This window comes from Polypterus senegalus, chromosome 2 (assembly GCF_016835505.1).
Source record: "Polypterus senegalus isolate Bchr_013 chromosome 2, ASM1683550v1, whole genome shotgun sequence".
NCBI lineage: Eukaryota > Metazoa > Chordata > Cladistia > Polypteriformes > Polypteridae > Polypterus > Polypterus senegalus.
This window is the reverse complement of record NC_053155.1, coordinates 67,967,474-68,039,562: the sequence shown is the minus strand read 5'-3', so window position 1 is coordinate 68,039,562 and position 72,089 is coordinate 67,967,474.

Here is a 72,089-nt window from a genome sequence, read left to right as displayed (position 1 = left end):
TATTTCACTTCCAGGTTGTGGGAGTTCGTTGCTTGTCTTGGCAGCACTGAGCAGAACAAAGAAAACAGATGTGGACCAGATGTCCGTCCATTTCATGCACTCAGTCCCACTCACTAAAAAACAGTTATAAACTAGAATCATAAGTTAGCTTAACACACAATTCTTTGGGAATTTTCAGAGATAATCAGTGTACCCGATGGAAAACCTTTGCAGATACAAGATGAACCTGTAAACTTCACATGCACAATGACTAGCCAGGAAGCTGGCTTCGTGAGGCAGCACTGCTAGCCACTGTTCCACCATGCTGCCCACTGCTATTGTTGAATAATCAAAAAGTTAGAGTTACCTCCTTAAATTATAAAATGTAAAAATAAATAAAATCAGTAAATAAATTTAACAATAATAACAATATTTCCCCAAACCTGCAATATCTTAGGATTTTAAAAGTGCTATAAACTATTCCTACAAGTTTTATTATCACTGGTGCAAAAAAAAAATCTCACATTAACTGACCACAGAAACATGACAGAGATCAGCAAAAAGATAAAAACTTCCCTTAAATGATGTGCCTAATTTGTCTCATGTGAAAAATGTGCAGTATTTACAGAATTATTTTTTGTCTTTTTTCAATAGAAATTATACACACAATTAGAATATGATATAAATTAATTAGCTGAGTATTCCTTTTGACTATAAATTTTACATATTTTATTTTTAAAATAAAGTGTTTTGCGTATAATATAATATTAGTAAAATTAGCACCAAAGAAAACATGTATTTTATAGAAGGAAGTGAAGCTGGTTAATGGTATATGATTAAAATTACTTGTATTAAATGCTGTTGACTGTGCGTCCAATAAGAGTGAAGCACTTTTTACTGCATGGCTTGTATTAGTAAAAATAAAAATGGCAAATTGTTATGAGCTCTGACACTTTTATGAGGATTTATGCTGCCATTAATATCTATTCATGCAATGCTGGCAGATAAATAAAACTGTCAAACAAATCAAATCTCTCCTGTTAAAGCAAATGTCTCAAGTTACATAAATGTCAACTTCTTTGGAGAGCTCCCTTGAAAACTTTTCAACCTACAGTGTGTGGGTTAGATTTGTCATTAAATACATACATTGCTAAATTACAAATGACACACTCACATACATAATGGGAGATCAGAACGGGATTTATTCTTACAGTTACAGAATTTCATGAAGTGTTTATTTTTGAATCAATTATGACTCAGCATTATGCCATGGTTTAATAATAAGGAATACATTTTAGCTTGTCTGTTCACAGAGTGAACTCCAGTTAATTTTCCATCTGGTCTTATTAGCTTTTCAGTGGCTTGGCATGATATTTACTATGAAACATGCAGTATACCATGTTATATGTTATACACTAGTAGTAATTAAGGCTTGCATTGTTTTTCCCTTGGAATGGTAACAGTTAATTTAATGTGCAGGTACATATAGGAACAGAGACATTTATAAAATACTAAAGACTTATTTATGAGCTGGAATGATAATTTTATGCACTCAGCTAAATAATTGTGTAGGAGCAAGTGGCGTAGTCTTTAACAATTTAGGATAGATACAGACAAATGATAGTTCTGATTCCATAAGGGAGATTGGCATTGCACAATACATAAAGTATTAATGAAAAATTCAAAGGAAATCAAAATATGTTATTATCCATCCATCCATTTTCCAACCCGCTGAATCCGAACACAGGGTCACGTTGTTCTGCTGGAGCCAATCCCAGCCAACACAGGGCACAAGGCAGGAACTAATCCTGGGCAGGGTGTCAACCCACCGCAGGACACACACAAACACAAGCACACACTAGGGCCAATTTAGAATCGCCAATCCACCTAACCAGCATGTCTTTGGACTGTGTAATTAATATAATAAGGCATACAGTATCTTATTGTATAAGAAAGGAACTAAGTTGTCGTATGAAAAGGTAAGTTTCAGTATTGTGTAATTTTTTTTTTTAAAAAAGGATAACAATTCTTTAAAAATACAAAATTCTAATCAGTTGCACAAAGTTCATTTTTTTTAAATGAATGTTGTTTGTAAATAGCCAAGAAGTCTTAAGCTCTGAGTCCCAAATACCCCAGAAACAATGACACCAACACAGTCCAGTTTTTAAAAGAAAAATGTATTTATAAGGTATCTTGTAACAGGCTACTTCCAGACAACACAATACAACAGAATTTCCTTTCTTCTTTCACCCTGTCCCTCCAAAAGTTTGGACACACCTCCTCATTCAATGTGTTTTCTTTATTTTCATGATCATCTACATTTGTAGATTCTCACTGAAGGCATCAAAACTATGAATGAACACATGTGGAGTTATGTACTTAACAAAAAAAGGTGAAATAACTGAAAACATGTTTTATATTCTAGTTTCTTCAAAACAGCCACCCTTTGCTCTGTTTACTGCTTTGCACACTCTTGGCATTCTCTCGATGAGCTTCAACAGGTAGTCACCTGAAATGGTTTTCACTTCACAGGTGTGCCAATTCAGGGTTATTTAGTCGAATTTCTTGCTTTATCAATGGGGTTGGGACCAGCAGTTGTGTTGTGCAGAAGTTAGGTTAGTTGGACGATCATTTATTTTTCAACAGGACAATGACCCCAAACACACCTCCAGGCTGTGTAAGGGCTATTTGACCAAGATGGAGAGTGATGGAGTGCTGTAAATGGTCATGAAAATAAAGAACACACATTAAATGAGGAGGTGTGTCCAAACTTTTGGCCTGTACTGTATATGTATATATATATATATATATATATATATATATATATATATATATATACTGTATATATATATACAGTATGTGTCCGACCTGGAAGTGCTTCTGCTCTTCCATCCATGTGACCTGTCAGTACTTCTGGGTCAGATGAAGAATTCAAGTTTTTATTCAGCCTGGAAGTACTTCGGGGCTTCTTTCCTCGTGATCTACCATACCTCGTCTCCCACCATCTTCCCACAGCATCCCCTGGCGGCACCCACGGTACCCAGCAGGGCTGTGATGCCGAACTCCATATCCCAGGATGCCCTGCAGGGAATCTGCCATCTAGCATCTTGGGGGAGGCAGTGTCCCCAAGTAGCTTCCTTTCTCAATCTTTCTAGTCCCGGGTTGAGCTGCCGGCTGTCTGTTACTATAGATAAAATATTAAACATAAATATATATTTAATATATATTATATTTATATAACAAGAATAAGGAGAGAGAGTCAGAGCAAAAATATGGGGTACCACTATGGTAAACCTCATTTAATGATGAAATGAAAAAAATTGTAAAGTAAACTGCACACCAGGTTGCAAAACAACAAAGTCTGTCATCATAAAAAGTTTCATTTCTGAGTCTGTAGAGATTTCATACTTCTGGTGGCCTTCAGGATTTTATTCTGGTTTCCTGGAGGTTGAAGGTCTTTTTTGACTAGTGCAGAACTGAGGGCTCTCACCTTCCAGCTAGAATCCCTTAGAACTGCTGGTGTAAAAAGAGATTGTATTAGCAAAAGCACCTCTTCTTGATTTGGGGTGGAATTGCTTATCTGGCTGGAGCCCTGAAGATGTCCCTTAAGCACATGCGGTTGACATTATATATTAGTTATTTCATATGTTAAATTCTTTAATTACAATCAATTGCAAAATGGCACTCGATTAATTGTGATCAGTACCATGTATAACCAAGGTACTTCAGCAATGTCCTGTAGTCACCTGTGTTATAAATCCTTGACACATGACACAATTCTCCCATGTGCAGGTATTGTGTAAGAATTATCAAACCTACATGAATGATGCGTCTCAGCCCTGTATTTTCAGCTGTACTTATAGGTTTGTAGTCTGATGCCATCTATTTTACAATAAATAGTGGTAGTCAATATTTTAAATTTGTTTCATTTATTGACATAAGTTGTTTTATTGACAGCTGCAGATTTTGCTGCCTGGCAGTAGCATTTTTAACAGTGGAATCATGCAGGTTTTGCTCTTAAGTGAGGATGTTATACTTCTGTGATATTTAAACTTGCCCACACTAAATTTACAAATATTGACATCTGGGACAGCTTTAAATAAAAAAAACATCATAATATTTTTCTTTGTCAGCCTCTGTTAACAGAATATGCTTAGATCAAGGGTTCCCAATTATGAAGTCAAAGGCCCCCAATATATTGTACCCATTGTTCATACAGTGTAAAATAGTAGGACTATGTATCAAAGCAAATTCTTGAATATAACAGGCACATATGTGATAAAATGTCACATGATATCTCCCTAGGCAAGGGGTTTTAACCCATTTTTCTTAGCGTACCACTTTCAGGATTGATTTTTTTTTTTTTGGTTTAATGTAACCCCATTTTCTTTCAGGCTTACTAAACTCCTAATAAAAATAACTAGAAGTGAGATTTCTTAGCTCCCATTGCATATAGGGATTTTAACAAGTGATTACAGAGAGTTATTTTTGTGCATAGTGTCAGCCTCCCTGGAGCCTTGGTCCCCTGTGTAAAAGCCATTGGCTTAGAGAGGAAGAGTGGTCAATTAACCTGATTAAGGAAAAACAACATGTTATACCTAATAAAATGGTATATACTGTATACATCAGGGCTATTTTTACTTTTATAGCCCTAATATGTGTGTATATACTGTATAGGATGCCTATTCTGCCACCTTTTTCTAATGCCATTAAATTATTCTTATGAGAAGAAAATCTTTTTAGGTGATTAGCGGAAGTCTCATTTATGGAAGATATAACTCTTTGAGTATGTATGCCCTTTACTCCAATACTTATAATTGTTACCTTGGTAATCATTTGTGAACATGGTTTTCTTGTAAGATGTCATGAGTCCACAATGAATTTCAATGCTTTTTCATCTAGTATTGTTTATAAGTAAAACTATACATTTTAATTAAAATTTCACTTTTTGCATATAGAAACTGCAAGCAAGTTTGATAAAGGAATAGTTTAAGAGAAATGCATTCGTTCAGGGACATTCATTTACCAAAGACAGTTCAAGTTTCCACTTAGCAGATGCCTTTATTCATTATCATTGACCTTAACAGCTCTTTCACAGCTTGGCAGAAGGATGAAATGGAGGCTGTGGTAGGAATATTGCAAATTTTATTTGACAGTGTTCACATCTTGAGCTTGTAAGCTGTTTCAAATCCTTACAGATCTTTCCTCCTCCCACATTGAAGCAAAAAAAAAAAACATCAGTTTAGTGGCAGGATGAGAAGTTGGGTACTTTATAGAGCCAGGTATATGTCTTTTCACAGTATCATGCACATTTCTCTTTGCTTTTGGACATCATCAGAAAGGACTAAGATTATCATACATTGTTGATGTACTGTACCCATTATTCTGGTGTATTGCATATGTCTAGTCTTTAGAGATATATTGTAAGACACAGAACATTTCTGATATGTACTTTCAATGTACCGTTTGAAGCTGTATTTGAAAGCTGACAAAACTATATACTGTACATGCATTCTTGCCATTCAAGTGGTACCTGAAATGACAAATGGATGTGGAACTTTTCAAAGGTTTTTATTTACACACAAGCACACTTTGATTACGCCGAAAATGAAACTCCACAGAAAGAATTACTAACACAAATGTAAGACCCATGGTCTAAAGCCTCTTTATAATGTGAATTTTATACAAATCACTGTGGTGAATTCATTATCCTCTTTTGATTGTACATTATGGGAAACACACAACAATATCAGAAGCACCTTTACTTAACGGTACACATCTTATATTCTGATTTCTGCACCAAGGAAGAAATGCACAGAATATCTATGTAAAGGTTAGGTTATGTTAGGAACTTCTAGCTATTTTTTAGCTATTTCCTATTGCAGACATCTGTCACAAAATAAAATTGATACCATTAAGCTCTTTATTTTTAATACTTTTATCTTATATATCTCCCCTCACTGTCAAGCATGTGTGCCCTTCAGTAGCAGCACAAATGGTGCCCTTTGTGTATATATCGTGGACTTTAAGTAGTATGCACTCCTTGTTGTGCAGAGTATACATGTTTTTACTTTTATAAATGGTGCCCAGTGAGTAACAGTGCCCACTCAGTATCATCAGAGTTCAATGACAACCAATCCATCTCGGTGTCCGGACTGCACGTTTCTTAACTTTCACTAGTGACCACCTTTGTTGCCTAATGAATGTGATTTTTATAAATTTCAGGAAAACCATATGAAATAAATCTTTAATAGAAATTAGTTGCCCTGCTTAAAGACTGGTTTTCCAAAAGAAAAGTACTTAACAATTGAATAATACTTTTAAAATGTAGTGCAATTCAGAAGTCAGAGAGGTCTTGAGAATGTACTATGTAAACGAGAGGCATGTTGATTAACAAGAATGCTTTAAACAGGTGTATTAGACTCTGTGCAATATGTGTGTATTTGAAAAGAAAGAAAGAGAGGATGAGTGTCAGAAGCATTGCACTAATTAAAAGTTCCCATGTATCATTAGAGTGGCTTTGCTATATGAGAATTAATCATCAGTTCTCAGGAAGACTACATTTTTATGGAAGCTCTACAGTGTTTTAAAAACTTAGACAGGGAGAGAAAGCCTGTGTTAACATAAGTGAAATGATTTTATGAGCAGAAATATAAGTCAGAAGGCAGGAAGTGGGAGACGATGGACAGGGAAAGTTTAAATGAATATCTGAGCTGAAATGACAGATACTGCAGGATATTTATATACTGTACATTCTTTTCAAGTAGCCATATTTATATTTGTCATTTTAGAATGTTTTATGTGCATGCAATATTTTAGGTATGGTTTTTTGCATATTTTAATTCACAAAGTCTCCACTAATAGTACAATACAACATATATCTAATTCAGCATTAAACATATACTCTTAGTATTGGAAAATGACTTTAAAAGCAAAAAGTGTTGATTTTGTTGGAAATACTTTTATTTGGTAAGCCATAAACATATGAAAACATTTATAACCAAAAGTTTTTATTTCTAGAATGAACACTGAACTATTCATTTTAACATCATTCAGGGTTCAATTGCACCTTCTAAAACTGTGCTTATTCTCAGTATTGAATTGTTATGTTCAATAGCTCTCTTCTAGTAGCCAAGTGCTTTTTATATCTAATAACACTAATGAAATGATTACTCCTTATGTTAGCATACTCCCAGTTAAAAAGATTACACATATCATTAAAAAAACACTAACATTTTCTTTGCAGTTCATGAAGCGATTACATATATTTTCCAAATCATGCACAGTAACATTGTCTTATATTTTTAAACGGATCTTCTGTTTTTCTAATAATGTTAAACTTTGCTGTACATTTACAAATATTTAACCACATACTATGACACCTCTTTAATCCATGCAAGGCTTTCAGTTGAAAAAATAATAATGTACTATTACTATCACCATTGCTGTTATTATTAGTAGAGGTAGTACTGGTATTTGCATTATTTTATTACTCAGAAGCATTAGTATTAACTTGAGTATTATTTACTGTGTTGTCATTTACCTTAGATATTCACTGTTTCTATTGGTGATTACTATTTTATTCACTGTTTTATTAAGTGTTTTAAAAAAGATTAATCTACACTTCTTTAGCACTTCTGTAGTTTTCTGTAGCATTTGATTACTTTTGCTGGGGAATATACAGAACATGTCATGTCAATGGACTGAGACCATGAAAAGTCTGATCTTAGCCTCATTTAAGCAAACAAGATGGAAACAGATTTTTTCCTCAATTGGGAAGGCAAGATTGCAGTGGGTGGGACAAGAGAGAGGGAGAATGAATGGGAAGCTGTATACATGACCTTCTCTGTTTTTATTGCAGGTGTCATAGTGCAGTTAGCAGAACATTACAATCTATGGTGGAGTTAGACATTCCCAAATTTAAAATCTGTAAAATCTCACTGAAAGTTAAATTATCAAAAAATATGTTTTGTCCTCACATAGGAAGCTGAACTCTGGGAAACAGGCAACAGAATATTGGCTGCTTATTAAAGTTATTTAGTTGGAATGTCAGAGGTTTCAACCCTGAGCTCAAAGGAAAATGTCCTGAATTGGCAGGAAAATAGATAACTAATCTGTTTATTTTGACCAGGAGATGTGAGCAAAAGGCAAAACAAACAAAAATAAAATAAAGCAAAGTTACTGAAACACAGACAAGAGGCAAAAAGCAGAGTCAAAATTCAAGGCAGAAGTCAAAAACCAGGCAAGACACGAAAATAAATCAAATTCAGAATACAATAAAGGTTTAGAAGGATTTAACTGCAGATTGGTTAAAGGTCAGTGGAAAAGCTGAACTTTTTAGTCCTGTCTGCTGATGAAGTCAAGGTCACGACCACAACCCTAGAAACGAAAGACGCAACCCTAGGAATGGTATGCGAAATTACTTCCATTATAGGACAAAAGGTTATAAGACCCCAAAATTCAGCCTTGATCATGACAGAAAAAAGATTATCTCACCTCCGTGAGACCAGATATACAGTAGTATTTCTGCAAGAGATGCACCTAACTCCCAGGTATCAGTTTTGGTTAAGAAGAGACTGGATTAGACAAGAAGATATGAGTGAGAAGTACTGGGAAATCCTTTTTATAACTACTGAGACAACCGTGGACTCTAAAAGGCTCTAAAAGGTAATTTAAATAAAACTAAAATAGGTACATATATAGTCAACATACTGTATATTCACTGAACTCCGAAGAAAAAAATGTGTAATCAGTTCTAGCAGTAATTCCTAATATTAACTCACATAAGCTAATGGAAAGAGATCTGCATTATTTAAAACTATAATCTTATACTTCATGAAAGATCATAACTTTTTAAACCCATGGCGATTTCTCTATCCTTACTTGAGGCAATATTCAGTCTTTTCTATAGAACATCATAGTTACTTGTTATTTGTCAGTTTTCTTTATTGACAACAACCTTTTGCCCATTCTTAAATGTTGTAAATGTAATGTAATCACTATATTTGCTTCCATTATTTTAGAATTTAAATCACTAGATTCTACTGATACAGCAATTCTAGGGGATAATGTCTAAATTTCTTACCTCTCAAATGATCTTTTTATAGAAACCAATACACATTAAGATATATCTGCAAGATCACTTTGGGAGGTGTTGAAATCATGTCTGATGGGCCAAGTCATATTAGTCATGTCAAGTAAAAACTCCTGAAAACTAGGCAGACATCAGAATTAACTACTGTGATTTCTAAAGTTGACAAGTAATATTCATGCTCACCTAATGACACATTATATAAAAAGGGGCTGTCACTACAGAGTACAGGAAAAACAAGACCATATTCAACGTGAACCACACTTTTAGAAAAACCCTAAATAAAGACCCTTTTTTCCAAACCTAATAATGAATAATATGGCATCTTTATACCTGGAATGACCTAACCCTGGTCTAGGCACAGTGTGAGAGCCAACCTTGAGTAAATAATCAGCCGATGTGAAAAGCCTTCCATTGGCTTTCTGCAATGTAAAATCTTTGATTTGCAATGGTTTCCATTTCATTATATGTATTCTGATAAAGCTGGCTATTATGAGTGACCAAAGTGCAAGATCAAAAAATCATTCATATCACAGTCATCTCTACTACATGGCACTGAATTCTCTGCTTTTACCACTTTGGCTTCAGTTGTTTTTGCAAGACTGTTGCTGTAATCACCATGTTTTTTGGATATATTGCATAAGCAGGTGCTACCATGGGAATTATTGTCCGCTCACTGATTTTGGTACTTGATGGTATGTGCTACTGCAAAATGGGGAAACCGTGTGTTCCTAACTGTAATTTCATTTTTTGCTCTTCTCACTACCCAACACTTTGCATTGTCTTCACCAAATGCGACATGCAGGCAAGCATACAATAATTACAAATCAAGGTTGTCTGTTATTCAGTCTTACAAGGGCACAGGTTGCACAATGATGTATTAATCACAAGCAGTTACCTAGTTTGGATTGAATGTGCCAACTGCAAAGTCATTGGCACATCGGTGGTTTTAGATCATTGCATTTTATGTTATAAATATATTAATATGCCTAATGGATAAAATTCATCCCCCATTTACAATGTTAAGGTTATTTATTCTATAGCTGAGCCCAGCCTCTTTCCCTCCCTCAATCACTCTCAAAAAAAAAAAACTTTAGCTGCTGCTGAGCACTCTAAGATCATAATTATCATAATAATGCTAGTGTCTGACTTTCTGAAGAAAAAGTTGAAGTCTTAAAAATCTTAAACATGTACTACGGCTTCCTTTTCATTATAAACACTTGGATGGCTAACATGTTGAAAATAAAGGTTTTTGTTAAATGGAAAATTTCAGCGATGATCTGCATTTTTTTGGGGAAAACAATCATGTGGTCAGGGGACACACGGTGGTTCAAGAACCAAAGAAGACAACCTAAACCAAGAGACCAAAACAGGAGTGCAAAACTGAAATCCAAGTCAAAAACTAACACTAGAACACTACATTGCTTTCTTTTACTTAAATCACACTTACATGATCCTTGTTTTTACTTCAGAACTGATCTGACACCAGCTTACTAAAAGCTGACGAGGAGGCAGGGAAAGATGACTCAGTATGACTTTAGAATCTGATGGGTGTCATATGACAAAGGACTTTGTAACTACAAACATTTAGACCATTTAGCCATTTAAAAAATACAGAGCACAAATGGTGAATTCACTGTAACAACAACAAATTATCATTAAGAAATATACATAAAAATTCCAAAAATTAAACAAATTAACTCCTTAACATAGGTTCATGACACTTTCATTTAGAAAAGGCCTGTGACTTTAGAACATGATGAGTGTGTTTTTGTTTGCCTGTCTAGCTGTTGACCATCAATCTAAGTGGTGGCTGCTCAGCTCCTGTTTTCTCTGCACAACTAGCCAAGAGCTGCCATGCCTCCTGTTAACATTTTCTATTAGGCACATTTTTTATAATGTGAAAGCACCTACTGCAATTGTTGCAATTGCCACATCTTTCTGTATGTCTGTCTAGCCATTTGTTTGTCCACATGAAAAAACTCAGCTCCGAGTGGGGAAATCTTTTTGAAATCTGACACATTTGTGCATGAAATTTATCAGAAAAGTTCCATTTTTGAATAGAGCAGTTGTACAAATTTTAGAAATTTTCAGTTTCCTATTTTAAATGATTGATGAATTTACAAACTCATATACCTTAATACAGAGAAGATTTTGTGTAACTTCAATTATGGATTAGTCTACTGTTTCAAACAGAATTTTCTTGAGAGAGGTCACTTCAACTTGTATAGTTTGTATTTTTCCTATTTCACTCATTCAACAGCATCTCCTGACAGGCAATATAGATCCCCCTATACAAGTTCATCAAAAGGTGGAACAGGCATGTGTGCAAAGCACCGATGTAAAAACTCACAGATTAAAGGAAGTTGACTATCAGTAAAAAAAAAGGCAAAAAAGTGACTTTACTAGAAATGAACATAAGAGAAAATGAATTGTGTACAGTAAGTGTCATTCTATAAACATAGAATGAAGAAATATAAGTCAATATTTATGTTACAATAAAACTAACCAACCTCACAGCTGCATTATTGTGCATGTTGAAATAACTGAATGTTTCTCCGATACTATCATTCATTTGCAAAGTTCTACACCTGCTATGCATCATGGTTTTCTACAGCCAACTATTTTACCTTGCTATTTCAAGAAACATTTTACTTCTGCATTAGTTACTTGTTTCAAAGATATTTAGGAAATATGTACTCCACAACCAACAACTGACAATACAACATCAATCAATTCCATTTTTACATCATTTCAGTAGAAATGGGGCTGTCTGCTGTCTAAGAAAAGCAATTGAGTCACCACAAGCCTTATTTGGTCAACATTTTAATGACATGATGTCATCTATTAATACTTTAAATGCATTGTATTATTGCTGCTACAAAAATATTTAATGGAGAAAAACGTGATAACGCTTTGATGAACTAACTAAAAAATTAAAAAAGTTTTAAATTAATTAACTGATTCATTGAAATGCACCTGAATGTTATGTGATGTATACATTTTCTACCTTGTTTTTTGTTAATTGCAGCATGTAGCCATGTTTAGGGAGCTACACAACAAAGAACTTTGCATGAACTACTGGTTTTATGTTTGTTTTTATTTACACTCCTTTTATTGTGTTTAACCGAAGAATTATTTCCTTAATTTCTGATCAAAGTTTCCTTTCACACTCATATACTCAATCTCTGACATGCAAAAATAATGTCAAAGATCCAGAGGACACAGAAGAGACATTTTTATTTTTCTTTCTTCAGTTGAATTGTAGCAGCTAAATGTTCTCAGATTTACTCAGCCACCACTTTGGCTCTCTGAAGTGTCTTATGATATCTCAGCACATGCCAGTAAACAAGTGTTCATAACATATGGCCTCAGCTTAAAACACAACTCTGCTTTGGTCAAGTGTCCTCTGGTACAAAAAAATGCATATATGAACTTTGAATAGTCCATGAATAAAAAGAAAAATTAATAATTTACAACCTGAATTAAAGTTATTCTTACCATCTTCATTCATCTTCCAAACCTGCTTTATATTGAGCAGGAGCAAGGGGAAGATGGAGCCTATCCCAGCAAGTATAGAGTGCAGAGTTAGTGGCTTCCATTAAGATTAAACTGTTATTAGAATTTGCTTTCTAAAACCTGGAAGTAACTGTACAGTGAAGGAAAAAAAGAATCGGAAATACTTTTCTTCATAATTGTGTGGACCTCCTTCAGGCCTGGTGCTTGCTGATTATGACAGGAAGATGATAAAAAGTGGGTACTCTGCCCTGAGTTCTGGCCCAAAAAAAATTCAAAAGACTTCAAGGAGAGGAGAGATGAAAAGCAGATAGACAATGACTTGAGGCTATGGCTAATATAAGTCACAAAGGTACTTTTCTTGTCTTCCGAGAATCTGACAGTAGGAGGAGTCAGGAGACACCTGCAGCAGGGCTTGAAAGTCTAATAAAAATGTTGAGAGACAGCAGAAATGTATGTGGTGCCTCCATGGTTCTGGAGCAGTATTGCTGTATTACAATAATACAATTTATCACATGCAATTAAGTATCAGAGACAAATGATTTCAAGAGACTATTTATTCTCAAACAGTTTACCTTCTTTCTTGCTCGTAAACTGAAAGGTTACTTGGTGATTACAACACCATTATTAAAATCAAGGGAATCTAATATTTTTTACCAGATGAGAAGATATAGCTAAAAGGCTACTTAATATTATAAGGTTATACAGAAGAACATTGACTCAACTCATGTTCATTTTTTAGTATATTGTAAGACTGAGCAGGCTTCAATTTAACACCTAACTACAACTGTTAATAAACTTGCATAATAGTACAGTATGATGTAAATAAGATAATTGTTTTAGGTATGATTAAATTTGGATGATAAATTGGACTGAACTGCCAATACTGATGCTCTGTGCAAGAGAGGGCAGAGCCGACTATACTTCCTTAGAAGGCTGGCGTCTTTCAACATCTGCAATAAGATGCTGCAGATGTTCCATCAGATGGTTGTGGTGAGCGTCCTCTTCTATGTGGTGGTGTGCTGGGGAGGCAACATAAAGAAGAGGGACGCCTCACGCCTGGACAAACTGGTGAGGAAGGCAGGCTTTATTGTAGGCGTGGAGCTGGACAGTTTGACATCCGTGGCAGAGCGACGGCTGCTGAGCAGGCTCCTGTCATTTATGAAGAATCGACTGAACAGTGTCATCTCCAGACAGAGGAGCAGCTTCAGTAACAGACTGCTGTCACTGTCCTGCTCCACTGACAGACTGAGGAAATCGTTCCTCCCACACACTATGTGACTCTTCAATTTCACGCCTTAAACGTTAACATTATACAAAGTTATCACTGTTATACCTGCATTTTTATCACTTTATCATTTTTTATGAGTATGCTGCTGCTGGAGTATGTGAATTTCCTCTTGGGATTAATAAAGTATCTATCTATCTATCTGTATATCTATCTATCTATCTATCTAAATTAATATACAATTCACAGGTGTAATACATAACAAAAATGCACCGAAGATAAACATTGAATTATTATCCAAGACAAAAGTTTTATGTTAAGAACTAAAATGCAACAAAGTATTGTTCATTGCATTCATTGTAATTTGGTTTTGCATACAGTTTTGCAAAATTACCCAAAAAACGTGTGTTATTTTCAAACTTTAAATCCCAAAATTCACTAAAATGAGATTTTGTTGGTTTTTAAAGTTTTTTAGGGATGGAAAGTAAGAAATATTGCTCCCAAATGGTTATATTACAATAAACAAAAAAAATGTTATCAGCTGCCCATCATCAGCCAATGTTCAATGGCCCCTTCTATGTGGCTCTAGGCACTCTCATCAGAACTTCCTGCCTGCACATTCGCACTGCCTGTTCCAAGAGATACTGGCAGCCACATACTCGGGCTTAAAGGATTTTAGTGACAAAGTGTTTGCAGGTAACTCAACTCCTGCCGTGACCCTGTTTCCATGCTGTGCTCCATAATAACTTGTGCCAGGCTTTTGCACATGAAGAAAAATGTTGTAGAAGACACAAAAATGTGAATTACATAAAAAAGAAAAACAAAGTAAATCTTAGTAATTTACTGAGAGATGTCCTTCATGTGCAAAACAACAGTCTGGGCTGTCATGTTTTCTAAAAATGATATCATTACTGTGGTGATTTGCACAAATGATGAGTTATTTATTAAATTGTACAGTGTTCGAAAACATCGTTTTTTCCCAGTGGTCAAATCTGTCAAAAAAGGAGTAGTTTCTTTTTAAATCCTTTATGTTTTTTCATAAAATCTCCTCAATTAAGTCTACTCAAGGGTTGCAAGATATCACTCAATGAGCACACTTCTGCAATAAACGTCTTGTCTAACAAGTCTTTTTTTTTATTATGGTACTAAATGAAAACAGCCCTTTGCACTGCCTTGTCCTTACTTAGCCATCTAACCTTGTTATGTATAAATAAGTCGTTATGCTCACCTAACAAAGCACTGAGTAATGTATGGTTTAACTTATCACTAAGTTTTGTGCATTGAATACACAACAGGCAATGCAAGGACTTCATCGGTGGTGCAAGTGTAGTCAGCAGGTGGACAGACATTGTACCTTGGACCATTTTTTAAAACATTAGGAAATTTTTCACAAGAAGAGACCATTCAGCCCAGCAAAGCTCACCAATTATATCCACCTAAAGACAAGCTTTCTGCTACACTACTTGGTAAATTATCCCATGTGTCTATGTTGTCTGTGCAAAGAAAAACCTTCTATCGTGGGTGCAAAATTTACCTTTGAAAAGTTTCCATCTGCATCCCCATGTTCCTGTTTAAATCATTTTAATGTAATGGCCTGGATCTATTTTGCTAATTCCATTCATAATTTTAAAAATCAACCACCACCTGCTCAAGGCACCATGCATTTGTTACATTGATGGATTGAAGGCCAGATGTCCACATGACCATTATCATCAAATTCTTTTACGTGAAGCCTGAAAACCATGAGGACTGATTGAGATCATTAATGTTGTTCATTGTTGGCCCCTACAATTGAAGCCCACTGCATCAGTAACTTTGTTTTCTCTGTTGTGCATGAAGAGATTAGATTAGAAAATTTTCTCAGCCATCACTACAAATAACATGGGATATGTAAATAATCATAATTTTTGGGTGAAGTAATCCTTTAATGTACAAAGTCAGTCAAAGTGCTTAATAAAAAGTATTTATGGGCCAGACTGAACTTGTGAGCCATCATTTAACCCCATAGTGCTTTAGGCACAAAACAGTACTCCTGCATGAGTAAGTATAGATACTGTATGTGTGGGAATTATGTCCAGTGATGTATTGGTGCCTAGTCAAGGGATGGCTTCTGTCTTTCTCCTAATATTGCCTGCGTTAGTTCTGGCCCTGATGACCCTGACCTTAAATAAGTGGTTTTGATAATGAATATATGAAAAACAAAGAGTAATTTATTTTACAAAAAGAGTAATGTAACACAGACTAGTATTTTCTTAATAATTAAAGTACAACACCTGCATCTCATAATCTTCCGAAGAACTTCACTAAATTTATAGGTTGATAGTTAAACTAAACACAGAATCTGTACAGTAGGTATAGGTGAATAAAAGATTTAAAAAGTAATTAAAGTGAGGAGAGAAAAGGAATAAAATCATTCACTTATTTCAATATAGCACTATTCACAGTCATAAGTTTGAAAATTTTGTGCATTTAAGAATACATAATGTAGTACATATAAATTAATAAATTAAAATATATTAAATATGCTATACAAAGTTCAGTTCAGTGAAATGTTGTTATATTGCAAATATTGATTTAAAATTTATAGTACTCTATGCATTTATAAGTAGAGTAAAGTTAAAATAAATCACAAAACAACATACAACAATAAATAAAAGTCTTCTTCTTTTGGCTGCTCCCGTTAGGGGTTGCCACAGTGGATCATCTTCTTCCATATCTTTCTGTCCTCTGCATCTTGTTCTGTTACACTGTTACAGGTGATGACCTGCATGTCCTGTCTCACCACATCCATAAATCTTCGCTTAGGCCTTCCTCTTTTCTTCTTCCCTGGCAGCTCTATCCTTATCATCCTTCTCCCAATATACCCAGCATCTCTCCTCTGCATATGTCCAAACCAACGCAATCTCGCCTCTCTGACTTTGTCTCACAGCCGTCCAACTTGAGCTGACCCTCTAATGTACTCATTTCTAATCCTATCCATCCTCGTCACACCCAATGCAAATCTTAGAATCTTTACCTCTGCCACCTCCAGCTCTGTCTCCTGCTTTCTGATCAGTGCCACCGTCTCCAACCCATATAACATAGCTGGTCTCACTACCATCCTGTAGACCTAGCCTTTTGACTCTTGCTGATACCTGTCTGTCACAAATTACTCCTGACTTCTACACACATTCCACCCTGCCTGCACTCTCTTTTTCACCTCTCTTCCACAATCCCCATTACTCTGTACTGTTGATCCCAAGTAATTAAACTCATCCACCTTCGCCAACTCTACTCCCTGCATCCTCACCATTCCACTGACCTCCCTCTCATTTACACACATATATTCTGTCTTCTTCCTACTGACCTTCATTCCTCTCCTCTCTAGAGCATATCTCCACTTCCCCAGGGTCTCCTCAACCTGCTCCCTACTATCGCTACAGATCACAATGTCATCAGCAAGCATCATAGTCCACGGGGACTCCTGTCTAATCTCGTCTGTCAGCCTGTCCATCACCACTGCAAATAAGAAAGGGCTCAGAGCCGATTCCTGATGTAATCCCACGTCCAACTTGAATGCATCCATCTCTCCTACCGCAGACCTCACCACTGTCACACTTCTCTCATACATATCCTGTACAACTCTTACATACTTCTCTGCCACTCCCGACTTCCTCATACAATACCACAGCTCCTCTCGAGGCACCCTGTCATATGCTTTCTCCAGGTCTACAAAGACGCAATGCAACTCCTTCTGGCCTTCTCTAAACTTCTCGATCAACATCCTCAGAGCAAACATTCCATCTGTGGTGCTCTTTCTTGGCATGAAACCATACTGCTGTTCACTAATCAGCACCTTACTTCTTAACCTAGCTTCCACTACTCTTTCCCATAACTTCATGCTGTGGCTCATCAATTTTATTCCCCTGTAGTTACTGCATTCCTGCACATCCCCCTTATCCTTAAATATCAGCACCTGTACACTTCTTCTCCACTCCTCAGGCATCCTCTAACTTTCCAAGATTCCATTAAACAATCTGGTTAAAACCTCCACTGCCATCTCTCCTAAACACCTCCATGCTTCCATAGGTATGTCATCTGGACCAATGGCCTTTCTATTTTCAAAGCTGTCCTTACTTCCTCCTTGCTAATCCGTTGCACTTCCTTATTCACTATCTCCACATCATCCAACCTCTTCTCTCTCTCGTTCTCTTCATTCATCAGCCTCTCAAAGTACTCATTCCATCTCTCAACACACTCTCCTCGCTTGTGAGTACATTTCCATCTTTATCCTTTATTACCCTAACCTGCGGCACATCTTTCCCAGCTCAGTCCCTCTGTCTCGCCAATCGGTACAGGTCCTTTTCTCTGTCCTTACTGTCCAGCCTCTCATACAAATCATCATATGCCTTTTCTTTAGTCTTCACCACCTCTCTCTTCACCTTGCACCTTACCTCCTTGTACTCTTGTCTACTTTCTGCATCTCTCTGACTATCCCACTTCTTCTTTGCCATCCTCTTCCTCTGTATATTCTTTTGTATTTTCTCATTACACCACCGGGTTTCCTTTTCCTCCTTCCTCTTTCCAGATGTCATGCCAAGCACCCTCCTTGCTGTTACCCGTACTACATCTGCTGTAGTTTCCCAGCTGTCTGGTAATTCTTCACTGCCACCTACTGCCTGTCACACCTCCTAACTAAACTCAACCTAGCAGTCTTCCTTTTTCAACTTCCACCATTTGATCTTTGGCTCTGCCCTCACTCTCTTCCTCTTCTTGATCTCCAAGGTCATCCTACAGACCATCATCCTATGCTACACTTTCCTCTGCCACCAGTTTGCAGTCTTCAATCTCCTTCAGATCAACTCTTCTGCAAAGGATGTAATCACCCGTGTGCATCTTCCTCCACTCTTCTATGTTACCCTATGTTCCTCCTTAAAATACATATGCACCACAGCCATGTCCATCCTTTTGGCAAATTCCGCTATCCTCTGACCTTCTTCATTCCTCTCCTTGACACCATACCTACCCATCACCTCCTCATCTCCACTGTTCCCTTCACCAACATGCCCATTGAAATCCACTCCAATCACCACTTTCTGTCCCTTGGGTACAGTGTTCATCACTTCATCCAACTCACTCCAAAAATCTTCTTTCAACTTGCGGTGCATATGCACTAACTACATTCATCATCACACCTCCAATTTTCAGCTTCATACTCATTACTCTGCCTGACACTCTTTTCACCTCCAAAACACTCTTGACATACTGTTCCTTCAGAATAACTCCTACCCCATTTCTCCTCACATCCACACCATGATAGAACAATTTGAATCCATCCGGCCTTACTCCTCTTCCATTTAGTCTCTTGCATGCACAATATATCAACCTTCCTTCTCTCCATCATATCTGCTAACCATCTTCCCTTACCAGTCATACTGCCAACATTCAAAGTTCTTACCCTCAGTTCCACTCTCTTTACTTTCCTCCTCCTGCCTCCGGACACGTCTTCCCCCTCTTCTTCTCCTTCTTCTTCTTTGGCCAACAGTAGCCCAATTTCCACCAGCACCCTGTTGGCTAACAGTAATTTTACACCAGATGCCCTTCCTGACGTAACCCTCCCCATTTCTCTGGGCTTGGGGCCAGCATGAAGAAACACACTGGTCTGTGCATCCCCTGTGCTTGGATTACCACAATAAATAAAAATAATATGCTAAAAGGTTAATTTAATTGGTGAATTTAAGTTGACCTAATATGAGTATATGTGAGTGTACCTTGTGATAGATGACATGGATAATTCCTTGTCCATCAAATGTAAAAAAGATATGATTATTAATAAAGATCAATCCATTCTAAAGTTCTGCAGCACAATTAGGAGGAATACTTTATTCAAAATGGTATTGCACTAAGTATCAACATAGAATACAGAGTAGAGAATGACAACAGGAAAAAAATTAGAAGTGGAGAAAGTAAAGTAAAAAAACAATAGAAATAGCTGTAACTAGAGTATGCAATGCTGGAATAATGCATCTTCAGAGCTTATTTAAAAATTGTGGCTGATATGCCCTCTCCGATATTTTTGATAGATTATTATTATTATTATTATTGATTATTTGAAGACTGATGCAGTGGGTCTTATCAAAACATGGGATATCTATGACTAAAAAAAATATCTAGCTTGGCATATCTCTATTGGCAAAGTATTCCAGGCTGGTGGTGCACAACAGCAAAAAGCTGCCTCACCACTTATTTCATTTTCAGCTCTAAGAATAAAAAGCAGATCACTATTCAAAGATCTAAGTCAGTGTTTCCCAAGCTTTTTTCGGTTACAAATCCATTTTGAAATCTGACTTTTTTTTTGACCCAAGCTGTTTGAAATACTGACATTCACTTCCTATTCAATACATTTTTTCCTATTTTAAAATATTTTTTACAACCTGGAATTTAGGCGGAAATGTCCTCCAAAATATAGGAAGGAGTAAGATTACTTAAAGCTTTATATACCATTAATAGTATTTTAAAGTCAATTTTAGATTACTTAAAGCTTTATATACCACTAGCAAAATAACCGTGCTTCGCAGCGGCGAAGGACTGCCTTAAAATTTTTATTAAGAAGAAAATTAAACCTTTTTAAACTGAGGGAAAATATACCAATAATTATTTGTTAAGGATCTCTTTGTATACCACATTGTGAGTTCGGCCCTCTGGTTGTAATATGACCAAGATGTGTGCTGAGCTTACTCTTGAGCATGCAACGTACAGTTGGCCATGTGAACAGTAATCTTGTTTCAAATCTCACAGCTTGGATTGCTGCTGTCATAATCGGTTTGAGTTTCATGGTTTGTTTCAATTACGACAGTATTTGTAGGACTTGTGTTGAAGAGACATTCGGCATCTGTCAAGCGTTGTAAGTATACAACCGGTTTCATCAATAACTTCACATCCAGCCTTTGAGAGTTTAAACATTCATAAACATCAAAGTGTCCACTACTGAATCGTCACCTGTCAATCTAAGATGTTTAAGAGGCATTGGCAGTTGTCAAAAGGTGTAAAATATTTGGCCATTTCGGTACATTTGAAAGCGACAACCGAACAATTCAGCGGCAGCCATCAACTCACATGCAGATGCATAGGTGAAGGGCTTAAGCATTTCACTCTTATAGTGCTCCTGTGTAGTCTAATTATCTCCTGTACCGTCATCAGTCCACACCTTGAACCTGTTCTAGTTATTCAATGTTCACAATGTTCCTCCGGATATCAAGAGTGAGCCTGATATGGTTGTGCAATATGTAACACTGAGAATGGAAAAGGTAGGTGCCATCTCCGGGCATGGAAACCACTCGGTAAGTGACAGTTCTTTGATCGATGGTGATCACCTCGATAGACATGTTAATGGGGGTACGGTTGGAATGATAAAGGAAATGGGTACCTGAACAATGTAAAGTAAGTCTAAAATACCTACACAATAACTATAATCGTAATAAATGAACAATAAAACAGCGGAGAAGCCGTGGATTAAATAAAAGGCTGTAGTTATCAGCAGGGAGACGTGAATCCCGTGGCAAAGTAAGGAAGGGAATGTAGAGACTGGAGCGACGGAAGGCCTTATATAGGCAGGCAGCCAACAACGTGGGAAGGCTGCCAAATTTCAGCCTTCTACCTACATGGGAAGTTGGAGAATTAGTGACATTGGAAAGTTCAATATGGCAGCTGACAGTGGCATCATACCACCGAAATAAGTACGTACATTGGTTTCGGTTAGCGCAGGGAAGCCGCCTACCAAATTTCATGAAGATGGGGCCATGAATAAGAAAGTTCAACATGGCGGACGTTGTTGACCGTTATGACCGTTACGCATAGAATTTCGAAATGAAACTTGCTTTACTTTTGTAAGTAAGCTGTAAGGAAAGAGCCTGCCAAATTTCAGCCTTCTACCTACACGGGAAGTTGTAGAATTAGTGACGTTGGAAAGTTCAATATGGCGGCCGACAGTGGCGTCATACCACTGAAATAAGTACGTACATCGGTTTTGGTTAGCGCAGGGAAGCCACCTACCAAATTTCGTGAAGATAGAGCCATAAATAAGAAAGTTCAACATGGCGAACGTTGTCAACCGTTATGATGGTTACGCATAGAATTTCGAAATGAAATCTGCTTAACTTTTATAAGTAAGCTGTAAGGAATGAGCCTGCCAAATTTCAGCCTTCTACCTACATGGGAAGTTGTAGAATTAGTGACGTTGGAAAGTTCAATATGGCGGCCGACAGTGGCGTCATACCACCGAAATAAGTACGTACATTGGTTTTGGTTAGCGCAGGGAAGCCACCTACCAAATTTTGTGAAGATGGGGTCAGCCTTCTTCCTACACGGGAAGTTGGAAAATTAGTGATGTTGGAAAGTTCAATATGGCGGCCGACAGTGGCATCATACCATCGAAATAAGTACGTACATCGGTTTCAGTTAGCGCAAGGAAGCCGCCTACCAAATTTCATGAAGATAGGGCCATAAATAAGAAAGTTCAACATGGCGGACATTGTCGAGCGTTACCGACCGTTATGACCGTTACGTGTAGAATTTCAAAATGAAACCTGCTTAGCTTTTGTAAGTAAGCTGTAAGGAATAAGCCTGCCATATTTCAGCCTTCTACCTACACGGGAAGTTGGAGAATTAGTGATGAGTCAGTGAGTCAGTGAGGGCTTTGCCTTTTATTAGTATAGACTAGCAGAATACCCGCTTCGCAGCGGAGAAGTAAAAAGAAAAGGAAACATTTTAAAAATAACGTAACATGATTGAGAATGTAATTGTTGTCATGAGTGTTGCTGGCATATATACTGTATACTAGCAGAATACCCGCGCTTCGCAGCGGAGAAGTAGTGTGTTAAAGAAGGTACGAAAAAGAAAAGGAAAAATTTTAAAAATTACGTAACATGATTGTTAATGTAATTGTTTTGTCACTGTTATGAGTGTCGCTGTGATATATATATATAGCAAAATACCAGCCTTGCGATGTCATGTGTTAAAGAAGTTATGAAAAAGAAAAGGAAACATTTTAAATATAATGTAACATGATTGTCAAAGTAATTATTTTGTGTATTTGGTGGCAGCGTCACAAAGTTATTTTCGTCTAGCTGCATCAGAAAATGTACCACAACGTCTGACACGCCTCCTTTTTACTGTTTTCTCACAGCTTGGATTGCTGCTGTCATATATATATATATATATATATACACACACACACACACACACACACACATACATACATATATATATATATATATACACATACATATCTTCATATCTACATATCTATATACATATCTACATATACACATATATATATATACATACCTATCTACATCATATATACACACACATACATACACACACACAAATTATATACATGTATGTATGTATGTATGTATGTGTATATATATATATATATATATATATATATATATATATATATATATATATATATATATATATAATCTAGATAGGGGTGTGTGTGTGCATATATATATATACACATACATACATATATATACACATACATATACTTGTGTGTATGTTTGTATGTGTCTATATGTGTGTGTATAGCTTTGGTCACTGAGTGCAAGGGAAAAATAATAAAATATAGTGTATAAGTTATTAAACAGTAAAACATTAACGTTTCAAGAAGTACAGGTACACTGATCACTACTGGAGTGGTTGCGGGTAAACTACATTTTAAAGACTGTGTAACACAACAGGTAAGTAACTAACAGCAGCTAAAATGTATATGAATCATCTCTCGGTAGTAGATCCCTTTTGAAAGGCGCTACACGACGGCTGTGGTATAGAAATTACATTTTCTATGTGAACGTTCAAATTTGTGCCTCTGGTAATGTGCCTTACCGGCAATTAAAGAAAATTAGTTTTGTGTCCTCTGCAGTGTTAAGAGAGAAAGGCTTTGGTTTGGTATAAAAGGAAAAAAGGTGTAAAGAAAGGAAAGTTGCCTTTTTCTTTTATATAGTATAGAGAGATGTGTTCGCTGACGTCCCTACAGATTTTATTTTTTATTTATTTTTTCTCCAGCCGTCTGGAGTTTTTTTGTTTTTTCTGTCCCCCTGGCCATTGAACCTTACTCTTATTCGATGTTAATGTTGATTTATTTTGTTTTATAATTATGTCTTTCATTTTTCTATTCTTTAATATGTAAAGCACTTTGAGCTACTGTTTGTATGAAAATGTGCTATATAAATAAATGTTGTTGTTGTTGTTGACGTTATGATCGCCTTTTGGGGACAGTCGCGGTGGGTCTTGTGTAGACTGGTGAGACGTCCCGCCATTAATCGGCTGTGATGGCACTGTCAGTCCTCCACTCGTGTGCGTGTCTTCATAATCCGAGTTTAGGACCTCATAATCGTATCGTGCAAAGAAAGTGTGAATCGCCTTAATATTATTTTGCCGTGGTGTAGAAAAGGGGTCCTGTGTTTGCACTTGTCTGGGCTATAGCGCAGGGGGAGGATGAAAAAAATTAAAAGTGCTCACTTTGACTTAAGGCAGAAGCGCAGTCAGCGTCTCAAAGGCCGGCACAGCTATGCACGCGCGCTGGCTGCTCGACTGTTGCTGGGCAGGAGACCCCTTTTGTACACAAGTTCATGATATCAAAAGTCTCAGCGTTCTTTGGAGGTAATTCATATATTATATATATATCAAAATACCTGCGCCTCGAAGCGGAGAAGTAGTGTGTTAAAGAAATAATGAAAAAGAAAAGGAAACATTTTAATAATAACGTAACATGATTGACATTGTCATGAGTGTTGCTGTCATATATATGCCTGCCTAAATAAGTCACCCTCGCTTTGCTCTTACTTTATTTACCGTTCATTTAATCATGGCTAATGGCGGAAAAATTATAAAATGGAAGGAGGATGGCTTTACCAAAACAATTATTGATGGCGAATCGATTATTCATAAAGCTTGAATTGGTGATCTGTTTTTCTATGTTAACCTCATATTTTTTCATACTTCTTCTCAAACTAATGTGGTGCAAGGGTAAAATGAATCGGGATGCGCTGATCAATGTAATCTGTGTACCAGGAAATCATGCATTGACAAAAGCTCCCCTTTGCTTGTAATGCAAAGTGTGATTAAATGCATTATTTTTTAACGCGTTATGGAGCACATGCATCGAAGCTTCTCAGCTGTGCTTGTGCTAAGAAAAGGAAAGATTTTAAAAATAACGTAACACGATTGTCAATGTAACCTTTTGTAAGTAGTGCCTGGAGGATTCAGTGTGGAGAAACTCTAGAGAGAGCGTGTGTATTAACTTGTGGATTTTTCTGTGAGTATTTGGTGGCAATCTGACGAAGTTGCTTCGGAAGACGGCGTTAGCCGCGGAGCTCAGCTCAGATTGAAATGAGATGAATGGGCGGGGAGATGATGACATGACTCCCCACCCGCCTTAACTGTCAATCCCCCACAAACACAGTCTCTCGGAATTTGCATAAGCACACCCCTTCACCTAAAATTTTAACTTAGTTACAAAGTGATCAAAACTCTCGTTTATATCCTGCGTCCTCTCATTAAACTTGTATTGCGCATTACCTGTGGGCATGTGAAACGCCAGCAGTAGCCTGTCTATGAACTTAATTTAAAGTTTAGGTTTACACCTTGCTTTCTTTCCGAGGTAGCAGCACTCATGAATATGGTAGTATATGTCACTCGCTTGCTTCTTATTGTTTCGCTGCCTTCTCAATTATATAATGCATGTTTTCTTAAGCGCTTTTTGGAGGTCTTCCTGGTTTTCTACGCACTGCGTTGACAGTCAGTTCACGTGATTACGTGGGAGGCGTCATTGCAGCTCAACTCCATTACAGTTAATGGAGAAAAATACCTTCCAGTTATGACCATTAGGCATAGAATTTCGAAATGAAACCTGCCCAACTTTTGTAAGTAAGCTGTAAGGAATGAGCCTGCCAAATTTCAGCCTTCTACCTACACGGGAAGTTGGAGAATTAGTGATGAGTCAGTGAGTGAGTGAGTGAGTGAGTGAGTGAGTGAGGGCTTTGCCTTTTATTAGTATAGATATATATATAGCAAAACACCCGCGCTTCGCAGCAGAGAAGTAGTGTGTTAAAGAAGCAATGAAAAAGAAAAGGAAACATTTTGAAAATAACGTAACATGATTGTCAATGTAATTGTTTTGTCACTGTTGTGAGTGATGAGTGTTGCTGTCATATATATATATATATATATATATATATATATATATATACACACACATACATATAAACATATATATATACATATCCATACATATATACATATATACACACACATATATATAAACATATATATACATACATATCTACATATATACATATACACACACACACATATATATAAACATACTAGCAAAATACCCGCGCTTCGCAGCGGAGAAGTAGTGTGTTAAAGAAGCAATGAAAAGAAAAGGAAACATTTTGAAAATAACGTAACATGATTGTCAATGTAATTGTTTTGTCACTGTTGTGAGTGATGAGTGTTGCTGTCATATATATATATAAATATATATATATATATAAATATAAATATATATATATATTTACACACACACACACAAACATATATATATACATATCTATACATATACACATATATACACACACACATATATACATACATATATATATCTACATATATATATACATACATATACATACACACATACATACATACACACACATATATACACACAAATACATATATATATACATACACACACACATATATAAACATATATATACATATACATACATATCTACATATATACACACACAGCTATTTTGTATCAGTGCAATACGCTACTTGTTAAAACGGATAACTCCCGCTCTTACGTGCAAGTCTGCGTGGATATTATGAACTATCGTACTTGTTCAAGTTCTATTTAAATTTTAAATAGAAGGAATTTTTATTTAGTCGACAGAAATATCTTTGGTAGGAATGGTAAAAACAGACAGGAATATTATTCCTGAATAAATCAACTCAAACCTTAAACAACTTATAATATTTTGCTCTCCATAAAAATATATCCTGTCTAAATTATACAAGTTAGAAATAAAGTAAACATTAAAAGAACAAACATTCAAATTTCTTTACTCTTATGTAATTTTATATTTTATAAAAAATCAACTTAGATTTTAAATATCCCAAAAGATTTTGCTCTCCATAAAAATATATCCTGTCAAAATTATACAAATTCAAATATGAACATGCTGCATAACAAAACCTGGAAATATAAATAAAATGTGTTCCTTTCAGCAATAACAAATCAAATCATTCAGTTGTCTTTGCTCATATGTCATTTTAGAGCTGGACGCCTGGCATCTTTTTTTGGCCACAGGTTCGTTTCTGTTTGGTGTGAGGTTCTGTGTTGTGGAGATTCTCAGGATGGATTGCAGGTGCTCATCAGTGAGGCGACTCCTGTGTGCTGTTTTGTTAGTCTTTATCACTGAGAAGAGCTTCTCACACAGATATGTGCTACCAAACATGCACAAGGTTCGAGCCGCATGTAGACGGACTTTTTTTGTTCTTCAAAGTCACCAAAGCGCCGTGCAAACTCAGTGTGCTCAGTTTATCAGCAAAGTGCGTATTTGGGAACACCGTAGTGACGACTTGGTTTAACATTACTTGGTAACAGGGAAAGTGGGGCAAGTGGTTGTGTCTCCCATTAAAGCAGCCTCAATTGAAATCACTTTGTGATTGTGCACGGTAAAACGTCCGCTGAAGTGTCAGATTCTTATTTAATTCTTCTGCTTTCTGTATCTTCTGCATTGCATTCAGGTCTTTCAGGTTACCCTGATGTTTTGTTTTATAGTGCTGTCTTAGATTAAATTCTGTAATTACAGCCACAATAGCTCCACAAATGAGACACACGGGTTCAGTAAACATATACTCAGCCTCCCATCGGTTTTTAAAGGCTCTATTTTCAGAATCAACTTTTCTCTTCAGCATCGTGTGAGCTAGCGTTGCATTATGGAATCTGTAGTTTATTGTGTTACCAGCGCTTCATATACCCGGGCTTTAATAACAATAATACAGTATATAAAATGATCTCGCGGGCTGGATATAATTACACGCCGGGCCGGATGTGGCCCGGCCCTTGAGTTTGACACATATGGACTAAATAGAACTTGAAAAGATATATTTTTTCAGATGTGATCGCGCAATTCAGATAGAGTTGACGCGCACTACAGCCTACATGCCTCAATTAGTCATCCTCCCCTCGCCCTTACTTTTTACCGTTCATCTAATGAATACACTGAGTATGGCTTTACCAAAACAATCATTGATGGCGAATAAAGTATCCATTATTCGAGTATGTAGATCGGGTTATATATATATACATATATATATACCCGCGTATCGCAGTGGAGAAGTGGTGTGTTAAAAAAGCTAGAAAAAGAAAAGGGAACATTTTAAAAATAACGTAACATGACTGTCAATATACAGTATTTGTTTTGTGAGTGTTACTGAGTGTTGCGGTCATCAAGGATTTGATTATCATTATTTCTTTCAATCAGGTTCGTATTTGTAGGATGTGTTGTGTTCAAGTTACATTCCGTGTTTGTCAATCGTTGTAAAGATGACAGGTTTCATTCATCGATTCGTTTCTTACTGCATCAATAAACAGCTCGTCTTCTTCTTTATCTGAGACCTGACACACTGCATGCACAGGTTTTTTACACTGTCTTCCTTTAGCGGGACATTGACTTTTCCAACTTGTGCTTTGTTTCCGCAGTAGTTGGATTTATGAATATGCTTGTATGTATGAGACGCTTCATATTTTTTGCTGCCTTTTCAATTGTGTAATTCGGTTTTTGTTCAGCCCTCTTTGGAACTGTTGCCTTTTATCTGTGCACTGCGTCAGTTCACGTGAGCCACTCGGTGTACATGCATCGAAGGTTCCCAGCTGTGCTGGTGCCATCTCCTGCTATGTCCATGGCTGTATTTAATGTTACCTTAGTCCTGGCACTTAAAACTTTCTCTCGCAGTTTCGCTGAGTTTGTGTCAAACACCACCCTGACCATCTCATCTTCCTCTCCATAAGCACAGTCCTTCACCCGTGAATATTTACCCGTGGCAGTTTGCTATTGGATTGCCGCTGACGGACGGCCTTATATGGGTAGGCACTAAATTACAAACGCCAGCGGCAGCCTGTCTATGAACTTAATTTAAAGTGTAGGTTTACATCGTGCTTTGTTTCAAGTAGCAGAACTCATGAATATGGTTGTATATGTCACTCGCTCGCTTCTTATTGTTTCGCTGCCTTCTCAATTATATAATGCATGTTTTCTTGAGCGCTTTTTGAGGTCTTCCTGGTTTTCTATGTACTGCGTGATTACGTGGGAGGCGTGATGATGTCACACGAAACTCCGCCCCGGCGTTGAAGCTCATCTCCATTACAGTAAATGGAGAAAACTGCTTCCAGTTATGACCATTATGCGTAGAATTTCGATATAAAACCTGCCCAACTTTTGTAAGGAAGCTGTAAGGAATGAACCTGCCAAATTTCAGCCTTCCACCCACACGGGAAGTTGGAGAATTAGTGATGAGTCAGTGAGTGAGTGAGTGAGTGAGTGAGTGAGTGAGTGAGTGAGTGAGTGAGTGAGGGCTTTGCCTTTTATTAGTATAGATATATACATACATATCTACATATATACGTATACACACACACACATATATATATATATATATATATATATATATACAGTGGTGTGAAAAACTATTTGCCCCCTTCCTGATTTCTTATTCTTTTGCATGTTTGTCACACAAAATGTTTCAGATCATCAAACACATTTAACCATTAGTCAAATATAACACAAGTAAACACAAAATGCAGTTTTTAAATGATGGTTTTTATTATTTAGGCAGAAAAAAAATCCAAACCTACATGGCCCTGTGTGAAAAGTAATTGCCCCTTGTTAAAAAATAACCTAACTGTGGTGTATCACACCTGAGTTCAATTTCCGTAGCCACCCCCAGGCCTGATTACTGCCACACCTGTTTCAATCAAGAAATCACTTAAATAGGAGCTGCCTGACACAGAGAAGTAGACCAAAAGCACCTCAAAAGCTAGACATCATGCCAAGATCCAAAGAAATTCAGGAACAAACAGAACAGAAGTAATTGAGATCTATCAGTCTGGTAAAGGTTATAAAGCCATTTCTAAAGCTTTGGGACTCCAGCGAACCACAGTGAGAGCCATTATCCACAAATGGCAAAAACAAGGAACAGTGGTGAACCTTCTCAGGAGTGGCCGGCCGACCAAAATTACCCCAAGAGCGCAGAGATGACTCATCCAAGAGGTCACAAAAGACCCCAGGACAACGTCTAAAGAACTGCAGGCCTCACTTGCCTCAATTAAGGTCAGTGTTCACGACTCCACCATAAGAAAAAGACTGGGCAAAAACTGCCTGCATGGCAGATTTCCAAGACGCAAACCACTGTTAAGCAAAAGAACATTAGGGCTCGTCTCAATTTTGCTAAGAAACATCTCAATGATTGCCAAGACTTTTGGGAAAATACCTTGTGGACTGACGAGACAAAAGTTGAACTTTTTGGAAGGCAAATGTCCCGTTACATCTGGCGTAAAAGGAACACAGCATTTCAGAAAAAGAACATCATACCAACAGTAAAATATAGTGGTGGTAGTGTGATGGTCTGGGGTTGTTTTGCTGCTTCAGGACCTGGAAGGCTTGCTGTTATAGATGGAACCATGAATTCTACTGTCTACCAAAAAATCCTAAAGGAGAATGTCCGGCCATCTGTTCGTCAACTCAAGCTGAAGCGATCTTGGTGCTGCAACAGGACAATGACCCAAAACACACCAGCAAATCCACCTCTGAATGGCTGAAGAAAAACAAAATGAAGACTTTGGAGTGGCCTAGTCAAAGTCCTGACCTGAATCCAATTGAGATGCTATGGCATGACCTTAAAAAGGCGGTTCATGCTAGAAAACCCTCAAATAAAGCTGAATTACAACAATTCTGCAAAGATGAGTGGGACAAAATTCCTCCAGAGCGCTGTAAAAGACTCACTGCAAGTTATGGCAAACGCTTGATTGCAGTTATTGCTGCTAAGGGTGGCCCAACCAGTTATTAGGTTCAGGGGGCAATTACTTTTTCACACAGGGCCATGTAGGTTTGGATTTTTTCTCCCTAAATAATAAAAACCATCATTTAAAAACTGCATTTTGTGTTTACTTATGTTATATTTGACTAATGGTTAAATGTGTTTGATGATCAGAAACATTTTGTGTGACAAACATGCAAAAGAATAAGAAATCAGGAAGGGGGCAAATAGTTTTTCACACCACTGTATATATATATATATATTTATATATATATATATATATATATATATATATATATATATATATATATATATATACATACAGTCTTTGGGGTGCGAGCAACTGTTGCTGGGGGTGCCAGAATCCATGAAGAAAGAAAAATGAAAAACATTATTTGTACAAAATCTTAATTTACTTATCCATTCCTGAATAATTAAATGGGCAGGCTATTTCGTATCAGTGCAATACGCTGTTTGTTAAAACTGATGACTCAAAATTCTTTTTTTGTTCTTCAAAGCCACCAAAGCGGCGTGCAAACTCAGTGCGCAGTGCGCTCAGTTTATCAGCAAAGCGCGTATTTGGGAACACCGTAGTGCCGACTTGGCTCAACATTACTTGGCAACAGGGAAAGTGGAGCAAGTTGCACTGGTGCATTTGTGTCTCCCATAAAAGCAGCTTCACTTGAAATCACTTTGTGATTTTGCACGGGTAAAAACGTCTGCTGAAGTGTCAGATTCTTCTTTAACTCTTCTGCTTTTTGTATCTTGTGCATTGCATTCAGGTCTTTCAGGTTATCTTGATGTTTTGTCTCATAGTGCCGTCTTAGATTAAATTCTGTAATTACAGCCACATTAGCTCCACAAATGAGACACACGGGTTTACCGGCAATGTCAGTAAACATATACTCAGCCTCCCATCGGTTTTTAAAGGCTCTATGTTCAGAATCACCTTTTCTCTTCGGCATCGTATGGGCTGGCTTCGCAATAACTCGCAGCATCATAAGCTAGACTTGATTAACGCAGTAAGTGTTTGGCAAGGCAGCTGAAGCGCTGCATTATGGGATCTGTAGTCTATTGTGTTACCAGCGCTTCATATCCCCGGGCCATTAATAACAATAATATATAAAATGATCTTGCGGGCCGGATATAATTACACGCCAAGCCGGATGTGGCCTGCGGGCCTTGAGTTTGACACATATGGACTAAATAGAACTTGAAAAGATATATTTTTTCGAATGTGATCGCGCAATTCAGATCAAGTTGACGTGCACTACAGTACATCGAGCCCGCGTACTTTTGTGGTTTTGCCTGTGTGCCTCAATAAGTAACCCTCCCGTCGCTCTTACTTTTTTACCGTTCATCTAATGAATACACTGAGTATGGCTTTACCAAAACAATCATTGATTGCGAATAAAGTATCCATTATTCATAAAGCTTCAATTGGTGATCTGTCTTTCTGCATTAACCGCATATTTTTTCATACGTCTCAAAGCAAGGGGATGCGAGGCTAAAATGAATCGGGAAGCACATGTACATACTCAGTGCATCCCCTCTCGGGAATCGAACCTCGGATGACGGCGCTAGAGGCGAAGTCTCGGTAATTCGGTTTTTGTTCAGCACTCTTTGTAACTGTTGCTTTTTGTCTGCGCACAGTGTCAGTTCACGTAAGCCGCTGAATATGGTTTTATATGTCACTCGCTCGCTTCTAATTGTTTCGCTGCCTTCTTAATTATATAATGTATGTTTTCTTCAGCGGTTTTTGGAGCTCTTCCTGGTTTTCTACATACTGCGTGATTATGTGGGAGGCGTGATGATGTCACACGAAATTCCGCCCCCCCCACGGCTTTCGAGCTCAACTCCATTACAGTATATGCAGAAAAATAGCTTCCAGTTATGACCATTACGTGTAGAATTTCGAAATGAAACCTGCCCAGCTTTTGTAAGTAAGCTGTAAGGAATGAGCCTGCCAAATTTTGAGCCTTCTACCTACACGGCAAGTTGGAGAATTAGTGATGAGTCAGTGAGTCAGTCAGTGAGGGCTTTGCCTTTTATTAGTATAGGTTAATAGTATTTTAAAGTCCATTTTAAAGGACATGAGAAACAATGTAACAATGCTAAGACTAGTGAGATATGCTTAAATTTTCATTTCCTATTTAAAATTCTTGCTGCTTCATTTTGAACTAACTACAACCAATTGATTTCTTTCATAAGTAGTCCTGTTAGGAGTGCATTACAGTGATCTAGCTGCCAAAAAACAAAAGCTTGAATTAATTTCTCAGCATCTTTCAGTATTACAAGGGGTCTTTAAAGTTTTTATTAGAGTCAATGATTACATCTAAATTATTTTCTTCCGCATTAAGTTTTAATGCTAAAAGATCACGTTTATTTCTAATTTCCTTATTATTTCTGTTTTTTGCTAACAACTAAGATTTCTGATTTTTTTTTCTTATTTGGTCTGATTAAATTACTACTCATCTATTTAGAAATGCAAGATATTGGATCAGAAGGCCCAGAGCTTTATGGTAATTTCCGGTCCATTACTTTCACTACTGAAGATCTTTAGCTGTACTTTTCTTGCTTTCAAACTCGCAAAAATATCGAAGCGGTATGAATTGTTGTTAGTTTTTCAGATGAAGATATAGAGGTAATTCAACATATTATAACTGGTGTTGATTGGCAAAATTCGACAAAGTATTTTTGCATTGATTATGCTGTGTTTGTCAGATGAACTTTTTCTTTCCAAGTGTCCCATGATGTTTTGTGAGGTTAGTCTGATATTATAGAGCTGTAGCAGCCATGCACAGAACTTTCATGCATGTTTACCGTAAGACTGCTGACTGATCTGCTTCACATATGTGTAATGTCACAACTATATCCAGAAGGTTTTGCACCTGTGTATGTTTAAAAAAAAAAGGGTATTATTTTTATTTCAGAACATTACCTGACTATAATGAGAATATTATGAGTACTGTCACTGAATATATAATGCTGATCCCTGTGAGCCTTCTCAGTCTCTTAAACAGCACCAAATACTAATTTGCATGCATAATTAGCCATGTGCTCCCCTCACTAATCCAAACAAACCTTAAAGGACCCCACCCCAGTCCAAGACAGAATCTGACACTGTGAAATGATGATATTACCAAAAGACTTATTACTGTTTACAAGTAGTTTTTATCTTCTTGATGGAAGAAAAACATGCAAAAGTATTTGCACAGATAAACAGGAAAAAAAGACATTCCATCTGTGTCCAAAGCCTAACTTTATACAATGGAATGAACCAGTCCTACACTGCCACTTTATGGCAGGACCAATGTTTGCCCCAAGATTTGAAACTCATCAGTGCAATATATTTGTTTCTTATTGCTGGTTTGTGGTAAGTTCTTGTATTTTGCCTGTGCATATTGTTTCATCTATGTCTTTTATTGTATGAGGAATGGTGGTGCAGTCATTAACACCGATGCATTATAGCTCAGATAACATTGTTGGCCACAATAATCAGTCCAGTATAGTTGATTGACATTTCCCTAGTCATCTGGGACACTTAAAAGGACATTGCACCATTATAATCCACTCAAACCTAGTTTATTCCTCCATCCCCATGGACTTCAATGCATTTTGCAAAATTCAGCAAAGTTCCTGAACATTTCTGCGATTTTGTCAAACTTATGGTGAAGCTAATTATAATATGTATTGGGCAATGGGCATGTTAACTGAATAAAAATAAATTGTGTAAGAAAAAAGGTAAATTGCACTTTAAATGCATAGACCTAGTTACACTTTCCCACTTGTACAATCAATGAGAAATACCTCATAAAACAACAAACACACAAACAGGACACAATGCTAGTCTTGCACTCTTACCTTTGTAATTGTAATGGGTCCGGTACATCCAATCTCTCCTTCTCTCCATCACATTCTCTGTTTCTGTCTCTGTTTCTCACTCCATGATTCACCAACAACAACTCCTGAATGGAGCTGCTATTTATCTACTCCCTGAAAGATTCATCTGTCTACTTGAATGTTCTCGAGGATTGCTGAATGAAGGAGAGGCCTAACCCTGTCTAATGGTTCACTTTCCCTCAGGCCTTTAGACTGAAGATCAGTCTGACACCCCCAATATGATGATTTTAGGATTAATTGATGATGTACTGGGCATACTCATTTGGGTAAATTCTTTTCAAAATGTTCATATTAAATGTTTATGTTAAAGAGGTTTTCAGCAGTTTAACACACATTGAACAATGTTTGCAATGTTTAGAAAGTCACTTGAAATTTCCAACCACAAGCATTCAACATTAATATGTTTCTAAATCATTTCATCATAGGCAGACATGTTGCTCAGTCAGTCTTAAATTACTAATGACTTCTTCATTTGTGTAAACATTTTGAAGTACCAAACCATCTAACAATTTCCAGCATATAGTCAATGTGTCTCAAAACAGCATCATATGCTAAATGATATTTTTCTATTTGGTCTGCTGAATTAACTATACCAACTCTAAACTACTAGTTGGAATACAAGGAGCACTAAAGATCCTTGGTAATCAATTGCATACAATCTGGCAAAACTAATCAACAACACAATATTTTCCAGTTGGAACAAGTTCAGCTTATTGGTCTTTGTCTTGCTTGACAAGTGATGAAACCATAAGAAAAGAGGTATTTTGAAAGAAATAGTAGCATTTGGAAAGGCGCTACAAGGCAAAGTCCAATTTTTAAAATAAAAATAATCTTTAAAAATAAGACCACTTTGAAATAAAACATGTAACAAATAAATGAAAGGCTTCAAACTGCTTTACTGAACCAATACAAAATGATGAAATTGTATTTCTTAATAATTAGATGACCTTTAAATTGTACATTTTTTCACAATTTAATGGCAGATTTAAGTACAGTGTCTCATGCTTTTTAGGTGATTATTTATTTCATAGTTGCCCATTTATTTATTTCATTTTGGAATACATTATATTCAATACTCTGCATGTTGACATGTAGAGGTATTTTTGTTTAAATCTAAAGATAAATCAATTCTTCACTAAAACAAGAAAAATATAGAAAAACAAAGTTGAGAGCAGTATACGCCTGAATATAAGCTACATTTCTTTAATGTTTAATATGATAGAAAAATTCTTGTTTTAGTACCATATTAAACACTTTATAATACATTTACCTATATCAACATGTTATGAATACATTTAACACTGTGAATATACAGTAGCTAACCAGCAAGAAAAAATACAGGAGTCTCATTATGAGTTATTTATTTTCTGAAACACAGTTGGTGAGGCTGGAGTCTTAGCCAGTTTAAGTACAAAGGGGGGAAAGCCATGCATGGATGATGCAAAAAGCCAATGAGGACTCATTGGTCAACTCTGACTGCATTGCTTTGAATAATGGGATGACGTCGACAATGTGCAAACATGGATAAAAATGTTTACTAAATAATTAATAATTTAAGGCTAGAACTTGTGAGATGACCACACCTCCTTTTATTTATGTTATGATGTGTATTATTCAGTGAAAAACAGGAGAAATAATATCAGTGTTCTAACCACATCCTAGTGACCTACTTATGTGTACAAAACCATTCCCAAATATGTGCTTCAAAGAATGCATCACACTACAAAAAAGTTGCCAGATTATATGGCTGTATAGTAAATGAATAAGAATTCTGTGAAACAATACACACCTTTTCCAATAATAATGGCAAATAAAAGGCTATGCATTTGGTAGAAAAAATGTGTATGACAAAAGCAGACAACCTCTTGTTGAGAAAATGCTAAGAAAGCCTAACTTGTAACTCGTTCTGTCAGCTTATAATTATTATTACTACTTTGTATAGACACATAACTGAGCAGATTACTAGCTGATTGTCTAACATGTTACATTCTAATAAAATAACACGCTAAATGATCAGCACATAATTTATAACTGCTCCATGTTGTTTTCAATAAACTCCTTGATTACCATCTATGAACCTAAACAGTGGTTAGGCTGCCCATGTTGTGATGTAATTTATTAAACGGGCATGAAGCAACTATAAGATGAATTGATCATTTATAATGTAAATGTCAAAAATACATTTTACTTTTTCTTTGATGACTGGAGAACAAAACCCAAATAAATATCTTAAATACTAAAGAGACATTCATTAATATTGCACATGCAATGTATTTTTATTACATTAAAATGCACACTGTTTACTTATCTTACAAACTGGTTAGTTGATTGCCTTGGGCCACACAGCACCCAAGGTGTACAATTATCTTAGCATAAGTGCACACCTTGTCATTATTTATGGCTTAATTAGTAATGTGTTTAATTAAGCCTACATTAATTAAAGAGGGTGATCACACATTATTTCATGTATATTGGTACTATTACATTTCTAATGCTTCTTGTAGATACGGTAAGTGCTTTTATTGAGTGAAAAAAATGCTCTACACGTCATTTATAATATATTGCACCTTCAGTGAAGGATCTTACTGATCAGTTGAATAAAACAATGGAAATTAATTTAAAATTCTGTGTGATTATGTATTGAACTACAAGAAATAAAGAATTATCTCATATGTCATGGTCAGTTTACTCTTTCTTCTTTTATTTTTATGCTGCTATAAAACTGATAGAAATGCATTTGTTGATTGAAATTAATGTGACTATCAACAGTTTCAATCACTGCATATTTCACATTTTACTCATTTCGCAATCTATCTATCTTTACCGTCAAATATGCTATTTCTTATAAATTATGTGAAGTAAAGGCATAAACCTTCTTTGCAAAGAGTCTTCTCTACATCCTTAATGAAGCAAAGAAGTAAGAAAATATTTTCTTATACAGTACTGTAAGCTACACAGCTCTGGTTTTACAAATAAGGCACCATTAAAAGCATTACAAAGTATGAAAAATAAGCAAACTTTTGAACTATAGCATTCCAAATAATTCTACTATAAATCAACCTGAATGGTTAAACATTATATTAAAAATATTATCACTACATCAGCTAATTAAATTGTCATTATTAATAAATGCTATCTGTTCACGAAGTTGAATTCTTAGATATTTAGGTGTAATAAGGATATTATTTAAACAGGTTTGGACTATGACCTAGGAAATTTCACATTAAAGAATGTTAAAAGGATATGTGTTTATGGCAATAAGTAGAAAATAGTAGATGCTGAGTATGACCTAATAATTCATGACTATCACAATTATGTATTTTTAAACAGTTCATATAAATCTATTTAAATATGTAATCTAAATTGTGTCTATTGTTTTTTGTAAATCATTCTGAACTATCCTTCCTTTGTACATGCTTTGAGATCTTCATGGCGTCAAAAAAAGTGAGAGAAATTGATACAGCAAAAATTTTCCTCCATAACCAACTAGTAATACTTTGTGCATGAGAATAGAAATATACCATATCAGTTTTATTTTAATAAATGTTCAAACTCACAATAGTGAACTAGGAATTAAACAACAGCGTTGATCATTAAAAAGCGAATATGATGTGTTCATCAAATATTTTCCAGACAGTTTAGGTGAACATTTATCCCAGCTCCCCATGATGCTTTCTGAGTCCAGAGTAACATAAGAGAGCTATAGCAGTCATACACAGAGTTTTCATGCATGCCTACTGTAAGATCGTTGCGAATCTGCTTCATGCATGTGTGTTGTCATGATCTGGCAGATTTCGATCCCACCTGCAGTATTTCTTTTTTGAGGGTGTGGATACCAGGGGTCGTACAGCTCCCCAAACACCTGACACAACAGATAGAGACACACAACACAGGCTTTATTTCAGTGAGGTAGCGCTTTGCTTCCCTCCTTATACGACACACTATAAGACACCAAGCACAATAAATAAGCACACAGCACTTCTCCGTTTCTTCCTCTCCTTCCGCCTCCACTCCTTCTGGCAAGCTTCACCCATTTCCTCTCTACTGCTAGCTTCTTTTATAAAGCACCCAGAAGTGCTCCAGGTGCTTGATGACCTTCTTCTAGCAGCACTTCCAGGTGTGGCATAAGTGCTGCAACAATGGGCTCAGCAGTAGCTGCAGCACCCCCTGGCTGCACCCACAGAACCAAACAGAACTGCACCAAACTCCAACTCCCATGGAGCCCAGCGGGAGTCTGTGGTACTGCTGCAACACAGGGGAGCTGTCACTTAGTGCTCCAGGGGAGATAATTCTCTGGATATGTTCTTTCCCCAAGTCAGTCCAGTGTAGCGGTGTCCTGGCTGGGCAAGGACCCTGGCCGTTTGTCATAAGGGGTATATTAGAAGAGCAAAAGGAGTACAGCTATATAACACCGATCCCTGTGCACTGGCTGTGCCCAATACCTCCACAATAAATAATGGAAAGAACAGTCCAATGCTGCCATTTCATAGCACACCCAATGTGTGCCCCAAGATTGAAATGTTGTCAGCACAATGATCTTTATTTATTTGCATATTGCTAGTTTGTGACCATTTGTTTTTTTTTCGTGTGCCATCTGTGTCTTTTGTTGTTTGTGGCATGATGACACAGTAGTTAGCACTGCCTACTCACAGCTCAGGTCACATTTTTGGCTACAATAATTGATCCAGCATAGTTGGCAGACGCATCCCTAACACTCAGGAATATCTACAAGACCATTGCACCATTATGATCCACTAAAGACTAGTTCAGTTCCTCCTTCCTCATTGATATGAATGCATATTGCAGAATGCAAAATTCAATACATATTTATGAGATTTCACTGAAATCACAGAGATACAACCCCTGAAGGGTTCGATCATCACTATTAAACAATGTATAAAATAGGAATTTGTTCTTCAAATATTTATTACCATTATAAATCGGAACAACAAATTTTACTTCTCAGATATAATGTCATAAAATTATCATTCATTAAACAGGCAGCAATCAGGACACATTGACTATTACCTTGTTTTACAACAAAGCCTCTGTGAACTAAGACTGATTACAGTCCTATCAAACACACCATATTGCCCTACAGACTAATGGATACTAAATCTTTTCTCACACAAACTGCTGTATTAAAATATCTCTTAAATTATTGCAGTGTTTGGATTTAAACTGTATATCTTTATTGATTTGAACTTTGTACCTTTAGGTCATTCTTTTAAAATCTTAAAAAAGAACTAGAATGTTAGACATATTTTTGGAATTTATTAGCCTGGAGTAATTAGGATCAGAAAAGACATCAGCATGGGAAGGAAAACATTGATGTAATTCAAACATGACAGTAATTTTAAGATTATTGATTATTCATGCAATTATTGTTAAATCTAGGTGAAGAAAGGTCTTTTTAAGTGGGATGCATGCTGTGCATAAAAAGGGAACAAAGAAGAGTAAAAATAAGAAGAGTACCCAGACACAAAGACTGCATTCTCAAAGATACATGACTTTGTAGACTGAAGAAAAATCTTCACCATCATCTATATCCTTACAAAAAGTATCCTTAAAATGATCTTTTTAAATACAGTATATGTTGCTACAACTAGTTTTACTTATTTTACTTTATAGTAATATTGATTTTATATGGCTTGACTGGGTCAAGGTATAGTATTAAGATACCCTGGTATGGGTGCTTACCATACTCCCACAGGGGTTAGTGGCTGAGAAAAGCCATTTTCAAAAAGAAATAGTGTGCTGACTGAGCATCTGCTTTGGTGGTTGGCACAGATGTAGCTAAGACTTTAAAGAACTGTTTTGTCTGCTAATGTTTGCATGTAGTTAAGGCTGTACACGTAAAGCAGCTGTATTAAAGTACAAGTAAATTTTGATAATACTCTTTTCAGTGGCAATGTTATAAATGTTTGAGGGATATGAAGTCAAGTTAATCAAAGTCAATCTTTTTGAAGTTTAGCAAAATAACAAGTAAGCTATCAGACTCAAACTATTTCAATTTGGAGATTCAATGAAGTCATTCAATTAAAATTATGTCCCTGTTTTTTGTTGTGATCAGAGAAACTTTATTTTTTGTATTTTATTTACTATACTCTCTATACAACAATAAACCATAGCAACGCGTTTTTATTATTATCCTGTTCCTGTTATCAAAACTTTTATATGCAATCTCAGTATGCCATGAAGTGGCAAGCCAAACAGAACACATCCAAATATATAGGAAATCATTTGTATTCAGTGAGAAATTAAATAGGCCCTCACTTTTCCTTGCTCATGCAGAGAGCCAATGAATTCAAATAGCAATGCATGTGAGCTTTTCACATTTCAAAGAGACTTGGCATAGTGTAATTATCGCAGTCTTATCACCACAGTCTTTACCTATCTGTCTTTCTATAAATATATCTGCGCCAACAGGAAACAATCAGGGGTAAAGAAGTGATCGCATTGGCAAAGTAATTAGCGAAAGGAAAAGGCAAAAGGCAATTGATTGCCACTGTACTGTATTCATTGGTATTGTAATGTTGCTGGATTAAGCTTTCTCTTTTTAAGACAGTTGTAATGGCAATAAATCAATAGGAAAAAAAATAAACCCATGTATTAATAGATCATTCTTCCTTTATCATTTGAAAAGATGCCATGGTGACAGCCTGTCTAGGCAGCCATTGAAAACTAGACTCTTGGATCAATAAATAAATTACAGTCATTAATCCATACATGCATTTGCAAGAATCCCTTTTGTGCCCTCATCCTTTTGTTTCACTTGCTAATGCGATCTCTTGTACTGTAAGTGACTGCAGTTCCACACTAATTATATTAAGCCTTTTAAACAATTACATTGTATTGTAGCTGCTACTCTATTATTTCTGGCATTCTCTTGTCTGTAAAACAGCAAATTGTTTGATGACATTTTTTATCACCTTCTAAGGATGTCAACATATCACAATAAAAGGAAAGCACCAGGAAAACTGTTATTTTTACTACAGGTGGTTTGCAGACACACACACAGTACAGCAAGTCCACTGCAGGTGTGATCAACATGGTGGTGGACTCTTGGAAATATATAATATAGCAACTAGAAGAGCCTGAAATCATTTCTATTATGCAGTTATATACAGCTGGTGGTACTAAATTTAAAGATCAGTGCTTTTCGTAGTGTATAGATCTTTCTCTCTTTTATGTAACAAGAAATCAATTTTTATTTTATGAAAGTCATTTAGTAGCACAGACCATTAAGAGGCTCTTTACAGGAACCAACAACATTACAACACATTATTAACTCAAGAGCAGGGTAAACAGTGGAAGAGTACAGCAAGTAAAAAAATCAATGAAGTATTAGTCAGAAATAGGTGGAACTTCTAGATCATCTCCAGTTTTTTCTAAGACCACTAAGCAAAGGCATGCATACACATTATTTTTTAGGGTTTTTTTTAAATTACCTTTGATCCCTATCATCTTAGAAGATCGCCAAGTTCCTAAACCCTATATGCCTGACTTGAGATAAAGTCTAAATAAGGTTTTGCCCATTTAATGTAAAGGCAAGGGTTATGAACACTGGGTGTCAGTATGAGACACCTAAGAACTGAATCAGTAGAAATGCTACATTATGGAAGATATACTGAGAAACCAATATGCAGTTAGCTGTAGCTCCGCATTCCCTCCACAGTGTGTCTAAGTCAAAAGAAAAGTCTCATACTGGAGCAGTTTGCCGAGTCTGAGTATCCAGTAATTATCAAAGGCAAGGGGGTGTGTAATTTTGTTTTTATTAAAATGTTAGACTAATACACCTACCTACTTGACAGCATATAGAGTCATATCATAAGGAGTTACCAAGGGTTGATCTATGTTTCTTCACTGTTAACATGGTGTCAGGATGGTCTAAAAGGGATGTGCTTAGGCCCAGTTTGGCATGTTGAACAGCAAAAATCCCAGGAACTGCCCCAGGTATCTGTCCCATTGAATGAGAGCTGGGGATCAGGGTTTTAATTTGCCCAGTGGTTAGTAATAAATGGTATTGTTTAGTGTCAGTTTAAAGGTGCAGACACAGGTGGGAACAATAATAAGCTGGTGTAAAGGGGCATTAGCTGGTGGGAGGGACAACACAGTGGGACTGACTTCCCAAACAGAATTGGTTTCGAATCCTTACCTGGCCAAGATGGCCATAATACTGAAGGACAGGGGAGAACAATATACCCAGCTTATTGGCTCCCACCATACGGTAGGTGGCAGCATCCCTGGGTGTCGGTGCCCATTCAGACACCAGCAGGGAATGCCAGAAATTGTAGTCTGGTACTGCAACCCTGCTGGGGTCAGTGGGCTGTGCTAGGGAATACTGCATGGAGTTACACTCCCTATTCTTTGGGACTTCCAACATGACCTGCAGGTGCTTCCAATAGGCGAAGCCCTGGCACCAGAAGTACTACCAGGTCTTCAATAAAAGAGACAGCACTGTTTTTTCCAGGTGGGCCAGGAGACAGGCAACACTTGCCTAGGAGGAGTAAAAGTGAGGAGAAGAGAGAGGAGTAGAGAAGAGAAAATACACCATGTGTAATTGTTATACTGATGTGTTTTTGTAATAAATCTTCTTTGTTTTGAACCTGGGACTTGTGTGTGGAGTTCAGGGCTCTGTGCTGCCCACTTTCATAATTGGCAAGGTTTTCTGGCCATTTGTTTGGCAGAAACCTGTATTATAAATTTATTTTGGAAGAAAGCCCCAACATGATTTTACATTTCATTCCTGTGACTGATATACCTTTTTTGGAATTGGGAAACAATTCAGGAAGAAACACAGAAAGTCTTCAAGAAGCAGTTCTTCAGACAGTACAATTCATTTGTGGGGGTATCTGGTAGAAGGCAAGGAGGAGAGGGCAGTGATACGACCCACAGAATTGTGACAACAACAAATGGAAGAGTGCTGTCTGGAGGAGAATGCTAAAGACAATCTCTGCAATGTTTGCAACGAAAGCTTGGATTCAGAGGTATGTACCACCATGGGATTTGACATGCCAGGAAAACACTATAATTGTATACCGTGTTGATATCTCTTCAGCAATGAAAATCTGACTGTTAACTCACTGCATTACTTCCTACCTAGACAATATGGCGAAGACGGTCAGTTGTGCCAGTCTGGCTGCATGAATCTTGGAACCCTTTTCGGATATGATGGGAATGTGGATAGCTCTGAGGTTTCCAAAATGGCAACTAGACTGTTGAGCCACCAGGGCCTAACTACACCTCCAGTAAGCCACAAAGAGGGAAAAGATTGATGAGTGTCTCTGTTTCTGCTGGGGGCAATCAGATGGAATAGAATAAGTGTTCCAATCCTGGTAGCAAATCACCAAGATGGATCAGTTCTGCACACGATTGCCCGGTCTTTCCTGATATCCTGCTTTAATAATAATAATAATAATAATAATAATAATAATAATAATAAGTCTTTGCATTCATATAGTGGTTTTCTCACTACTCAAAGCGCTCAGCAATTGCAGGTTAAGGACCTTGCTCAAGGGCCCAACAGAGCTGAGTCCCTTTTGGCATTTACGGAATGCGATCCGGCAACCTTCCGATTACCAGTGCAGATCCCTAGCCTCAGAGCCACCACTCCGCCTACCACTTTCCTTTCCTGTACATCACTATTTTCAGCATCTGGGTTTAACAGCACTGCCCAGCATCGATTTCACTATACAGGTGACTGATCTCAGTATGGTATAAAATAAGGGAATACAGTATGAAAAGATTCCTGATAAAAGTGATGGGAATCAAGTAACACTCAACTCCGACAAATATGATGTGTGTTAGAAATATTTCCCCTGCCTGAACTGCAAGCCTGGAGGTTACTACTCAGACTGTAGAGGTCAGCCTGGGAAGAGTAACAGGAACACTGAGCGAAAGGATTCTGGACCTATGTGAAAGAAATCCAGTAGATGCTGTTCCAACAATTGATAAACATGTAATGACATACCTTTGAGTGTCTGAGTCTGCCATTAGAGGAATCCATACTCAGATGGGTAAGCTCAAATTAGAGAAAAAAATCGGGGGACGGGATTCAAAGAACCAGCTTCCCAATACCCATATCCTAACTATTCAACACCCTACAAATCCAAAAGCAGTTAAGTGTAAAACTAATGGGGTGCAGACAACATGGGCTGCTGCTTTACCTCATGGAGTAACTCAGACTGTCCTTGTACCCCAGATTAGAAAGGAGGACTTCAGGAAGAGGATCGGTTCTCCTGACAGTCCAGTAAGAATGCTCTTTGAATCAAGTGCTGTGGTTAGCCCAGCCACAAAGAGTTCGAAGCGTTGATTCAAACCTCATGGAGCCAAGAAAGGGACCAGAATTTCCCTCCTGCTTCCATGCTCGCAGGCTATGAAGGTCATCACACAAGACATGGCTGGAGAGGTTGAACGTATGCCAAACATAAAGAGGCCAGAAGGTTCTGTCGGAATGATGTATCCCCCTGTTGTTTTTCTATTTCAGACTGGAGTCATGGACTGAACAGTATATCCCTCGCAGGACAGATCTCCTCACCCTACAGGGCAAGCTGAGGAAGGGGCCATGTGAGGGACACCATGCAGGGATCGGTGTTCAAGCTGGAAATGGTTTGGAGTCCTTACCTGGCTGGGACACCCATAACATGGAAGGACAGTGGAGAATTTATACAGCTTATTGTCTTCCTCCTTGCACCAGGTGGCAGCATCCCTGGGTCTTGGGAATTTTAGTCAGATAGTGCAACCCTGCTGGGGTCTTTGGGTTCTATTAGGGGTGCTTCAGGGAGTTACACTCCCTATTCTTGGCTACCTCCATATGACCTGGAAGTGCTTCCAATGGGTGAAGCCCTAGCAAATTCTCCCGGGTCTTCAATAAAAGAGACCACACTGCCTTGCCCAGACGAGTCAGAGCTGGAAATGGAGACAGGCACCACTCATCTTGGAGGAGTAGTAGTGAGAACAGTGAGAAGAATAGAAGAGGCCAGAGGCACCGTGTATAATTGTTACAATGAAGTATTTTTGTATTAAATCTTCATTGTTTTGAACCCTGGACTTTTTTTGTGTATTGTGTGTGAGGTTTGGGGCACTGTGTCCCTAACCAACCCCAGCTTTCACACTGGGAGCAACTTTGATTTTATGTTATTCCAAACATGGCTGGCACCTCTACATGCTTTCTATCAAAACCATTAACCTTTCATTTTTGTTCTTCTACTCTTGAACAATTTCTTTATTCTTATCTGTAAACTATGTTAGAAGTCTTATATTTTGGAACTACTCTTCTCATTCCTCAGTGTGTTTTTACAGAAATTCCACCCAGACTTCTAAAGCACTTCCCTTTGGGGTGTATGCAATTGTCCCTTTTATTTTCACTAACCATTTAGAAGATCTCATCAGCTCCTTCTCCTGTTATATGGAACTTTGTTGCCCGTTTTACAACTTTTTGTACTTTGTATTAATTTCATCCTCTTTGCAAATTGTAGCTCATCCAGTTCTTCAAATTGCCCTTAGTTTTTCCTTTTATCTGTAGTCCAGATTGGAGGATTTTTATTTCATAACTACAATTATAAACAGACAAACAAATTACAATACTTGCTAAACAAGAATGACACATGCTCAGGCAGCTAATGTTGCTGTTATCTGTTGGGGTATGGCTTTTACTGTACATTTATTTGCTGTAGCACTTTTTCATGCTATAGTCACCACTGGCACATTCACCAGTTTGAACTGGACCTTATCATTTGGGCCATCAGTCCCATGAGTTGAACAGAAAGCAACCTAAGCAGCTGAGGTAATAAATGTTATATGGTATATATTAGGTGGCAAGTGTTGCTGTTATTTGTGAGGTCACTGAACATTGTTACAGTATATCGTACAGTACACAAACTATAACACTGTAAATATATACTGTACATTAACAAAGAAATCTGTAGCACTGTACCTGGAATTTATTGAAGGGTGGAAAAATAGTTTGTGTGGTTAAGAGAATAAAGTAACATTAACAATCTACAAAATTAAGTCAAGTTCACTCCTGTTCAGGGTTAAGCATAAAAATGTTGATTTATCATTCTTGCAAAATACAGCACTTGCAAGTTGTTTTAATGTCTTGCTTGCTGTTTGCTTTTACCATAGATGTTGACTTCTGAGACACACAGCATTCTTTGTCCTCAGCATGTCTCTTAACATCTTCACTTTAATTTATAATAAAGGAAGTGTAGGGCTTGCCTATAAAAATGTGCATCTTTGCACAACCATGACCACACATGGAATTCAACTCCAGAATACTTATCAGAAGACACATGGAATCCCTCTACCTTTTGCAGTCTGTCCTTTGCTATGGCTACTAGTTACTTTTGGAACAAATCATGAAATCTAACAAATGGTAGAAAATCAAATGTCAAAGTCTTAGCAGCCGTGTATTAAATTTTACAGTGTTCTTCATTATATATTTAACAAATGTTACGCACATGCACTTGGGAGGCAGGCTAAGGGCTGAATTGACGGCGGAAAACAAGGAAAGGGATTGACGAAGTGCACTAACCTGTCTTCTTCCTCTTCTGCAGATCACCTGAACCCAATATTTCTCCATCCATCCATTATCCAACCCGCTATATCCTAACTACAGGGTCACAGGGGTCTGCTGGAGCCAATCCCAGGCAGGAAACAAACCCCGGGTACAGAGGCAGACCACTGCAGTGCGCACACACACACAACCACACACTAGGGACAATTTAGAATCGCCAATGCACCTAACCTGCATGTCTTTGGACTGTGGGAGGAAACTGGAGTACCCAGAGGAAACCCATGCAGACACAGGGAGAACATGCAAACTTCATGCAGGGAGGACCCAGGAAGCGAACCCGGGTCTCCTAACTGCAAGGCAGCAGCCCTACTCACTGCGCCACCGTGGTGCCCCCTTCTTTTGTCTTGTACACAAATTACTTGTTTCTTTTTATTGTCCAACTGTTATAAAATTATGAAGTGACATTAGTTTTGATATTTAAACTATTATTATGGAGCTACTTATGAACTGCATTTAAATTTTTGTTCAAATATTTTGTGTTATACAAATATGAAATGAAATACATTTTATATTTACATAAACTACATTCATATGTAAACATATTTTTTATTTGTTTCACAAAAAAGGCATATCCACAATGACTTTAACTCATTCTTTCTGCTGAGTATTGAATACTCATATAATTCATATAATTACCATAGAAGAAAAATATAAAAGTATATCTTAGCATGTGTTTTATTATTTGTGAGTGTTACAGGTGTGTCTTTTTCTGTGTTGTTAAGCTGTCCTGTACCTACCAGGTTCTAAACAAGGGAATGATTAGATAATTACATTTAAATATAATTAACTTTTTAAATAATTTATAAATAAAAAACATCTCTTCAGAAACAAATGTGTGTGTCAAATACCTTTAATATGTTTAACTAATTTGGCACATTTAGATTATACTTCATATTTTAGGGATGTTATTAAAATATATACCATTTATCTGTGTATGGATTGGTGTAAATTTAAATATAAATTGAATGTTATGTAAATTAACCTAAATGATAAGAAATTGCTCTGTTAATTTTGCAAATGGAGCTTGGCAGCTCACTTGTTGAGACTCCACCACTTGGTGTAGATAAAGGGCATCCATCTTAAATTTTATTTGTAGTGATGACTCAAGGTTTTTCTTTATTTAAAGAGTATTTTCTCTGACATTACATTCTCAAAGCATCCTGCTTTAAAGAGAAAATACTGTAGAGTAGCATATTCTGAGCTGAGAGATGTGTCACCACAATAACCATACACCACCTCCAACTGAATTTACAAGTTTAATATGACTGTCATAAAATTTGGTCTATATAAGACAGTCAAAATCCACAAATCATTTTTCTTTAAAATAATTGTGGTTTAGGAAACTGGGCCATTGGAAAAATTATGTCTATATTCCAAAGTAATCTGGTCAATTAATGATGTACTCTTGTTTGTTTAAACTTAAATTCTTTTTTTCCAGTTCAGTTAGTTTGAATTTCCCATTGGGGTTAATAAAGTATCTATCTATCTATCTATCTATCTATCTATCTATCTATCTATCTATCTATCTATCTATCTATCTATCTATCCAACATGTCTGTTACTGAACATATGTGCTTTCTATGTTTCTATGTCCTGTTTATTAATTGTAAACAAACATATTGGACTAGAGATTTCATGTAAAAGGAGCTCCCTTTTCTAGTTTTATGGAAAAAAAAATGTTTTCTCAACTTTAATATTCTGTCTTTTGTACTATACTGCTTAAGTGGAATATAGATCAGATATATAAACTGATCGATAATGGTGATATTCATCCCTTTTGGTGCAACTTGCCATCTCCATAAATCTTGCATGGATGCACTCAGTGATATTGTACAATCTTTTTACTGAGAATAATTTGCATAATTTAGACATATTTAATTGTTGTATAATATTGGATTCAAATGACAGATAGATAGTACTTAATTTGTCCCAAGGGTGAAATTTTGCTTTTACATAACCTCAAGAAATATATAAATATTATAACAAACAACAATAACAACCATCCTCAAATCTCAAAGACATACAAAAATTATAAAAAAGAAGAAAACCTCTGACTTGGCTAGAGAGAAGAATGCTGTCACAGTAAGAAAGTATTCAGTGATAATGTGTCACAGAGAGGATATGTTGTTCATAATGTCCATCATCATACAGGAAACAACAATACATGCCATAAACGGAGTGTTGTTTTTTCTTGAAAAGCAAAGTTAAGCTGGTACAGTAAATGCAACTGAGAAATCGTTCATTTTATCATGTTGCAGATTAGTTTTGAAGTTCACAACTCTGATTCTTAATAGAATGCCAATAAACCAAACTGACATTTTAAGTTCTAAGCATTGGGTAGTAGTAGTGCTGATTTTTCACAATTCTGGGATTTTAGGGTACCACCTGACACTGATAAACTATAACACAATCTTACCTGCATGTTATTATTATTTTTTATTAAAATCAAGCAACCTTTATTTTATTTCATGTCTTTCTGTAGTCAACATCATCCCAAAATACAACTCTATAGTTCACTTGTTTATATTCATCTTATATTTGGAGTACAGGCAGTTTAAGACACTTGCTAAGGCTGATATAGTAACTAAGAGGTATGGATCAAAGTGGTGACTTTGTACTTTACAGTTTAATGTTTCAGCTTTTCGACAAAAGTCCCTGACATACAATGGAATTATAGGTCAGTATTGGCTTCAAAGACACACCTGAGAATGAAAAGTACAAGCAAACCATTCAAAAAGTATTTTAAAGAGTTCTTGGTTCTAGAAACTTTCTTTAAAAGTAGTTGATTTTGGCATTAAACAAATGGTGTATCTTAAAAGTACACTGTGTGCACAATTATTAGGCAAGTGAGTATTTTGACCATATTATCATTTTTAATGCGTATATTCCAACTCCAAGCTGTATTAACTTGAATGCTTATTGGATTTAAGCACGTCAGGTGATGTGTATTTGTGTAATGAGGGAGGGTGTGGCCTAAGGAGATCAACACCCTATATCAAGGTGTGCAGAATTATTAGGCAGCTAGTTTTCCTCGGGCAAAATGGGCCAAAAAAGAGATTTAACTGACTCTGAAAAGTCAAAAATTGTAAAAGTCTTTCAGAGGGATGCAGCACTTTTGGAATTGCTAAGATATTGGTGTGTGATCACAGAACCATCAAACATTTTGTTGTAAATAGTCAACAGGGTCGCAAGAAACGTGTTGAGAACAAAAGACGCAAATTAGCTGCCAAAGATTTGAGAAGAATCAAGCGTGAAGCTACCAGGAACCCATTATCCTCCAGTACTTTCATATTCCAGAGCTGCAACCTACCTGGAGTGCCCAGAAGTACAAGGTGTTCAGTGCTCAAAGACATGGCCAAGGTAAGGAGGGCTGAAACCCAACCACCACTGAACAAGAAACATAAGTTGAAACGTCAAAACTGGGCCAAGAAATATCTGAAGACAGATTTTTTCAAAGGTTTTATGGACCGATGAGATGAGAGTGACTCTTGATGGACCAGATGGATGGACCTGTGGATCAGTAATGGGCACAGAGCTCCACTCCAACGTGGAGGTGGGGTACTGGTATGAGCTGGTATTTTTAAAGATGAGCTAGTTGGACCTTTTGCATTGAAGATGAACTCAAAATCAACTCCCAAACCTACTGCCAGTTTTTCGAAGACACTTTCTTCAAACAGTGATACAGGAAAAAGACCATGATTTTTATGCAGGCCAATGCTCCATCACTTGCATCGAAGTTCTCCACTGCGTGGCCAGCCAGTAAAGGCCTTAAAGATGAAGGAATAATGACATGGCCCCCCTTCCTCATCTGACCTAAACCCTATCGAGAACTTGTGGGCACTTCTTAAACGCTAGATTTACGGGGGAGAAAAACAATACACCTCTCTGAAGAGTGTCTGGGAGGCTGTAGTCACTGCTCCACAAAAGCTGATCGTCAACAGATCAAGAAACTGACAGACTCCATGAATGGAAAGACTTATGACTGTTATTGGAAAGAAGGGTGGCTATATTGGTCATTGATTGATTGATTGATTTTTTTTTAAATGTCAGAGATGTTTATTTGTAAATTTTGAGGTGTTTGTTTATTATTCTCACTATAACAGATGAAAATAAACAAGTGAGATGGGAAAATTTTCATTTTTCCTTTAGTTGCATAATAAATCTGCACACTAATAGTTGCCTAATAATTGTGCACACATATGTATTCCCCTGATGATGTTCACACTCACATTTCCGTTGTGAAACATTCAGGTTTCAGGTTTATTAACATTTTGGATTGACTGATAGCACTGTGTTTGTTCCATATTAAAATTAATCCTCAAAAATACAACTTGCCTAATAATTCTGCACTCCCTGTATGTACTCGGAGGATGAGAAACTAAGCATGTATTAATAGGTCTAACTGAACTTGTTTGAATTGAATTGTAATATTCAACACTTTGATTAAAGTACTCTACTGTTAACGACAAGAATTACCTTCTCAGTACCTCTGTAGAATAACGGATACTGTGCTCTGATTCTAGAAGAACAGAAGGAATCATACTGCCTTGATATTAACTATTCTAAAAAAATTCATTAAAAAAAAATGAGATAATTCATATGAGGAGTTTCAGCAGGTTTGCTCTGCAGCAGACCCCTGCTACTGCCACTTTGTTGTTTTTTTTACATTGCAATATCTTCTCATGCAACAATATGAATGTGATGAGCAGTGGGTTGCTTTTACATATGTCTTCTTAAGCTTTCTTTCCTTGGGTTTCAATTCTGGCCTGGTCACCATCGTTGTGGAAGTTTCTCTGGGTATCTTTTTTTTTTCTCTCATAACTTAACTAACTGCAGGTTAGTTTAACTGGCAACGTTAACATATGACACCATGAGTGAATGTGTGACTAACTCTAACCCTACAATTGATTCCTGCCTTGCACCCAGTGGATAGGTTCTAGCACTCTCCACCATTGAATGGATTAACACAGTCTTGCTTTGAAACTGTGACATACACACATTAATATAAGAAAGTGCAAGAGCATAATGATAAATAAAATGAAGAAAATACTAATAATGTTGCTTCCTCAAAATTACAATCATAAAGGAGCCGGTAATGTAGTTTACATAACAAAATGTTAAACTCAGTGAAGCAGCAAATGTCAGAATTCAAACTTAATCTTCTCAGTGGAGGGCAATTTTAAGCAAAAGAATATGCAGCAAGGCAAAAAATAAATAGGTACGTGAACAGATTGTGACAGATAGAGGGCGCTATCGTCCTCTTGAACCCTCAGATCAGACGCCAGATACCAGGTAAAAGTCCAATAAGTTGACTTTTTATTAATACACAGTGCACAAAGCACCCTCCTCTCCACAATACTCATTCAATAAACAATACACAATCAATAATCACAATCCTCCTCTCCCAGACTCATTGCCACCCTTCCACCTAGCTCAGCTCACTCGTCTGTGATCTCCCAGAGTCCTTTATAGTCCGTGACCCGGAAGTGCTTCTGAACCCCTGTCCATGTGACTTTCTAGCACTTCCGGGTCAGATAAAAAACTCCTCTTCTTTAACCCGGAAGCACGTCATCCCCTTTCTTCATGTGACTCGGACGCACTTCCGGGTTGTAGGGAAAACCATCGTTGTTCCTCCCTGCAGTGCCTTCTAGCAGCCCCCGTGGTATCCAGCAGGGCTGTGGATAAAAACTCCATTGTCCATAATTCCCTGCTGGTATTCGGGGCACCTCCATGCTGCAGGAAGGGCTCCACCTGGCAGCCTGCGGGTATTGGCTGGGATGAATGGCCGGCCATATTCCGCAATATTTAGAGGTTCCCATTTGATCTGGTTGAGGTCAAAATATTTCCAATACAGCATACTTGTAGTGGATACACTAGGATGAAAACTATTCTTGGTGTTAAAAATAAAGCTGTCCTTTTACAACCATGCTTTAGTGAATGAACTGTAATACAATAAGGCAGATATTCTTGACATATATGTAATGTAAAGCCCACATATACAGTGGGTATGTTACTTCATGCTTTGTGGTAACGCACAAAAGCAATTTCTTTTACAAAGTGTGCTCCTTCTTAAACCTTTTTGTGCAGTGTGGTGCCATATGTAAGGGACTTGCCACAGAAAGCATCAGCCTTACTGCATGCATGGGAAACACCAGAAAAACTAATACTTTTTTCTTTTGGATTTAAAAAGCTTCACCTAGTCTATTTTTAAAATGTACCATCTTGACGGGTAAGAATGAGTGATTAAAATTTTAATTGTGTTGGAGAAGGAGGCAGGATAAGTGACTGCAGATATTCAGTAGAATCACGATACCTGCATAGCGCAACACTCTCTCTGTAAACTGTGTAAATTAATGATAATGTGCTCAGCCCCAAAAGAGCTGACAGTCAAAGAACTGGTGCCACTCGTGTTAATGTAATGTTATACAAATTCGGGAGCCCTTTCAAGAATTGTATTTTGTATCCACAAAACATTGTAATGAAATTTAAATATCTGTTTTGCAAGAATATAGTCATATCATCAGCCAAGCAACTTATCCAGGAGCTAAAAAATTAAAAATGACAAGTAATTGTAACACACTTTAAAACATCTCATTGAATTCTCCAGATAAAAGCATTAATTGATGGGTTGCATATTGTTGTACTGCACCTCTCCAATACCCTTCTCTGGCACAGATCAAAGAAATGAGCTACACTAAGAACACATGTATTTTAATAATGCAATTGAAATAAAAATTTTAGGTGTCAGTTTTCATCAGTATTACTACAGTATCTTTTCAATTAAACCATTCATTCCAATTGAAACTTTATTTAGATCTATGTCAATATGAGGAGCATAGGGATGCATTTACCAGAAGCTGTGGCACGTGGTGCCATCACTGCAACCTTATTTGAGATGGCATCAACTTTTTTTCTGTGTCCAACATTCATTCTGATTTTATAAAACTAATTTGTGGTTAAAGTGGGCTTTGATTCAAAGATTTCAAGAGCTTTTGATTAGTGCTAGGGTATTTCAAGTTTTTTTAGTGATTTACAGTGAATATTTGATTGATTTAGATTTCCTGGTTTTTGACTTTTGGCTTATTTTTTGATTCACTTTTCTGATCCTTTTCCTAGACCAGTCTAAAATTCTGCTGCATAGTTTTTATCAGTAATGTTGACATGCAGTAATAAGGTGAATATTCCGTCTCATTAGAAAGAGAGTCAAATTTAGCCTCAACTGCAGGTACTCTGGTTCCAAGGAGGCATCTTGACTCTACTGCTGAGGTCATGAAGTTTGGATTTGCATCTTTTTCCATTATGACATTCCTGAGTGATAAGCAGGTTATTGTCAGCACCAGCAGATGTGCTTCTGTGTGTGGAATGCCTGCTCTAGGTCTGAACTGTTGACTTGTATATTGACTATTACCTAATCACCATGTACTGGAACTGGCGCTGCTGATTTGGTCACATGCTGACTGCAATGGGTTGTCAATATCATCAGATAGGTAAAACAAATGTTTTTGTATAAAATGTTTTTAGTAGCAAAAGGGAGAAAAAATATGAAAACCTATATGAAATATTGTGCAAAAACCTTATCTATAGCCTAAAATAATTGGAAAATATTCAAAGCTTTCTTCTGGCTTAGCACAGTTGACATAGCTACCTGCTTACATTATTTGCTTCTATAAGAGTATAACACTAACACTGAAAAGGCAATGCAATGAACAAATTAAAGAAACAGGAAAAGAAGAAAAAAAAGACACTTAAAATATTTGAAAATATGCTGAAAGTATAGGCACAATAAAGTGCTTTAAAGATATTGAACAACTGAAAATCAAAGAAGTTTATTTTTTTAAAATTAAATCAAAAGAGCTGGTGATCTGACCATGTTTCCACACCTGCTTACATACTGCTCCCAAAATATCTGCCATGCCTACTGCAACATGTATCCCTGGCCTCTGATATTATAACATCTTGGATCCTTGGAAGAATTTGAGATCAGCATTCAAATTAACTAAAAAGAAAATAACAAAAATACATCATAGGCAAATTATCTAAATAAAGCTAATTCAGTTTTAGTTTGCCTAATCGCTATTGTGTATCTAATGTGGTCCTCCAATCCATGTTTTTTTCTCTCACAATTCCTGTTTTAGTTAAACATCTTTGACAACCAAAACTATCTTTATTGTTGGCTTGAGATGCTAAAAGTATACATCAAAGCACACAACATGAAAAAGTGCCATCAAAAGGGCCACATATGAATATCAACTACTCGGATAAATGTATTAGTTATTTCTGTTAATTTTATTTAAAACAATGTTTTAAATAGAATTAAGTACCTAGTGATTTTCATTTCTAAGAGGATCTGTCTTCCTTTCTTTTCCAAATGTGCCATGATATTTAAAAAGTCAGACAGGGCATAATAACACATTTGCTTTGGTCATGGCAGTTGGAATGCAATATTACACTTGCCATTATCCTCTCCATAAAAGCAGCATAGCACTGGGGCCTGTGGAAGGATTTGTCCAAAAAATATTGACATTTCTGTTGCAGTCTTCTTGTCATCACTTTGGTGACTCAGTGTCAGATATTCTACAGCTAACTATAGCTGGTGTTATTTTTTCTTTATGTGTTCAGATAACAAAGCAACAATTTCTACTTTCAAAGTCTAAGTTTGATAAGAATTGGATATTCATTACAACATACCTCATTTTTTTCTATTCAATTCATTTATGTATGATATTGCTGAGATGTGAAGGCTTCCAAAGTGGTACTATCACCAAACTACTCAGTGATTTGTTTCATGTATCGGCTTACAGTTGTCACATGGAAAAAAAATAACACTTGTGCAAAATTTACATTTAATCAACGTACACATGTTCTCTTGCCTTCTTGTCGAAGAATGGATTTTAAAGTAATGGTGCTTTTACTTGTTGTGTTTCTATAAACCATACTTTTAAATGCAGTGCAACTGAACTGTCTCCACATCTAGAAGGTTGTCCAAGGTTACTTCTCTAAGGTTTTCTTTTCGTTTGTCTTTCTTAAAATAAAATTTATAAGCTTTTACAGATTCACTCAACCAAAACAGTAAGAAACTTGTTTTATTATGATCAATGGGTCCTAATGGTTCATTAATCTCCATATTCTGGATTCTGCCTTGATTATTAGAAAATATTCTGGCTAGGCAGCTTTTCTCTCTTATCATGCCATTACATACTAATTTAAATACAGTCACTTATTAGATCTTTGAATTCAAACTCTTGGGTTCTACTATTTTGTTAGGTTATTCCAATTTATATTTGGATAATTAAAGTCATCATGTATGAGCTTGTGAACAATTTAACAAATAAACTATAAAAACTTATAAGGAAAAGTGGACATAATTTCTGTGGAAACCACTAGTTATGCATGCCTATGTTTACCACCTGTACATGTTCAGTGAGAAGAACCATACTGGCAGTAGAGTTTAAGCATGTGTTGTTCACTTTGAGAAAGAGTATAAAACTTAGCAAGAAGGATAAGAGGTTAATTATGCTGTTAATCACATGGTTTCTGTTTAATATCTAAAAAAGGATGGTGTGGTGACCCATTAGTTAGAACTTTGACTTAATATCTTCAATGCATTTATTCCTGGTTTGACAGTTTTTTTGTTATTTTTTGCAGCTATATTAGATTCCTATCACAACATAGCATATGTAGGTTGGCAGTGTTAGAGCTCCCAGCAGTGCCTAGCCTGTATAAAAATATTTGTATGTGGTATTCAGTTTTTGAAGATATCTAGCAGTCACATTATGTGGTGTAGAATGAACACCTAAATAAAAACCTATGCAGACATGAAACGTTTGTGCAGAATGTACACAAAAATTTAATTGGGTTGTGATTCAAAGCCACCGTCTTAGAGCTGTGTGGCAGCAGCACTACCATAATGCTGTACATTTCTGAAACTTTAAAACATAAGGTATTCATCGTAAAAATATTACTGCCATGAGTGTCAATTCATTATTTTCCTAGATTTCTTACTAACGTTTGTCAGAGAATGTTTGTGCATTTGACAAAAAAGAAAAGTGGTTAACTATAAGGCAAGAATTGTCTTCTAATTAAACTGGATTGTGTAAAACTTCAAGATTTTTTGGAGGACATTTTAAAAAATGTTACAAAATAAGTTTTAATTACTGGGCTGTGTTTAAAGTGTGGTCATTGGAAAATGGATTCTTTATCCTTTTAGAGGATGTATTGAGTGATACTGTATCGGTAGTCAAAAGGATGTCATAGATAAACCCAGCATAACTAGTCTAATTGTACTTGTTCTTCCTTCAGCTGTTAAAATTCATGTAAATAGTTAACTTGTTATTAAAGCTTAGTCACAAAACAGAACATTTCCAAACAAATATTCTTTTGTGACATACTCTAATGGAAATGGCACTAAAATAAAGAGCAATCACCACAACTAAGGTGACAAAACAGTTTTTGCTGATGCTGTGATGAGAAGCCGCTGAATTCATGGAGACATACAGTATAATGCTTAGTCTGTTTCTGTATCAAATCTGCAAAATCTGCATCCGTGTTTTAAGCACAACACAATATTCCTCATTAACTCTTAAGAAAATATGCATTTCAGTAAATGGACTCCATTTCATTCATGATGTTCACCACAAACCTGGAGACATGCTTACTTTAAGTTTAATGTATTGTCTTCTGAAAATAATAATAATTCCATACATTTATACAGTGCATTTCTCACTACTCAAAGCACTGTCCATGCAGGGAGGACTCAGGAAGTGAACCCACAATCCCTTGATGCTCTATTGCTATAGTTTACATCATGCTAAAAACAGAAGTTCTTAGACAATAATTGTAACATATATGTGCCAGGTGACATTTTCAGAGAATGCAGTACAATTTATGACATGTATCTTTTTATAATTTGACTATAGGCCTGTGACATGAAGTCCAATGCCTTTCCCACTATACTATACTATTGGCATCCCTCTGTCAAACTTTTTTTTAACTACTGTACATCTTTTTTTTTATGTTAAAATGGCTGCTTCAAACTTTGTGACACTGCTAGCTTTTTCTATAGCAAATTGCACAGCTTAGTCATAGCAGTGATTCAGTGCCTGAGGCGCAAGAACCCTCTCTGTAAAGTGCTTTAGGTGAAAAGCCACTCATCCACAGGTGAATTGAGGAATATCCTAGTGCTGGCATTACACATCACTCAGTAAGACAGCTTGTTTCTGCTTTCATTTTATGTTATCAGGCATTTCTTCCAGTGTATATTTAGCTTTCTGATAAAAAGTTGAATTTTTGTAAACCAAATTAGATAGCATGTGTTTCTCTGCACAGTGTGTTTATTTAATTCCTTTTTTTTTTTTGTATATTTTATTTAAAGAATTAAACATCCTATACAATCACGACTTTAACAACAAAGAAAGCAGCATTACATACAATCAGGTCAGACTTAACAAACCTAAAATCGACCCCTATTTAATTCTGCATTGTAATCTTGGTTACCCTAAAAGGTGCTCTGTCATGGTGCATGCTGTTAATGGCGCTATAACATAAGCATTGTTTGTTATATGAGTAAAATGGCTATATTATGATTAGCACAGTCCATCCATCCATTATCCAACCTGCCATATCCTAACTACAGGGTAACGGGGGTCTGCTGGAGCGAATCCCAGCCAACACAGGGCGCAAGGCAGGAAACAAACCCCGGGCAGAGCGCCAGCCCACCACAGGGCTGATTAGCATAGTTCCAAATGATATTAGTTTAGCTTCTCCAATATTGACTAATTTTTTATGTTAACCTTATTTTGAAATAGGAAGGTAAATATTAATATTCAAGAATTCTGCTCTGAGGCAATAAACCATGAATAAAAGGTGGAATAGGAATCTTTCTGGAATTTTGAAAGCTATTGCAGGTTAATGGCAAATATATATTTTCGCTAAATTATGTGATTGAACAACAACATTTATTCTCTTCATAACAAAAATGTGATTACAATGAAAATCAGCAGCCTCAGTGAGACCTCACAAATGAGATCTTGAAATGCTACCTGTTATTAATCATAAATGTTATTTGGTGTTTCTTTCAGATTCATGTTACTTAACAAAATGTTTTCAGTAATGCAATATAAGTCCTCATCTAGGCTGAAGACTTTAACTCCCCTGGTATTTTTGGGGCCCTAAACAGTATAGCTATTTGGGGACTCTCACCTTTTTCAACTGTGTGAGTGGATGGCCTCCCACTTGCCAGTGGGCCCTAGCAGTCACTTAGCCTGCTTATGCCATGAAACATTCCTGCCATATACAATAGTCCAGGGGTGGCGAACTCCAGGCCTAGAGTGCCACAGTGGCTGCAGGTTTTCATTCTTACCATCTTCTTAATTAATGACCACTTTTTGCTGCTGATTACCTCTTTTAGTTAACTTGACTCAGGCCCCATAGTTGTTTCTTTTTCTTTAATTAGCAGCAAAACAATAATGAGACACAAAACAAGCCACCACATGACCAGCTCCCCTGTGCCCTTTACACAATATCTGAAATTAAAGAGAGGTGATGGTCTTGGTAAGGTTGATCTCTCAGGTCACCAAAACATTTTGACCGTGCTCTTAGAAAGAACAGAAAAACAACAGTTTTCGAAATGTGTGTTGTGGCAGAATGAGAGCAGCAACAAGCCATGGAATTAAATAACGGCTTTAATTAACAGCAAGAATTGGCTTCTCATGAAGAAAGTGATTGGAGTGAAATTGGTTGGAGTTTGAAGCCCCAGTTTAGCTGGTCATCTGTTAGCTCGTTTCACATCTAATTTCTGCTTGGCTGTCATTTAATGAAGAAATGAATCAATTCAGAGGTCTGAACTCTTCTAACAGGGTTATTAAAGTAATGGGGAAAAAGTTAATTAGCAGTGAAAACTGGTCACTGATTAGGAAAAGGGTTAGAATGAAAACTTGTAGCCACTGCAGCACTCCAGGCCTGGAGTTCGCCACTCCTGCTATAGTCCATAGAACCATCTTCATAATAATGATACTCACCTACATACACTAGCTATGATATAAAGTTGAACACACTTAGCCTACATTGCTTACTACAGATTAAAAAAAAACATTCTTTGTTATACTAAAGTACTGAGGTGTGGTGCAGCATGTCTATGCAGTATGCCACATTAAGTACAGGAACTACCACTCCCTAGCGATGGTATTTTAGCTAGCTGTGCCATCCTGAATACAAGAGCTTGTGGACTATAACAGCCAAAATAAAAATTCCCCAAACTAATGCTTGTTTAATACTGACAGCATCACATCCCAACTTACTTAAACAGAAAACAAGGTCACTGCATTATCTTATTGCCATTGCCACAGTTTCATAACTACAATTTGATGGGGTTTTGTACAAAAAATAAGTTAGCGCCCTCATCAAGTGAAATGAAAATTTAAATCCATTTAAAATAATCACAATAATCCTTGAGATATATCAAAAATATAAGATACATAAAAGGTCAGTAGTCATTATTAAGGTTTATGGAGTTCTTTGAATGATACAACTGTTACCCTTTCCTTTCCAATGTCAAGTAGGCAAACAACAACTGTGTAGTCAACACCGCAGACCCATGGGCCCTGTTGCAGCTACCCTTCCACATTACCTATAGTTACGCCATTGTTGTAGTAACAATGCAATTTTAAATAATTTGATTTTGTTTTCCTCTTACAGATTTTTTAATATATTTTTTGGCTATGTAAATGAGGGGTAATGTGTTGCATGTCATTCAGACATGCGAGTAAGAATTTCACTGTACTGCTACTATTGTTACTATTACTATTCCTACTACTACAGATATAGATATCAATATAAACATACAGCACAAATACAATAGTAACAATCATATCAAAACAACCCATACAATAAAAAAAGAACATTTATTTAGATGTATTCAGTAAAACAGACAGGAAGTCCTATTAAAAAATAGAAATTATTGGGAACTACTTATGAAATATCTTAAATTACACAGAAACACATTTTTGACATCTCTAAATGTAAATGTAAATGCGTCACTGATTTTCAAACTGTCAGTAAATCTTAATTATATTTTTGGATAACTCACCTTCACATTGGGTTCTCTCCAGTGCTACCCTTGTTTAGCATAGACGGATACAATAGATCTTAAGAAATTTCATAAATTAACACTTAAAAGAATGATTTGCACAATAGCGTAGGTTTCAAAAAATAAACTGGTGAAAATCTTAAAATTTATTTACTTTTATACACTGAACAGATAATAGGATAAAAACTCCCAATGCATTACCTTTGATTCTAATACCTATTTGCACTAGCCTGAGACTGAATATACACCGACACCCAGGCAACACAGCTAAAAGAGATGAGATTATAAAAAGCACATCATCAAAGATCTCCTTGATATGTGAGAACATTTAGAGCATTTCACATGCATGAAATGATTGATGAAAAGAATGTATCCAGATGCTATAATGGGTGTGAAAGAAAAATGTACATCTGTTTCACCAACTACAAAATGGTTTTCCCATGTTATTAAAAAAGGCAATTGTGTCAAAGATAACAAGAATAACAAACAGAAGCAGTCAATATCACACTGATGATGGCACTGTTATATTATTCACATTTTCCTTATTGTAATTTTCTATGTTAATTTACAGCATTGGTTTTATTTTGGTCCCAAATTAAAATTTGCTACTTGTTAATTTTATAAAAATTTCTGTATAATGGGTAAAATTAACTTATTGAAAAAAAATCACTCAGTTATTTATTAGACACTATTTTTAACTGTACATCATTTTCAAGTTCACTTTAGTGAGCATTTTTGTTGAAAACATACAAAATAATTTAATTCAATCACATTTCCAGAAGGTATTACCAGGCTCAGGACCACAACTGATCATTCTTTATGTGAGTTAATAAACAAGTCTTTTGCACTGTGTGACTGACTGTGATAATTGTTTACAGTACTCGAGTGTCCTAGAGAGCTAATCATCTTTTTTGTACTGCAGAATTTTAGATTTTAAGTCTACAGGTGACTGCTTTAATTTTATGCTGACAAGCTAGTATGTTCCATATTTGGAGCTTTACATGCAGATATTCCATACAGAACAACTTTGTGATAGACTGTTATAATTCAATATAGCATAACTTACATTACAAACTTAGGCTAGAATGAGGGACATAACATACAGAAAAACACCCTTGACAAAACAGTGTTTCGCACATACTTTTATGATTAGACCTTTTAGACAAAGCTGTCCATCATCAGAGAAGTTAGCCAATTACTGTATCTACAGTTTGCATAACACTACAAGGTCCAAGATCCTTTGAGATCATTTGATATAAAGAACAGGCTGCCCAAGGGTGACAGAGACAGAGAGATTCCATTCCAGCGGAGAGATGTCATTGCTTTAGACAAACTAAAATCCATGGCTTTCCTTCTTCTCAGAAAAGTAACTTAACATTATAATATGAAGCCCACTTAATACAAATCAGGATTGTTATGGAACAGATCATTTTCCAACAGTCCTGGGTGTAAATCAGGAACCAACCCTGGACTGGACCCTGCTAGTCTATTGAATAACCTCACTTTTGCACACAACCACACTAACACAGAGTTTATTAAGAACTGGTAGTTATTAAAACAAACATGTAGTGAGAGGTAAAACACAACACTTTGAACAAAATCCATGCAAACATGGGGAGAATATCCAGATGCAATAAAGATAGTCTGAGTGTGGAATTAAACCCATGACAGTCAATCAATAAGGCTGCAGTACTAAACACTGCCACACACTTATCAGAAAACATTTTAAAAAATGTTAAGGTGTGCGTGGGTTTATAAGTTGAAGGGTGTATTACAGTTGAAGACCAATAATAAAAGTTAAAATGCTACAATTTATACATATGTCAGTCAATTAACACATCGATCCATTTTCTGATTCCTCGTATCCAGTTCATTGTTGAAGGACCTGCAACCTATCCCAGCAGCACCAAGAGCAAGGGAGGAACCAGACTTAAGGGAAAGTGGGTCTGGAGTTCCATTGCAAGGCACACTCACAGTCCGATACTGGTTAGCAATTAATCTAACATGCAAGTCTTTGGATGTGAGAGGAAAACCGGAATATCCACAGAAAAACATTACAGACGTTACGAAAATATGCAAACTTCACACAAACAATGCCCGGGTCAGGATTTGGACACTGGACTCTGGAGCTGTGAGGCAGTTTCATGAACTAATGCATCACAGTGCTACAGTAATAGTCTTCCAATGAACTTCCTAAACATAATAAATTATGTACAATCCTAAACATTCCAACCCAATAATATGCATAAACTATTTGGCAGGCAGTGGGTCATAAAGAGAGAAGGAGCATTGTATGGGACAGGATTCAGGGGCTTTACAATTTCCATAGCCTTGGAAAAAAATCTTTACCCAAGATTGCTGATTATGTCAGATTACTGGAAAACTACACCTGCAGTGGCACTTTATTTTAATAATATAAAAAGCTTAACAAGGCAAAAGAGCAAATAAAACTTAGCTACATCCATCCTGCTATATCCTAACACAGGGTCACAGGGGTCTGCTGGAGCCAATCCCAGCCAACACAGGGTGTAAGGCAAGAACAAACCCAGCCACACAGTGCACACACAGACATATACACCAAGCACAATTTAGGATCACCAATGCACCTAACCTTTATGTCTTTAGACTGTGGGAGGAAACCCACACAGACACAGGGAGAACATGCAAACTCCATGCAGGGAGGAACCAGATCCAGGTCTCCTTACTGCAAGGCAGCAGCACTACCACTGTGCCACCCAGATCACAACATAGCACATCAAATCAAGAATTTGTTTCTCCAAAACGCACCTTTTATATTTCAGTTATTTAGGAAGACAATAGAACTAATCATCTGGTACAACAGATGATCAATATTTTTTATGCATGAGACTTTCAGGAATAAAAAAGAAATTTACTATGATCTAGAACCCTCAAGTACAATGTAAAATGATCTTTCAGTTATAAAACAAATTAAAAATAATACTTCCATTTTGCCTTCTTGGTTTTAATAGCTTTTGGATTTTATAGCAAAAACATTTTTATTTAGTTCTGGCTCATAATTCCTGCCTACAATACTTGTACTGTTAAAAAGGAGAATATAAAGAAAACATAAACATGTTCACTCCGTTTCAAAGAGAACCCTTAACATTAGAATTACCAGAGTCTACGAAAAAACTCGTAGATCCAGCCCACCTTAAAACTGTTCGCGCCTTATGGTGATACAGCCTTGAATATTTAGATAGAATTCAATGTCACTTGGCCAGTCTATTGAACATGAACACATTATTTACTCATTAACACTAGCATTACCAGAGCCTACAAAAAACTTGTAGATCCGTCCCACCTTAAATCGCTTCGCACCTCTCCATCAGCGTCTTTTGTCCTGTAAATGTGTCGATAAGCAGCAAGCAGCCTACAATCACATCCCCCCACCGCCACACAGTTTTCTCAGCTCAAGTCTGTTTGCCTGCATGTCAGTTGCTTAGGGTTGTATAGAGTGAGAAGTCAAGCAAAATTACACCTTTTATAAATACTATTTTGTTATTTGGAACACTTGCATTTCATGTGTATTCCATGTCTACAACGATCTATGTAAACACATTGTTAAAACAGAAACGTTACTCATGTTTTAGTAATCATTGACAGAATGTAGACATGAAGTGTATAATGTGTGAAGCCTGAATTCCATATATCAAAGAAACACTTTTACAAAAGGTACAAATAGAACAAATGCACTTCCATTCAAGAATATAATTGCAGAAAAAGAACCCGTGTTTGGGTGCGACATTGACACGCATTTGCTATGACTACTTCAGGTGGCGCAACGTTATCAACTGTTGACTGGTAATCAAAACTTCACAAGTTTGACCACGGACAAGTCCATTTTGAGAAGTGAGCTGCTCTTATTCTTACTGTTTTAGAATTGAAACATACATTTGACTCCAGTCTGCAACAGCCGGTGTAAATTTATGATACTTGTAAAGGTTAGCTTTGTTTTTTTTTTTATTCAGTTTTATTCTCCCAGTCACATTCATTAACCCTCGCATTTGACACTGCTGTTTTCACATAAAGACGCGCTATAACAGAGGTGAACTCAGATGATGACAATGGTTTTACATCGGAGCAAGAATGCACGTCGCACTTTTGCCATCGCTGTACTTTGTATATGTACACGGGAACCTCTGCAGTCTACTTGTGACTTTACGCTGTAGGAAGTAAGTAAATAAATAAAGGTAAATAAGTAAATAACATTTGATCTGGCTCTTATATACAAAGTACAGCGATGGCAGCTTCATCCTTCAGCTATAGACTCTTCAGTACGCGAGCGACTCTCCACGCTAGTGTTTAGATCTGGACGGTGTATGTGCCCCCAAAAAAAGTCTAACTGCATTCTCGTACCATTGCTTGCGTACTAAAGTGTAAGCAAGCACTTTTCATCAGATTACACATATTTTTTGTGCATGCCCGTGTCGATCAAACACAGGAAGTTCTGCAGTCTACTTTACGCTGTAGGAAGTAAGTAAATAACTCAAGGTAAATAACATTTGATCTGGCTTTTATGTAAGTAACATATAAATGTTAATGTTTTGGGCACATGCACCGTCATCATCATTTGAGTTCACCTCTGTTATAGCTCGTCTTTATGTGAAAACAGCAGTGTCAAATGCGAGGGTTCATGAACGTGACTGAGAGAATAAAACTGAATAAAAAAAAAAAAACAAAGCTAACCTTTACAGGTATTGTAAATTTACACCGGCTGTTACAGACTGGAATCAAATGTATGTTTTTATTTTAAAATAGTAAGAATAAGAGCAGCTCACTTCTCAAAATGGATTAATCCAGGGCCGAACCCGTGAAGTTTTGATTACCAGCCAACAGTTGATACCGTTGCGCCACCGAAGCGGTCGTAGCAAATGCATGTCGATGTCACACCCTAACACGGGTTCTTTTTCTGCAGTTATGTTCCTGAATAGAAGTGCATTTGTTCTGTTATATTTGTACCTTTTATGAAAGTGTTTATTTGATATTTGGAATTCAGGCTTCACACATTATACACTTCATGTCTACATATTGTCAATTATTACTAAAAAATGAAAAACGTTTCTGTTTTAACGATGTGTTTACATAGATCGTTGTAGGAACGCAACACATGAAATGCAAGTGTTCCAAATAACGATATAGTATTTATAAAAGGTGTCATTTTGCTTGACTTCTCACTCTATACAACTCTAAGCAACTGACACGCAGGTAAACAGACTTGAGCTGAGAAAACTGTGTGGCGGTGGGGGGATGTGATAGTAGGCTGCTTGCTGCTTATCGACACATTTACAGGACAAAAGACGCTGATGGAGAGGTGCGAAGCGATTTAAGGTGGGACGGATCTACAAGTTTTTTCTTAGGTCTGGTAATTCTTGTGTTAAACTCTGAAATGAAATGGCCTTGTTGCATCATACTAGCATTACACTTACAGTAAATTAAAAAAGAATGCTACACTCTTCTTTTAAAAATGTGCTTCCCTGATTCTCGGTAAGAAAAAAAAAAAACACCCATCAACCAACCTTCTGTACACTTTCTCTTCACTGGGGCCTATTCCAGCAACAAAATACAAAATAGAGTGCCATTTTCAAATGGGTGCCGGTACAACAGTGGGCACTATCAACACATATAGAATTTAGCATTTCCATAGTCACTTGAAAAAACAGTGTGTCTGATTTTAAACTGTGGGAAGAATTTGGAGTCTTTAAATAAAAACCATCAAATACTGGGGGAATGTGCTATCAAGTATCAAAATTTATTGCTAAGAAATATAAAATCAGTACCCATTTCAAAACATATGGCTTAATGTTACAACATAAGTTATGTTTACACGTTAACTGTTCACTAAAAACAGCTTTGACATCTAACAGCACTCGAGTGAGTCTGCTTCAAAGAGTTAAGAGTATATCAGTGACACTGCTGTTCTGTTTACTATGAAGCTTTGATTTTTGCCACTCCACATGGAGGGCACACAATTTGCTACCCTCAGAAGTCACGTCCTCAAAGGTGAGTATCCTCTGGGAGGTGAAGCAATAGTTCTTTAAAAAAGAAATCATCTCATTGGTGCTGCGATCTGCATTCAACAGATTTGTGCTGACCAGTGAGCTACTCTCCACACAGGATGAAGTGCAACACATGACTCTAATGCATGAAAATCTGTTGTGAAATACTGTATACAACTCTCGTCATGAATTCACAGTCAGTGGCCCTACAATATGGACATTTTCATTTAGTTAATTTAGCTGTCAAAACTCAGTTTTTTTCCCTTACCATAGGGTGGATGCAGCAACTTGTAGGATCCTTTTTCACTCCCTGATGGAGCTGCAATTTCCAATTTTAAAAAGTGCTATGCTGCCAATACTCAACAAAGCCAGCTAAATCATTATCCAATATAACAAAAATAAAACAGTCACACACATCATTAGTCATTTTGTCCTTGTTTCTGTCAAATGATATGCAGATACTTTTCATATTTACCAGTTCCTGGACAATACAGTTTTCCATCTTCCAGTGTTAAAATAGTGCTAACCTAAATCGCCAAGAGCACCTTTTAAACATAGTCTGACAAGAACTTGATTACATTTTAAACAAAAGCAATGAAAATCAATGGTCCTTTGTAGCATGTTATTTTTTTAAATGCATAAAGTTTAAACTTACCAGCACTATGGTTTGTTAGATTCTCCAACTCCATTATTTATGGTACAAGGCAAACTTTTAACACCACGGGACACCCAAAGTATAAAATCTGGTGTCATATTAAAATTAATTTGTTTGAGTTTTGCAAAGATTTTACAGCTACCTTGGATGTTATGATGTAATATAAAATAAAACCACCGGGACACAAATATTTACTATACCTTTTCTTGTAAAATTAATAAGCAAAAATTATCTTAGACCATATTTTATTTCCATATGGGATTGTAAAATGTAGCCTACATAGCTTTAACAAGACGCATTGCAATACTTAATGCCAGTTTTTCCCTGTTTCTAACAACAAAAAGAGTGCATGTGCTTTTGCTCAGTAGAAAAGGGCACTTGTACCAATAAAGGGAAATGGGCAGTGGCTTCAGTCACTGCAGCCATTCCTTTATGTATGTTCCTGCTACAGCCTTTTGTCTGTAACATAACATTGTCAGTCCTACATAATCTAAGGTTACAAGGACAGTGTAACCTTTAGCCACATAAGTAACATCCCTTAAGATGGATTGCACATCCATCACAGGTTGCACTCTCTCAAAGATTCACAAAGTGCCAGTTTTTAACTGTAAATTCATTTTATGTATGAGGAAAAACAGGGACATCAATTGAAAACCCATACCGACAATGGCAGAACATGTAAACACCACACAGTGAGCAACTGGGCACAAACCTCAAACCCAGAACCCTAGATCTGTGTGGTCGAACTCCTATCTTCTGTGCCAACCAGGTCAATTGACTTCAGCCTCATTTCCAATAATTGAAATTGTGTCAGACTTTTTAATTTTATTACTTAATTGACATCATTGATGTTTTACTTTTGCCAAATTTTTCATTCTCATCAGTTTTTATTTGGAAAAAAGACAAAATACTAGCTATCTATTAATTATAATGAATTAAATTTCTGAGACAGAATTAGTGAGAATATGATATTGGTAATGTTCATAGTTTCAATATATAAGTTGTATATCTTTTAATTAGTAAATCACCTTTTATATTAATATATATATACTTTTTTAAAATATGTTTTTGGACACATGAAGAATGACAGAGTATTAATGGAAATCTTTTCATTATCTACATGAAACAGAAAAGGTTGTTAGACAGATATCTATAAAGTTAGTATTTGTAATCTAAAATCCTGATGCTAATCTCAGTGACCCATTTAAATTAAACTGTTTTTCTAAATCTTTAAATATGTCAGCAATTTTAATTTTGCAGAATAAAATTTCAGTAGATAGCATGGATCCAATTTAAACTTTAAGATGGGTCACATTTACTAGCTATTTCTGTGGCTTTGCAAAACTTCCACTGTGACTTATAGGTGATTATCAGATAGCTACAGCTTAAACATGCTCTTCCAAATCTAAGGTAACGAGTCTGTTGTACTTTCAATGCTCATACATTTTGTAGGTGCATGTACTGCACATATAACTCGGCCTAACAAGGCCACTTGAGTGAGAGGACGTGCTAGGGCAACAATCTGCCCCGAAAACTCAGTGGAATAAAAAAAAATCTTATTCTTGCACTGATATTAGAGCTGCTTAATATCCAACAAAGCACACTGAAATATCTTACTGGTGTTCTAGTTCTCATTAATATATTACTGTACAACACAGTATGAAATGCTTTTATCCTCAAAAAACTGTTCTAGTCTTCTGTGTCTTAAAGTTAAATAAATAACCAGAAGAATTATTTCAAAATTGAGATGGATACTTTATGTTTAAATCATCTTTTTTGTGTCAAATCTTTAATATTTTTGGCAGTCATGCTTTTGCTCAGGCTTCATTGATATTGCAGTGGAAAAGCAGCTTTATGTAACCATTGAGTGGAAGGAGACAATGAAGTAAGGAACAAATGTGATCAGACAACAAAGATGATGGGGTGTGATTACTAGAACTACATTGTGATAGACTTTATGGTGAATGGTCTCCCCTACCATTGAGTCAGATACACATATTAGACTTGCTAAGTGGGGTAGAATGGTGATTTTTTTAGACTGTTTACAGTATGTAGTTTTATCCTCTTTGTGTATGTATATATTTTATATAAAAATAAATAAGCACAAGATAGAATTCAAAGTAGCAAAAAAGAACAAACATAAAGGGAACCCTAGTTGGTACATTACTGTTATAGTAATTCTCATATTCATACCTGTGTAACCTATTTTATCTCTCATTAGCTGTAGTTTAGCAATACCACATACGTATATGTATATAATTTAATTGTATTTATTCTAATAAAGCTACTATAAATATAAATGCACCTTTTTATGAACCCAGAAAACCGTACAATAATTAAAAATACAGTATGAAAAAATAGACGTATACCATAAACAGAAAACATCATCTTGAAACACAAAGAAAGAAACATTGTGCAGTAGATATTATAAATTATACATTATAAAATGTGTTGACTACTATCTGACTTTATCCAACAAGATGGCCCAAATAATTAAGGGTTTTGGAAAACACTGGAGAGGTCAGGTGTCTGCTGTTCTTTCAGCAGTAAAGATGCAGATCTGGATGGAAACCAGTAAAATTCAGTCAGCTCTGCCTACTGCCCTGTTAAATACTGCACAGCAGAGACTTTAAAAAAGGATTTGTGCTGCAGTAGTGAGGCATCTGTTATCACCTAAAGCTCATCAAGGTAATACCGACAAATGTCCTTACCTATTTCAAGCATAAATCATCTCTTATTAAATGGAGCTTTTCCATCAGGGAGTCCAAAAGTTTTTCTGTTGTTATTCTGTTTAATCATGTATATACAGATTTATATTTTGTGTTGCATTGCTGCAAAAAAAATATGGCCCCATGTGCAGCAAAAAAATATTCTTGTATTAATGCCAAAATATTATTTTTTAGCTTTTTAAATTGCTACTTATTTATTTTCACTTCTAGATGCCCTCATATCTTGAGGTTATGAGCTTTGCTCTATTTTATGCACACTCTAAATGTGACACTTAGTAAAGTATCAAGTTTTTGAAATTCATGTATAGTATATGATATAAAATTATTTTCTTTATATTCCTTGTTCTATTTTTACATTCGTTTACACTTTTTTCATTTTTAGAGTGACTGAAGCTTTTTTAAAAAATGCTAATACTTGATTATAATCAAGAAGGTGTTTTTTTTGCAAATGCAGAAGTTTGGTTATCTGAATTTAAATTGCTTAATTTCTAGGCTATGTTGGCTCACATCACACAACTCCTCATTATCAGCTATAGTGAAATTCGCAGGAAGAATGGTTTCTCTTAGCTGCTTTTCAGTTAAATCCTTTGAGGAATGTTTATGTTTCCTTGCTTTTCCTCAGATCATGCATACATGCTTTATTTACAATGTATCCTTTTCAAATGATCGTGTTATTAGTGAAGCTACGATAATATTTACTGTTTTCTAGAATACACTTTTCAGCCATACTTTTGATTACAAAATTGTAATTTTTTGAAAGGTGTATAGCATATCTTACTCTCCAGTATAATCGCCTTGCTAAGTTGTTTCTGTATCACAAGACTTGTTATAGAATTTCTCACAGCTAAACTTACCCATTAACTTAAACTACAATTTTCACTGGTGTTGCGTTTAGCAGCATCTACAGTATTGCATCCCATATTTTAACAAATACATGCTGGCAAATTTTACAGTGGCCATTTGCTTTATCTGCACATTAATAAACACATTTATTCTTTGCCACATTTTACTAGCTGTCTTGAAATGTGTTGCATTCTTCAGATCGACAGCACAGCAAATCTGGCTGATATTGTGGTAACTGTACAAAGAGAGCATTTCACAAATGTAATCTAGCAGAAATATAGAAACATTTAATGTTTTAAATTTTATTTTAAATATTAATTTGTTCTATTGTATTAGCCCTAAAAAGGTTTATAGATTGTGATGATGACTTG